This window comes from Capricornis sumatraensis, chromosome 1 (genome assembly GCF_032405125.1).
Source record: "Capricornis sumatraensis isolate serow.1 chromosome 1, serow.2, whole genome shotgun sequence".
Taxonomy (NCBI): Eukaryota; Metazoa; Chordata; class Mammalia; order Artiodactyla; family Bovidae; genus Capricornis; species Capricornis sumatraensis.
Window position 1 is genome coordinate 225,329,665 of NC_091069.1, and position 60,948 is coordinate 225,390,612.

General features: G+C 38.0%; 1 protein-coding gene across 1 annotated transcript; it reads right to left on the minus strand.

Annotated features, from left to right (window-relative positions):
- Positions 1–27,325: 27,325 nt before the first annotated feature.
- On the minus strand, positions 27,326–59,299 carry CPA3 (carboxypeptidase A3). Its single transcript, XM_068976426.1, has 11 exons — positions 59,232–59,299; positions 59,059–59,134; positions 55,889–56,013; positions 47,506–47,608; positions 47,295–47,396; positions 45,819–45,920; positions 43,787–43,897; positions 42,590–42,680; positions 41,040–41,242; positions 39,296–39,380; positions 27,326–27,513 (listed from the first exon to the last, which is right to left on the minus strand). Exons 1-11 carry the CDS (start codon positions 59,297–59,299, stop codon positions 27,326–27,328), a joined length of 1,254 nt encoding a protein of 417 aa, XP_068832527.1.
- Between the last annotated feature and the right edge of the window lie 1,649 nt (positions 59,300–60,948).

Sequence of the window (60,948 nt, forward strand, 5' to 3'; positions counted from 1 at the left end):
GTTTAAAAGCTTTTAAATCAATTTCAGATATTTTAAAATTCTCATTATGATCTCTTTATAACCTTGAGTTATTGATCAGGGTGTAAAATAAAGTTTCAAATAAGTGGGGATCAAAAATTTGTATTATTAATGTCTAACCTAGTTGCCTACTTATCTTTATAAAATCATTGAGGCTTTCTTTATTGACTGTGCCAAAGCCTTTGACTGTGTGGATCACAATAAACTGTGGAAAATTCTGAAAGACATGGGAATACCAGACCACCTGACCTGACTCTTGAGAAACCTCTATGCAGGTCAGGAAGCAACAGTTAGAACTGGACATGGAACAACAGACTGGTTCCAAATAGGAAAAGGAATACGTCAAGGCTGTATATTGTCACCCTGCTTATTTAACTTATACGCAGAGTGCATCATGAGAAACGCTGGGCTGGAGGAAACACAAGCTGGAATCAAGATTTCTGGGAAAAATATCAATAACCTCAGATATGCAGATGACACCACCCTTATGGCAGAAAGTGAAGAAGAACTAAAGAGCCTCTTGATGAAAGTGGAGAGGAGAGTGAAAAAGTTGGCTTAAAGCTCAACATTCAAAAAACTAAGATCATGGCATCTAGTCTCATCACTTCATGGGAAATAGATGGGGGAAATAGTGGAAACAGTGGCTGAGTTTATTTTTCTGGGCTCCAAAATCACTGCAGATTGTGATTGCAGCCATGAAATTAAAAGATGCTTACTCCTTGGAAAGAAAGTTATGACCAACCTAGACAGCATATGAAAAAGCAGAGACATTACTTTGCCAACAAAGGTCCATCTAGTCAAGGCTATGGTTTTTCCAGTGGTCATGTATGGATGTGAGAGTTGGACTATGAAGAAAACTGAGTACAGAAGAATTGATGCTTTTGAATTGTGGTGTTGGAGAAGACCCTTGAGAGTCCCTTGAACTGCAAGGAGATCCAACCAGTCCATCCTAAAGGAGATCAGTCCTGGGTGTTCATTAGAGGGACTGATGTTGCAGCTGAAACTCCAATACTTTGGCCACCTGATGCGAAGAGCTGACTCATTTGAAAAGACTCTGATGCTGGGAAAGATTGAGGGCAGGAGGAGAAGGGGACGACAGAGGATGAGATGGCTGGATGGTATCACCGACTCAATGGACATGGGTTTGGGTGAAGTCCGGGAGTTGGTGATGGACAGGGAGGCCTGGTGCATTGCGGTTCATGGGGTCACAAAGAGTCGGATACAACTGAGCGACTGAACTGAACTGAATTCATGATAAATTTTATTAATAGTCATATGTGCTTGAAAACAACGTTTTGATTCTATTTGGTGGATGCAGAATTCACTGTATGTTCATTAAGATTTTTAGTTCTGTCCTTCAGATTTTGTATATCCTTGCTCACTTTTTTTTTGTCTATTTGACTTCTCAAAAGTTGAGAGAAGTATGATGAAATCTTTTACTATGATGGTAGATTTATTACTCTGTCCCTGCAGTTCCAATAAAATTAGCTTTATATGCTTTAAGGCAATTTTGTTAGTAACTATGTATTTAGAATTACTTCATCTTTTTGGAGAATTGAATTAAGTAGTGAATTGAATTATCTGTCCCTAGTAATACATGTTACTTTATTTATTTTATGTTATTAATATAGTTTCAGCAACTTTCTTTAGATGTATTTGCTTCATATTTCATTTTCTCTCCTTTTACTTTTACCCTTCATGTTTTCCTATGGTTTAGGTATATCTTTTATAAATAACCTATTTTAAATTTTATAAAATCCAACTTGTGACTTTTATCTATTAACGTTTTAGTTGGTATTTATTTATGCTAATTACCAATATACTTGGACCAATTTTAAATATCTCGGCTTATTATTTCTGTTTTCTCTTTCATTTTTATTTCTTTTCACCCATTTCATTTCCCTCCCACCTTTAAATTGATAGCTATATCTACTCAAAATGCTGATCTAGGAATTGTTTGTTACTGATCCAGCAAGGTAAGGACCTCATATCTGAATGTAAATTAAAGCACTGTTCCTTTCATTGAGAAAGTATGTGAAAATCATGTCAGCTGAACAGAGCAGTGTGGTTGATGACGTGGTTCATGTACACTCTGATACAAAATCTTTCTCTTGTTGCTGCTGCTAAGTCGCTCAGTCCTGTCCGACTCTGTGCGACCCCATGGACTGCAGCCTACCAGGCTCCTCCGTCCATGGGATTTTCCATGCAAGAGTACTGGAGTAGGTTGCCATTGCCTTCTCCGTTTCTCTTGTTAAGTGCTAAACAGTTCACAGACAAGCTTGGTGGACTACATTTTGAGGAAGACCATTTAGTGTGTATTCACATCCTTTGTGAGATCCCAACCTTCAATATCCTGATTGTATCTAAGCTTTTAAATATGGGTGGTTATGAATATATTTCTTTTTTACTTTGAAAATAAAATTCTTTCTTGCCCTCTCTTTAAAATAGCAACCAGTTTAGTTCAGTTCAGTTGCTCAGTCGTGTCCGGCTCTTTGTGACCCATGAATTACTGCAGCTCGCTAGGCCTCCCTGTCCATCACCATCTCCCGGAGTTCACTCAAACTCATGTCCATCGAGTCGGTGATGCCATCCAGCCATCTCATCCTCTGTTGTCCCCTTCTCCTCCTGCCCCCAATCCCTCCCAGCATCAGAGTCTTTTCCAATGAGTCAACTCTTCACATGAGGTTAGGCCAAAGTACTGGAGTTTCAGCTTTAGCATCATTCCTTCCAAAGAACACCCAGGACTGATCTCCTTCAGGATGGACTGGTTGGATCTCCTTGCAGTCCAAGGGACTCTCAAGAGTTTTCTCCAACGCCACAGTTCAAAAGCATCAATTCTTTGGCGCTCATCTTTCTTCACAGTCCTACTCTCACATCCATACATGACTACTGGAAAAACCATAACGTTGACTAGACGGACCTTTGTTGACAAAGTTATGTCTCTGCTTTTGACTATGCGGTCTAGGTTGGTCATAGCTTTTCTTCCTAGAAGTAAGCGTCTATTAATTTCATGGCTGCAGTCACCATCTGCAGTGATTTTGGAGCCCCCCAAAATAAAGTCTGACACTGTTTCCACTCTTTCCCCATCTATTTCCCATGAAGTGATGGGACCAGATGCCATGATCTTAGTTTTCTGAATGTTGAGCTTTAAGCCAACTTTAAGGTAATAGAGATATTGGGTCTCTTTTATTCATACATCACAGCATCTCTTGTATTTGTTTGCTCTCTTTTTTAAGAGAACAAACATAGCATGTTTATCAAGCCTTTACATTGGACTGATATTGGGCTGGATACAAAATTCAAATTTCTAAGTTATTTTCCTTCAATATTTTTGGATATTTTACTCCTATAGTCTTCTTGCAGTCAGTGTTGCTTTTCTTGAAGAATACCTGCTGGCTCAGATGGTAAAGAATCTGCCTGCAGTGTAGGAGACCTGGGTCGGTCCCTGGGTCGGGAAGATCCCTTGGAGAAAGAAATGGCAACCCACTCCAGTATTCTTGCCTGTAGACTCCCCATGGATAGAGGAGCTTGGCAGATTACAGTCCATGGGGTCACAAAGAGTTGGACACAGATGGAGCGACTAACACACACTTTTTGTTGTTGTTGTTGTTCGCTTTTAGAATTTTCTCTTTCTTATTCTTAAATTTTAGTATAATGTGTAAAATTTTCTTTATCCTGTTTGGCACTCTGTAGGTGTTTTCAGTCTTAGTCTGGTTATCTTTTAAAAAATCTGGGAGATTTATCTACATTATTTCTTCAAATATTTACCCCTCTTTAAAAATTTTCTTTTCTTTCTGTGATTTATATTATTTGGATTTTAGCACTTCTATGTCTACTCTTTATACCTATTGACTTCTTTTTATTTCTAATTTCTCTGCATTTTCTTTCTTTTCTCAGCATAGTCCTTTTAAAAATGTACCTTATCTTTCTGTTCTTTGTTTCTACAGTAATCTTATCTTTAAAGTATTTGCTTATTTTTATAATGTATTTTTCTTTTACCATATTGATACATTCTTCTCTTTTAAAAATGTATTTCATTAATGTGATTTAAAATTATTGTTTAAATTCTTTTGCTTCTGATGGAATCTAGAATACAGATAACTGTACTCCTTAAATATCTTATCTTCTTGGTTACTGGGCTTGTACTTCCTGGAGGTATTTTTCACTTTATCAAGCCATTAATGTATGGGAAGGCCAGACCCCTGTCTCTATCACTACAACCAGCTCAGGGTGTTAAAATATATACATGAGTCCTAGTGTGGAGAGGTCCAGGCAGTGAAAAACTGAGTCAGTCCGAGCTCCAGGCAGTGAAAAACTGAGTCAGTCTCTCCTCATTCTAAAAAAAGAAAACAAATGGGACCTAATTAAGATTAAAAGCTTCTGCACAACAAAGGAAAATATAAGCAAGGTGAAAAGACAGCCTTCTGAGTGGGAGAAAATAATAGCAAATGAAGCGACTGACAAACAACTAATCTCAAAAATATACAAGCAACTTATGCAGCTCAATTCCAGAAAAATAAACGACCCAATCAAAAAAATGGGCCAAAGAACTAGATAGACATTTCTCCAAAGAAGACATATGGATGGCTAACAAACACATGAAAAGATGCTCAACATCACTCATTATTAGAGAAATGCAAATCAAAACCACGATGAGGTACCACTTCACACCAGTCAGAATGTCTGCGATCCAAAAATCTGCAAGCAATAAATGCTGGAGAGGGTGTGGAGAAAAGGGAACCCTCCTACACTGTTGGTGTGAATGCAAACTAGTACAGCCACTATGGAGAACAGTGTGGAGATTCCTTAAAAAACTGCAAATAGAATTGCCTTATGACCCAGCAATCCCACTGCTGGGCATACACAGTGAGGAAACCAGAATTGAAAGAGACACATGTACCCCAATGTTCATCGCAGCACTGTTTATAATAGCCAGGACATGGAAGCAACCTAGATGTCCATCAGCAGATGAATGGATAAGAAAGCTGAGGTACATATACACAATGGAGTATTACTCAGCCATTAAAAAGAATACATTTGAATCAGTTCTGATGAGATGGATGAAACTGGAGCTGATTATACGGAGTGAAGTAAGCCAGAAAGAAAAACACCAATGCAGTATACTAACACATATATATGGAATTTAGAAAGATGGCAATGATGACCCTGTATGTGAGACAGCAAAAAAGACGCAGATGTATATAGCAGACTTTTGGACTCAGAGGGAGAGGGAGAGGGTCGGATGATTTGGGAGAATGGCATTGAAACATGTATACTATCATGTAAGAATCGAATCTCCAGTCTATGTCCGATGCAGCATACAGCATGCTTGGGGCTGGTGCACGGGGATGACCCAGAGAGATGTTATGGGGAGGGAGGTGGGAGGGGGGTTCAGGATTGGGAACGCATGTACACCCATGGTGGATTCATGTCAATGTATGGCAAAACCAATACAGTATTGTAAAGTAAAACAAAGTAAAAATTTAAAAAAAAAATAAATAAAAAAAGAAAGCAGGGTTTTGCTCTTTGCCTCTCAGTTTTAGGTGAGGATCTTTCTTAAATGTAACAACTTCCAAAAGTCATTACCTTATTCTTTTTTCTTTTTCTTTTTTACACCATGTCACAGTGGCTTTTGCCTTTGATTTTGCCTTGGTGGGGAGGAACGCTTGGACCAAGTCTGAGTTGCTGCAGAAGTAGGGTAGGCATTCCTTGTCCCAAGAGTACATTTTTCTACATTATACTGGGCTGCTCCTTGTGCTGGCTGAAGCCACTCCTTCTGTCTTGCAGTAATTCAGAACAGCCTTCTGTCTTTTATTTCAAGGATTTCTTATATCTTTTTTGGTGTCTTTGGTTGATCTTGGGTGTGAGATCCAATAACTGCCTGCTCATCTTCCTAGTAGGACCTGGAAATGAATCCACCGCCCTTTGCTTTTGTTTTTAGGGGCCAAGATTTTTTTTTCCCCCAGCACAAAGTAACATATTATTTTGTCTCATGATTTTATTTTTACAAAGTGTTTAGAATATAAATGTAGAATATCAAATGGTATGTCAGAGCTCTTTGTCTGTGTCCATCCCCCATCTTTAACCATATACAATAACATTTTTTTATCCTGCAAGCTTTTTTCACCTTATTATATTGAGTATACTTCTTTTGCTTTGTTCTTTTTATTTTAATGGTTCTAGTGTTGTTTCTTTGGAGAAGGCAATGGCACCCCACTCCAGTACTCTTGCCTGGAAAATCCTATGGACAGAGGAGCCTGGTAGGCTGCAGTCCATGGGGTCGCTAAGAATCGGATACGACTGAGCGACTTCACTTTCCCTTTTCACTTTCATGCATTGGAGAAGGAAATGGCAACCCACTCCAGTGTTCTTGCCTGGAGAATCCCAGGGACAGGGGAGCCTAGTGGGCTGCCATCTACGGGGTTGCACAGAATCAGACACGACTGAAGTGACTCAGCAGCAGCAGCGTTTATTCTTAATATGGTGCATAATATTCTAAAAATTCTATACTAAAATTTATTAAAGCTGTGTTATGATTAGATTATTTTTTGAGTGTAGGTTATTTTTACTTCTTACTACTAGAGATAAGTATAACATCTTTAAAAATATATCTTTTTCTTCTGATTTATTGGTTTAGATTAATTTTAAGAATGAGATTACAAGGTCCATGGATATAAAAGCTTTATGGCTCTTGATAAGTATTACCAAATTGCCCTTCAAAGAATGATGTTATTCTTTGAATGGTTTTCTATACACTTATTCTGATGTATACTTAATTGCATATGCACAGACTTGTTGTATATCACTTAAGACAAATCCTCTTCTGTCTTTTTTACACTAGTCTGATTACATTTTTAAGGATACATTAAATTAAAATGGTGATAGACCATCTTCTCTTTTTTTTAAAACCACTATTACTTCCAAATAGCCCTGTAAAATCCTCTTAATTCTAATTCTAATTTAAGTAATTAGGAATATAAATATAAATTAAGACAATGGGTGATGTTTACTCCCTCAGATTCTACCAATATAGAGAGCACGTATTACTGATATAGTTTGAAGTCTTAGATCTCCCAGAAATGTAGAAAGTATTTTTTGTAGTCAGTGTTACTTCCAGAAGTTGTTTGAAATTATGACTCTCCCCCTCTGTTTAGAACCATATAAGTCCTGGGGTTTTGTGTCATGTAAGAAAGGGTTGGGAATTGAAAAGAACAGCTGTTAGGCTTCTTTCCAGCTCTGAAGACTGGTACTCAAACTAGATTTAATTTGATCTAGAAAAATGCAAAAAGGTACCATTTTTACACGGTGAAGGCCTGCTACTCATGCCTGCTATTTTCTTTAAACAGAGACTCTGAATATCTTGCTTACATTTTAATTGTTCAGTATAATTTATAGGATTCCTGAAATAATTATGGTTAATATGTGGTAAGCACTATTTTAGATACTCTGTGTTAACCCCTGCATTACTTTTTGGTGCATAACAATGTCAAAGATTTGGGGATTTACAATAATAAACATTCCTTTTCTCCCTAGGTTTTCTGTTGCTTAGGTTGGCTCAAGTCTGTGGATTGGGGTCTCGTCTGCTTCACCAATACCAGTGGCTGTCTGGGGCATGCTATTCTCATTGCAGACCACAGAAATGTAAGTCAGCAGGCCACACCATGCAGACTTATTTAAAACTTCTGCTTGCATCACATTTGCTCACATTCTGTTGTCCTACAAATCACTTGGCCAAGCCCAGCTGTAGTGGGCTGGGATATATACTCTGCCTGCAGTGGGAGGCAGTGAAAAGTCACATGGCAAAGAGTGAGGATGTGTGACTTTATTAGGAAGTGAGTGAAGAATTGAGAGCAATAATCTTGTATATCATAAACCTCAAGGCAGCTGTGTAGATTGTCTATTGCTAACTCACCTTCATCCCTGGCCCTTATATTAAAGGTACTGATTGCACTGCATTTCAGGGGAGAAGCTTCGCATATTAATTGGCTTCGGCTGCCATAACAAAATACCATAGACTGGCCAGCTCAAACAACAGACATTTATTTCTCACAGTTCTGGTGGCTGAGAACCTGAGATCAGGGTGCCAGCATGGTTGGGTTCTGGTAAGAGCTCTCTGCTTGGCTTGCTGCCTTTTCACAGTGACCTTATGTGGTGGATAGAGAGAGGGAGCAAGCTCTCTGGTGTATTCTTATAGGAGCACCAATTCCATTATGGGGGGCCCACTCTAATGACCTTGTTTATTAAATCTAATTACTTCCTAAAGGGACTGTCTCTAAATATCATCACATTTGGGGGTTAGGCTGTCAACATGTGAACTGGGGGGGGACACATTTCAGACCATAATAGCCAAGAGCAATATTTTCTGAAACCCCTAGCCTGCTAGATCAGATTCTGTTAATGAGAAACACTTAACTGGGATATCCAGTGTTGAAAATTAGAAGACATTGTCTGTCAGCAGGTGGGCAGGTAAAGGGCAAAGAGCATGAATTTACTTTGAATTCTGACCACTTTTCCCAATCACTTGTTTTGGTGCTGGGGGCAGCTGAGATGGTCCATCAGCAGAGGTTTTTCCATGATGCTTAAGTCTTCTCACTTCTGAAAGCAGTGGTGGTTTACCTGATTTTGTAAGCACTTATTATATTTTACTGAAGTTAAGATGCCAACCATGGTGTCACTAAGAAAGAAAAAAGCTACCATTAAAAAGCTAAAATTTTTTAATTCTGAGGATTTTTATTCCACACTTTGGAAAAAAGACTTTTAGACTTATTTGGACAGCTCTCAAAAATATGTGTGCTAAAAAACACATATTGCAGTTGTCCATACATAAAGATGCAAATATGAGCACTGTCAATTTGCTGTTATTCCTGAAATAACCTCATATTCAGAATTTTGCTCTTGTGAATCATTTTTCTCCATTTAGAGGCCCCAGTGTCTGTGTTTTTCCACCCATCAGCATTGGTGACAGATCATTTCTTAAAAGAGTGCTCTGTCATTATCCCCTGTCCTTTTCCTTCTAACCTGCTAACAACTGCTCTGCCATTCTGGTTGGAGTTAATCTTGATTTTATGTCAACTCATATTCTATTATATCCTCAAAGAGTATTTGAATGGTCTGTGAGGATTTGCAGTGGTTCAGGTAGGCCACTGGGAATAACTGAGATTCTGTCCTTCTCAATGAGCTTATTCTCTACCCATCTTAATACACATTTCTGCAATGTCTCAAGAACTAACCTAACTGATGGGTTGGGTAGATTTTCTGGATAAATCTGTTCGGAGGACTTTGAGCTAGCTCAGTGGCAAACCGTTCATGTTTCTTGAGCACATACCATAACATTTTGGGGGAAGAGCTTATTTTTGTCATTATCATTTTGCAGTTTGCAATTAAATATGAAACGCATGGAATGTACAACAACAAGAGTAAACCTTAATGTAAATAAGGACTTTGAGTGGCAGAGATGTATCAGTGTTGGTTCACTGGTGGTCATAAATGTAACCCCCGTGCAGGGTGTTGATGAGGGAGGCTCTGCATGTGTGGGGGCAGGAGTTATATAGGAATGTTCTGTGTTTTCTGCCCAATTTTGGTGTGAATCTAAATTTTCTCTAAATAATAAAGTCTATTAAAAGTTAAGTATAACTGCAGCTTTGCATTCCCAGAACAAATACAGTTATTGGGAACTATACATAGCTTTATAGGTTTAGGTTCCTTTTTTTGTTTTAAACTTTTTATTTTGTTTTGGGGTACAGCTGATTAATAATGTTGTGATAGTTTCAGGTGAACAGCAAAGGAACTTAGCCATACATATACATGTATCCAATTCTCCCCCAACCTTATCGATAGGGAGTTTGGAATGGACATGTACACTGTTATATTTAAAATGAATAACCAACAAGGACCATCAGTGATAGTGTCATCACTGGAGTTTCTTTAGCATTTTCTGTTTGACTAATAAACAACTAGTTTTATTAATTTCCTTAACTGAATCACATGTTGCTAGAAATTAAGCACCTTCTGTTCCCAATCAGCAAAGTTTCTGACAAATTGATCCTTAGGGCCTTAAGGGTAATCCTGGGTGGTGCATGGATTATTTGCATAAGCCTTTCTTTCTTTCCTTCTGGATGATTTGGCCAGTTCTCCTGCCTTTATTTCCCTTTTAGTTTTGGTTCCCCTAAAAGCAGAGCCTGAGGCAAGGACATGGGTGCATAGAGAACATATTTAGAAAGTGGGCTCAGAAGGCAGGTGGTCTAGGGTCATTAATGTCACCCCTGGGGACATTTACTGTCCCTTGCACCCCAATTTCCAGGCTTTTCTGAGGGAGAAAAGCAGAAGCACCCTTATTGTTTTAAAGAAATGGAAAGAATGATGATGAAGACAGAGTGATAGCTGCTGGGGGGTGCTCTGCTGGTTTTGTTTTTTCCGTGATACTTGCTAGGCCAAAATGCATACAGTTGTGACTTAGCATAATCTTGTGACATGTATTCCCCCAGCTTTTGTTCACATTTCTGCTTCTTCATCACCTGCTTGGGATGGATATTGCCTGTTTCTCCTAAGTGTGTCTACTCTGCGTTCTCTAGTTCACTCCAGACCCCTATCGGCCCACCATCAATTAATAACTTGGCAATCTCACTGTAGAAGTCAGACCTTAGTGAGCCTGGTTGACATGCATTCGTTTAGCAGAGCCTCTTCACTCCTCATCACACTTCTGCACATCGGATTCTGAACTCTGATCTCTCCACATAGGCATTGCCATCCCTGGAGACCCTGCTGAAGCAGCCTGGTCTTTGTCAGCGTTGGTCTTCGCCTTTACTATGCCATAGATGTGTTAGGTCTCACAGGGAAGAAAAAAGAAATTTGCAATAGCAGCTGATTGCCGGGAGTATAGCTGTATGCTCAGGAGTAACCCTGCACAAGGGGTAGGTTACCAGAGTCAAACTCTGGGAGCAGTTGCGAAGGAGGATGCTTGTATAGACCGGAATCTTTAGGAAAATTTCCATAAGGGGCCCAGGTCTGAGCAGTGGTTTTGAATTGGGGGAGTCTAGGACACATTCTTTTGGAACCGGGGCCTTCCAAGCAAATGCCGTTTTACAGTTCGATCTTATTCCCTTCTGGTCACCACATTGTCTGATAAGTTAGTTGAAGTCTATAGACCTTACGAGCAGGCAACTTGGTTGTGGGATTGAGGTTTGAATGTAGGTCTGAATGTATGTTTGCAAGGAGGTTGATGACTGACCTATTTAGCAGTGTCCTTGGAGAGGCTTGGTGGCTTACTTGTGTATGGAAAGTCTGAATAAGAGTCATAGATTCAGTGGGACCCATCTGAGCGAGAACCTGGCAACCTGCTCTTTGAGATAGCCAGATTCCTGGGGAAGTTGCTGTCCCTGGCCCAGTGGGTGACACTGACCAGCTCCTGGGTGGACCTGTACCTTCTGGAGCCATACGACCCTCTTCTTCATCTCCAGGAAAGAACTGTAACCATTTGCTTTTCCATGGCTATCATGGGATGAAGCCGAGGGTCTAAGGTGGCTGGAAGGAGCATTAAACCTTCCCTTTGTCTGCTCATTCCTTGTGAGCCTGTGGTGTCTGTAAACTCTCACTTGTTAGGAAATAGTTCACTTGCAAGCTCCAAAGGCCCTGAATGATGTACCACAAGAACGTAGGGTCACTTTTGGAAGGCATTATGTTTGAGGCTCAGACTTGGGTTCAAATCTTAATGCTGCCCGTCCAGTGAAAACCATGAACCATGGGTAATTCTCTTAGATTCTCTGAGTCTTGATTTCCTCTTTATAGAGTGGTTAATTATACCTGTCTCATAACACTGTTGGTAGATTAAATCAAATGATATAAAGTGTCTGGTATGGAGCTCCAGAAATGTAAATTCCTTTCTTATACAGACTAATATGTGATACCTGAAGCTAAAGCCTTAAAAGTCCAGTTTAAAATTAATGAAAAACTAAGATATTGAATGAATTATTTTGAAAACAAGCACTGTGAGAAAAATTTTTATATTTAAGCCAAGGAATTTTGAAGGTGGAATTATAGCCTTATTTCCTAAATGCAGTTATTTTCAGTGACTATTTTATTCATTTTTATGTGGAAGAAATGTGTCATACAAAAGAGATGGCCTTGGTATAAAGGCATCTGATGAAGTGCAGCTAATTAAACACATAATTTGGTACAGACTGTGTACCCAACATATTCTGGCACATAAAATATTTACTCTGATAGACTGAAGCTGTTGCTCTGAACTGGGTCTGAGTTGTTATTGAGACTGAATGTTTTTAATCTAGCAAATGATAATGACTTCATCACTTCTGACTTTGTGTGTCTGGTTTCAGCCTGGAATGAGATTTTATTGCTGTGCTTTCAGCTTTCTGTAAGAGTGCTTGATAGACTATCTCTGCTGAGTTCCTGTTTTTGAAAAGAACATTAAATACTGGTTAATTTATATTTATATTCAAAAGTCTAAATCTGTGCTAAACATAAGCTAGACTCCTAATTATGAATTTTCTCTCTATTTTCAGTTTTATGTGAAAGCCAAGAACTTGCACAGCACAAAGAGTAGATCAGCTCAAAGTTCCTTTGCAAAGTGCTTTGATATTTTGGTCTTTGCTCTCTTCAATTCCTGATGCACTTATACCAGAAGAAAGGTCTAGTTTTGGTCCTATTCTAAACAGATGTGTCTTTTTGGGGAAATCTCCCTAAACCCATGCTTTAACAAAGCACTATTTGGCTTTATTTCAGTTTCAAGAGTGCCTAGTGTATTTGTTTACTTCCGGAGATGCAAGTTCTACTTTAGTTTCCTTTGCTAAGTCTCTGTGTGGCTTTTAGAGATTCTAGACTTCAGATTTGTGACCTCACAAATTAGGGGCATGGAATGAGGAAATTTGCTCATGTTATCTAAAGCTCAGGATTTAAGCTGTAAACATCTCAGGCATTAGTGTTTCAGTACAGATTGTGGATCAGTTAGTCCAGGGTGGGTGTGGTGCTGAGAGTCTGCATTTTTAACAAGCTCCTAGGTGATGCTAAGGCTACTGGTCTGAGGACTACACTGAGTAGGAAGTGTTCAGCCTGCACATTTTAAAATTTGTCTGCTAGAATTTGAATGCCGGTTGTTCCATTTTTTTGTTCTGTGACTTTGAGTAGGGCATTCAGCTGCTCTGTCTCTCGATTTTGGCGTCTGTCAAAATGGGAGTAATTAAAATGGTATTTAGCTCTAAGGGTTCACTTAAAGAACAACGGTTACAGTTCATGTAAAGGAGTTAACACCTAATAGCAAAATGATAACTACTGATAAATATCGATAGAAATTTTATCTGGTGAAATGTTTCTCAAGAATTGGAGGGGCAGAGGAAGGCATCCTAATATTTATTTACTTTTGCCTGAGGAGTGTTTCAGTGGCCAACTGTTGCAGTTTTCCCAGAACAGTCTTGGTTTTAGCACTGTAAGGCTCATATCCCAGGAAACGTCTTTCTTTTACGCAAATAAGAGCAATTGCAAATAAGAGCAATTGATCACCCATGGCTCAGATGGTAAAGAATCTGCCTGTAGTATGGGAGACCTGGGTTTGATCCCTGGGTTGGGAAGATCCCCTGGAGAAGAGAATGGCTACCCACCCTAGTATTATTGCCTGGAGAATTCCATGGACAGAGGAGTCTGGCAGGCTATAGTCCATGGTGCCACAAAGAGTTGGACATGACTGAGCAACTAACACTTTCACATGCTTTATATACTTATTTGAAATCTTCACAGTAACTTCATAACAGGTGAAACCTCTCTTCAGACCTGCCATTGAGTCCGTCTTCAGAGTCCTTCTATGTTCCATTACATCTCTTGTATGTGCAAATGTTCCTGTATTATTAGTCTTTCAAAATGTATGTAAGAAGCCTATTTGGTTTAGAATAAGATAAAGGAATAAAAGATCTTTAACTTCTGTGAGGTTATTTTAATAAAAAAACCCAGAAAGTAGTAAATAAGAATACACTAGACATACCAGAATCATGAGGCTACCCTGCTCCCCAGTCTGAGGAAAGGTGACTCATCTCAGAGCCTTGCTTTTTGTAGACCAAATGAAATGGACAGTTAGGTTAAGATGAAACTTAGAGGCAGAATATTTAAATAGTCCTGGGAGAGGGTAGATGTTTGAGGAAGTAGCTAGGGAAAATCTGATTTTATTCCTTTTTTTCTTCCTGACCCTTTTTTCCTAGTCTTCTGTAAAAATGACCAGACATGTGTTCCTTATCTTTCTTCGTTTCTCTGTCTTTGTAAAAGATTACTTGGAGCAGATTCAATTGAGCTTTGTCCAGTGGCAACATCAAGAGATGCCCGGGCGTTAAGAAAGTCCTCAGATTATCCCATCGTCCTGTCTGAGCTTTTTCTGTGACAGCAAAGAACCATGTCAGCTGGAGTCCTCCCCTCAGTCTTCCCTGAGACAAATGCTGTTAACTCCGAAAAGACTTCTGCAGATACTGAGCATAGAGTTTGCTCAGTTTTACTGTTAAGAAAGCTACTGCCATTGCTGAAGGAATTTTTAACTCCAAACCAAACCAGTTTTCCTCGGTTGGATGTAGCCACAGTGAACCTGGGCCTTGGCAGAAGTCTTATTTTTATGTTCTAAAAATGGATTTGGCCACGACTTTAACATAAAAGCTTTTAAACATTTAAAAATTGAATACATTAATAAATAAAAATAGGTGATATAAATAATAAAAATAAATTGATGCCAGTTATCTTAAAATCTGTAGAATCAATGAAATTTCAAAGGAAGGACTTTTTACTATATGTATCGATTTATGTATATTTTCAACTGTTTTAGTGTGTAATGGATTTGAAACATGTAAATCTTTGTTCAAACACTTATTTACAAACATTTTTTGGAAAGATAGAAAGTGAAATGAAAATATTTCCCCCATTTCAACTATTTGATTTGTCTACAATTTTAACTGGAGATAAGATGTGTGAGTAAATTACTTTTGGTAAATAAACTGCGCATGTCAGTAAAGATCACTATAATTATTGAGAAAAACAGTCATTGAAAGATGAGTTATTTTTATTGTAGAACATTTATAATTACCCTATATCAGTGTTTTTCAAAGTGTGATTCCTGGGCCAGCAGCATCAGCATTATCTAGAAATTTGTTAGAAGTGAGAATTATTGTGTTCCACTCAGATCTAGTTTCAGAAACTGTGGAGGAGGGGCCCAGCAGTCTGTCCTTTAAACTTCTTAGGTGGTTTCAGTACAGGTTCAAGTCTAAACCATTTAAAAGAGTGTCTGATGGGTCATTAAGATGATTCACCTTTGGCAAGGTTCAAGAATTAGAACCTAAACTGATGACTCACAAATTAGACAACCTCTTTCTCTCTCTGCCTTCTAGGAGCATGATAACCATGGGACAGTGCGATCTAAGAAAAAGAATTTGAATTTTAAGTATGAGGGTCTAGTTTTAAGTGACAACTTTTTGTATGCAAGTCACTTAAATACTTTGAGCCATGGTTTCTAATTTCTAATACATAAAATGGGATAATCCTAGCTTCTTCCCAACTCAGTCTCATAGAGGAGTTGTGATCAAATGCAGACATGCAAGTGAGGGCAATTTTAAAATTATCCAATGCTATGCAAATGTTACTTCTCATATGATCATTACTGCCAGTATGATTACAATACCCCAGATTTTTCCTTCTCACCTTCCCCCTCTTTGCCCCATTAAATTTGATTGCTCTTGAAATTTGTTTTGCAAAGCAGAGATTAAAAAAAAAGAAATGGGAGACTTTTCACATTAGAAAAGAAACCAGCGTACTTGCAGTTTCTTTTATATATGAAATGATACATATGGATTTTTTTCTTTGTTTCATGAACAGTCTTTTAAGCCTTTAATCCACAAGGTAAAATGAATCAGTAACACCCTTCAGTAATACCATGGCAATAATAATGCATTTGGAACATTAAGTGTCAAATTTCCCTCACATATTTCAAAAATTGTTTTACATTTTTCTGGTTTAACCTCTCTTGACACCAGTGAACTTAAGGCTTGTAATTGAAGGATAAGTGAGCAAAAAAGCAGTTCAAGTGATAATATATCCATTTCAATTCCTATTTTCTGGACGGAGACCTTTTATGCTAAGTTCATGTGAGAGTACATTTTTATGACAAAATTATAACCCTCAAATAGATGTTACTCAGGCAGGGTGATATCTGTGCTGGTATAATGGATTTTGTGACAATGAAATGCAAGAAAGTCTCCCAAAAGCTTTGCCTAAGGAATTTCTGTCAGTAGCCTATATGCTGCCGAAATTTTCAAGATGCTATTATGACTCATTTTTACTCATTATAGAAAAGTGACTTGGTATTTTAATCATGAGATACAATTGTGTTGAAAAAAAGGAGAAAGAAGCATAAAGGATAGTTTGAAAAATTGCCATGTATTCATTAGCTGTACTATTTGGTAAATTTTGTTGCTTTTGAAATGGTTTTACATAATAAAACCTTCTGATTTAGAAGGTCGAATGTATTTGTTTCTCCTAATTTGAGTTTCACTAATAATTTTCCATTTGTCACTAGTGGAATGAAAAGAAGGCATCCTTTGCAACAAGAGGTAATCTGAATTTAAATTATCTAAGTTCTTTCTTCCTGGAGTGGTAGAATACTGCTTCTTCTCTCTTTTCAGTGTTTTTTTTTTTTTTTTTTTCCTTTAGGGAAAGTATGTAAAGTTGTCTCATAATATTGTAACATGTGCAATTAAAAATGTCACAGCATCTATAAGGACCAAATACTTTTTCTTTTTCTCCCTCTGGTTTTACTGAGATATAATTGACCTAACACTGTGTTAGTTTAAGACGTGCAGCCTCTTGATTTGATATATGCATATATTGTGAAATGATTACCCCAATAGGTTAGTTAACACCTTTATCACTCACATAATTGCTCTTTTTGTGATGAGAATGTTTAAGATGTACTCTCTTAGCTTTGAAGTATAGGATATAATTTCATTAACTGTTGTCACCATACTATATGTTAGATTTCTGGAAATTATTCATGTTATAGCTGAAAGCTTGTACTCTTTGACCAGTATTTCCCCATTCCCCAACCTCCCATGGCTAGCAACCATTTATTATTCTACTCTGTTTCTATGAGTTTTGCTTTTTATATTTCACATATAAGTGATATATATTATTTGCCCTTCTCTATCTGACTTATTTCACTTACCATAATGCTTTCAAGACCATACATGTTGTTATGAATGGCAGAATTTTCTCCTTTCTTATGGCTGAATAATACTATTCTTTATCCATTCATCTATAGCTCAACTCTTAGGTTGTTTCAGTTTCTTGGCTATTGTGAATAATGCTGCTATGAACATGGGGGGTGCAAATATCTCTTTGAGATCCTGATTTCTTTTTCTTTGTGTCATGGTCTGGGTGCAGGTTGGAAAAGAGTTTCCAGACATGAGACAGAATGAGAGGGAAATAAAGTTTATTAGAGTGGGAGATGCTGTTAAAGTAGCGAGCCAACTCAAGGGAGAACTGATGTTGAGAAGGGGTCCACTTTTATACCCAGGGTACAAGGCGTGGGATAAGGGTCTTTTAGGTCATTTGCTGATTGGATGATGCACCTATACTGGGTGGGGATAAGAGTAAGGCAAATACCTTCTCTCTATGGGATAAGAGGGGAGACAGGTTATATTGCTCAGTTCAGTTCAGTTCACTCAGTCGTGTCCAACTCTTCGTGACCCCATGAATTGCAGCATGCCAGGCTTCCATGTCAGTCACCAACTCTTGGAGCTTGCTTAAACTCATGTCCATCGAGTCAGTGATGCCATCCAACCATCTCATTCTCTGTCGTCCCCTTCTCCTGCCTTCAATCTTTCCCAGTATCAGGGTCTTTTCCAATGAGTCAGTTCTTTGCATCAGGTAGCCAAAGTATTGGAGTTTCAGCTTTAGCATCGGTCCTTCCAATGAATATTCAAGACTGATTTCCTTTAGGATAGACTGGTTAGATCTCCTTGCAGTCCAAGGGACTCTCAGGAGTCTTCTCCAACACCACAGTTCAAAAGCATCAATTCTTCTGCATTCAGCTTTCTTTATAGTCCAACTCTCACATCCATACATGACTACTGGAAAAACCATAGCTTTGACTAGACAGACCTTTGTTGGCAAAATAATGTCTCTTCTTTTCAATATGCTGTCTAGTTTGGTCATAGCTTTCCTTCCAAGGAGCAAGAATATTTTAGTTTCATGGCTGCAGTCACCATCTGCAGAGATTTTGGAGCCCCCTCAAATTAAAGTCTGTCATTGTTTCCATTGTTTCCCCATCTATTTGCCATGAAGTGATGGGACCAGATGTCATAATCTTAATTTTCTGAATGTTGAGTTTTAAGTCAACTTTTTCACTCTCCTCTTTCACTTTCATCAAGAGGCTCTTTAGTTCTTCTTCGCTTTCTGCCCTAAGGGTGGTGTCATCTGTGTATCTGTTATTGATATTTCTCCAGGAGGATCTGAAATCCATTAATAGTTACAACATGAGGGAGGGAAGGATGATAAGCGTCTTTTTCTGTTCCTGCATTCCAAGACTCTCCTTGGTTTTATCTGCTCTTGGTCCTTGGGTCACCACATTTTGGATATGTACAGAGAAGGGGAATCGTATGGTTGTTCTCTTTTTAATATTTTGAGGAACCTCCATGTGCTTTCCATAGTTGCTGCACCAATTTACATTTCTACAGTAGTGTCCAAGAGTTCCCTTTTATTTGCATCCTTGCCAACACTTTGTTTTCTCTTGTCTTTTTTATATTGGCCATCCTAACAGGTGTGAAGTGATATCTCACTGTGATTTTGATTTGCGTTTCCCTCATGGTTAGTGTTTAGTTCAGTTCAGTTCAGTTCAGTTCAGTCGCTCAGTTGTGCCCGACTCTTTGCGACCCCATGAATCACAGCATGCCAGGCCTCCCTGTCAATCACCAACTCCTGGCGTTCACCCAAACCCACGTCCATCGAGTCGATGATGCCATCCAGCCATCTCATCCTCTGTCATCCCCTTCTCCTCCTGCCCCCAATCTTTCCCAGCATCAGAGTCTTTTCTAATGAGTCAACTCTTCGCATGAGGTGGCCAAAGTACTGGATTGCTAAACACTAATGGAAATGTTGTTTTCTTCGGAAAGGTCTTTTCAAATCCTCTGCCCATTTTTTTATTCAATTCAGTTTTTTTTTTTTTTTTGGCTATTGAGTTGTATAATTCTTTGTATATTTTGGATATTAACTTATTATCAGATAGATGGTTTGCAAATATCTTCTCTATTTCCACAGGTTGCCTTTTCATTTTGTTGATTGTTTCTTTTGCTGCACAGAAGCCTTTTAGTTTGATGTAGCCCCACTTATTTATTTTTGCTTTTTTTGTTTATGTTTTAAATATCACATTCCAAAATCATCGCCAAGAGCAATCTCATGAAGCCTTTTACTTAAATTTTCTTCTAGTTTTATGGTTTTAGATCTTATGTTTCTGTCGTTAATCCATTTTGAGTAAAATGGTTTCCATCTGCAGAGAATATCTTTTTCTATTCCTTCACTTTGAACCTGTGGGCGAACTTAAAGCTGAAGTGAGTTTCTTGTAGGCATCATATAGGTGAAAGTGAAAGTGAAACTTTTAGTTGCTCAGTCGTGTCCAACTCTTTGCGACCCAATGAACCTTAGCCCACCAGGTTCCTCTGTCCATGGGATTCTCCAGGCAAGAATACTGGAGTGGGTAGCCATTCGCTTCTCCAAGGGATCTTCCCAATACAAGGATTGAACCCAGGTCTGCTGCATTGCAGGCAGATTCTTTGCTGTCTGAGCCGTTAAGGAAGCCCATCATATAGTTGGGTCTTGGCTTATTATTCATTCTATGTCTGTTGATTATATAATTTAATATAAAATTTAATTTATTCACATTCAGTTCAGTTCAAAGTAATTATTAATAGATAAGTAATTATGGTGCCAGATTAGTGCTTTCTGGCTCTGTTGTTCTTCCCTTGCTCTTTTTTTCTTCTCTTAATGTCTTCCTTTAGAATTGAGGACTTTCAATAGCGGTATGCTTTGAGTCCCATCTCTTTATCCTTTGTATATCTGCTATAGGTTTTTGCTTTGTGATTACCATGAGGCTTACATAAATTACCGTGCAGTCTGTTTTACACTGATGATGACAACTTAATTTCAATTGCATACAAAAACTCTACCCTTTAATTCCCCACATTTTGTTTTTGATGTCACAGTTGACATCTTTTATATTATGTATTTATTAACAATTTATTGAAGCTATTATTTTTAATACTTTTGTCTGTTAATCTTTATTACTAGGGTTAAATAGGTTAATATGCCACCATATTAAAGATAGTATTGTGAATTTGAGTGTATACTTGTCTTTGCCAGTGTATTATATATTTTCATATGTTTTCATGTTACTAATAGTGCCCTTTTATTTCAACTTGAAGGATTTCTTTCACCATTTCTTGTAAGTCAAGTCTAGTGGTGATGGACTCTCAATTTTTGTTTGTCTCAGGAAGTCTTTATTTCTCCTTCATTTCTGAAGGAAAACTTTTTTGGATAAAGTATTTGTGGTTGGCAGTATTTTTCTTTCAGCACATTGAATATATCATTCCAACTGATCCTGAACTGTAAGTTTTCTTTGAAGAAATTCACTAATAGACTTATGGGGATTCCCTTGTAAATAACAAGCTTTCCTCCTCTTGCTCCTTTTAAGCATCTGTGTTTGTCTTTAATATTTGACAGTTCTACTATAATGTGTCTTGGAGAAGGTTTTTTTCATTGAATTTGTTTGGGGACTTATGAGCTTCATGAACTAGAATGGGCAAATCTCTCCTCAGATTTTGAAGTTTCCAACCATTATTTCTTTAAAGAAGCTTTCTTTCTCTTTCTCCTTTTCTTTTCCTACTGTGACTCTCTAATCTGCAGATTTCCTTTCTTAATGGTATTTCATAATTCACATAAACATTCACTTTTCTTCTTAATTCTTCTCTGGTTGGATAATCTCAAAGTTCTTTTCTTCTGTTCACAGATTCCTCTGCTTGATCTATTCTGATGTTGACGCTATCTATTGTATTTTTTCATTTTATTCATTAAATTCTTCAACTCCAGAATTTCTGCTAGACTCTTTTTTTGTGTGTGTGTGATTTCTATCTCTGTTAAATGTCTCATTTTGTTTGTGTATTGTTTTCTCAGTTTCACTGGATTATTTTGTATGTATTTTCTTATAGCTCATTGAGCTTCCTTTAAACAGATATTTTGAATTCTTTCTCAGGTAAATGGTAGATCTCCATGTTTTTGGGGTGAGTTAACAGACTGGGTCCAAATCGGAAAAGGAGTACGTCAAGGCTGTATATTGTCACTCTGCTTATTTAACTTATATGCAGAGTACATCATAAGAAATGCTGGGCTGGAAGAAGCACAAGCTGGAATCAAGACTACCGGGAGAAATATCAATAACCTCAGATATACAGATGACACCACCCTTATGGCGGAAAGTGAAGAGGAACTAAAAAGCCTCTTGATGAAAGTGAAAGAGGAGAGTGAAAAAGTTGGCTTAAAGCTCAACATTCAGAAAACGAAGATCATGGCATCTGGTCCCATCACTTCATGGCAAATAGATGGGGAAACAGTGAAAACAGTGTCAGACTTTATTTTTGGGGCTCCAAAATCACTGCAGATGGAGATTGCAGCCATGAAATTAAAAGTAACTTACTCCTTAGAAGGAAAGTTATGACCAACCTAAGTGAAGTCGCTCAGTCGTGTCTGACTACTTGTGACCTGGTGGACTGTAACCTATCAGGCTCCTCCGTCCATGGGATTCTCCATGCAAGAATACTGGAGTAGGTTGCCATTTCCTTCTCCAGGGAATCTTCCCAACCCAGGGATTGAACACAGGTCTCCTGCCTTGCAGGCAGATGCTTTAACCTCTGAGCCACCAGGGAAGCCCTGAACAACCTAGGTAGCATATTAAAAAGCAGAGACATTACTTTGCCAACAAAGGTCTGTCTAGTTAAGGCTTTGGTTTTTCCAGTGGTCATGTATGGATGTGAGAATTGGACTGTGAAGAAAGCTGAGCACCGAAGAATTGATACGTTTGAACTGTGGTGTTGGATAAGACTCTTGAGAGTCCCTTGGACTGCAAGGAGATCCAACCAGTCCATCCTAAAGGAGATCAGTCCTGGGTGTTCATTGGAAGGAATGATGCTGAAGCTGAAACTCCAGTACTTTGGCCACCTCATGAGAAGAATTGACTCATTGGAAAAGACCCTGATGCTGGGAGGGATTGGGGGCAGGAGGAGAAGGGGATGACAGAGGATGAGATGGCTGGATGGCATCACCGACTGGAAGGACATGAGTTTGGGTGAACTCTGGGAGTTGGTGATGGGCAGGAAGGTCTGGTGTGTTGCGATTCATGGGGTCGCAAAGAGTTGGACATGACTAAGCGACTGAACTGAACTGAACTGGAATATTATTGTTTTCCTTTGGTGGTATCCTGTTTCCTTGACTTTCAATGTTCCTTGAAGTTTTATATTGCTGGCTTCTCATTTGAAGTAGCAGTCACTTCCTCCAGTCTTTACTGACTGATTTCAGGAGAGAAATAACTCTCCTTCAGTCCTGTTAAGGATTCTGAGACTTTCTTAGACTTTCTATAGCCTGCTCCATACTGTTTACTACCTCTTATGGCAGAATTTTTAAGCTTGTATACCTTCTCTTGATCCTGCAGTATACCAGGCTGGGTGCTGACAGCCTCCCTTTTAGTTTCGCAAGAGAGGTGCTCAAGTTTAAGCTTGTGGTTTCTTTTTGGCCCACAGATTCAGACCTGCTTTGTTTTGAGTATGTGCTCATTATCTGCTAAAGTGTGTTTTCGCTACTATTGGAAGCATACACAGGGAGCTGGCCATGAGGTGTGTATATTTGTGTTTCTGTGTGTGTGTTTGTGAAGTGCTTGGAGTAGCTGTGCTGGTTCGGGAAATCTGTGGGCAAGATATCCCAGTGACTCATAGGTAAGCCTCCAGAATGGAATCTGTGATGTGGCTGGAATCATTCATGTCTCTTGGATGCTTTCTACTCCCAGCTGCTGATCTCCTAGCTGCTCACTGCTCCCAGCCATGCAGCTCATGACTCAGTATGCTGGATGAGACCAGAGAGAAATGGGCCTCCAGGATAGTGTCCCACATAGCTGAGGGAGCCAGGTGCTCACTCACATACCCTCCTTTTCCTCTGTGGGATAAATCACAGGCCAAGAAGAGTTCTCTTAGACTGAGTTGTGGCACCTTTGGGAAAATTTGATGAGGGTAAAGTCAAACTATTCCTCTTCTCCTCTCCAATGTGTCTAATCTTGGATTTTTTTTTTTCCTCTGGTGGTATACTGGAGCTTCTCCGCTGAACTCCTGGGCTTCCATAAAGTAAGTAGCTCATTGTTCAAGTCAGTATTCTATAGGGACTCCTGGTTTGTGGCCAAGAGGAGCTAGAGCCAGTTCATGGGCCATTCAGAGTCGACAACTGGTACTGGGGTCTGTATGTCTACTCACCTTGGGATAAGGAGCTGGATTCTGCATCTTTGTCCCTTGGATGGATGCTAAATTATTGTTGTTGAGGGGGATGTATTAGTGAGTATTTGGCCATCTTGGTAATGTCACTCTCCAAATATTACATTTGAACAAGCACCAGCTTAGGGTCAGAACAACTAGGGAAGCTGTAGGTGGCACTTCAGAGCAGGGAGACATTCAGGCCACCTATTATAACAAATGCATTGGCATGCTATAATTATTTTGTAAAATTTCAGGACATCTAATTTAATTGTTTTTGATAATTGGAAATGTTTTATATTTTCAAGCTATCTAATATACATTTATGTGTTTTTTCTGAATATTGTTTAAAAAAACGAAGGAGAAAATCAATGGTAACAAATAACTACAAAAGAGATGCAAGTTGGTATACAAACTCTGAGATCCCAGGGTTGGAGTTAAGTTTTACTTTTATGTGTGCATGTATTTTTCAAATTGTTGGATTTTGTTTTCAGTTATGCTGATAAACTTTTGAGGATCAATAACCCTTAAATTGGGCTTCCTTGGTAGCACAGCGGTAAAGAATCCTCCTGCAATGCAGGAAACACGAGTTCTATCCCTGGGTTCAGAAGACCCCCTGGAGGAGGAAATGGCAACCTGCTCTAGTATTGTTGTTTGGGAAATCCCATGGACAGAGGGGCCTGGCATGCTACAGTTCATGGAGTTGAAAAGAGTTGGACATGACTGAGCAACTGAGCACACAAACTCACATGTAGCAATTTATAAACTTGGGCACAGTTTCTAGATGTTATTACTTATAGACATTTGTATAAATGAGTATTCAACTGAGATTGTTTACTGCTACTGCTTTTTATTATTTGTGTCCTGGGAAATTAGCATCAATTTAATACTACCATATTTCACTGTAGGTTTTTGGGATGTTCTCTTTTAGAAAAACTTTCATTTTTATTTTCTATGTTAAAGGCAAAAGGTTAGTTTATAGTACTGAGAACCACATGGTGAAATCAACAAATTCTCTGTCTTTGATCTTTTCCTATGTCTGCAGAAACCCAACATTCATCCATTTGAATGACCAGAATAATTTAAACACTTAGCAAGAACAAGTCAGCAGAACCTGAGAATAAAGAGAACTTGTACGTTTTCAGTGATCTCCTGCAAGTTTCTTTGGGAATTTCATCTAAAGAAAATCAAGCATAAATGTTTGTTTTAAGTGAGAAACAAACTCTTGTCAGTAAGTCTCATATTTATTTAGCCAGTGAGTACTTATGTAGCTATAGAATGTATCCAGTGTGTTGGGGGTGGGAAGATACTTCTGTTATGGCTCTTTTTTAAAAAAAAGTTTATTTATTTATTTATGATTACACACAGGCTTTCTCTAGTTGCAGTGAGTCGGGGCTACTCTCTTGGTGCATGGGCTTCTCATTGCAGAGGCTTCTCTTGTTGCAGAGCATGGGCTCTGGGGCACACGGGCTCAGTAGTTGCAGTTCTTGGGCTTAGTTGCCCAGAAGCTTGTGGGATCTTCCTGGACCAGGGATTGAACTTGAGTCCCCTCCATAGGCAGGTGGATTCTTAACCACTGAACTACCAGGGAAGTCCCTGATGTGGCATTTTAAAATCAGTTTGAAGTCATAATGCCCATTGGAAACTAAAATTTATTTGCACTACTGAAAATAATCAGTAAGATATTTCATTTTCTCTTGCAATGAAGACATATGTCTCAGCTACTAGATCATTGCCATAAAAATGTTCAAAATATAAAACAATGTTTCTTGAGTGAATTTGGTGGTATGAACGCTAGAATAGGAATGATACTTTAGAAGATTTTTTGTGAGACATTGTCCAGAATACTTTAAGAGACAGCTTTACTTGTAACTTGGATACACAGTCATTTTACTGATGAATGAGAAATGACAAGGGAAGAATCAACTACTGACTAAAACTTTTTCATAAATACAGTGAAATTTTAGTTTTTAAATTTTATTGTAGGTATTTTCTTCACATATTTATTTTCACAATTCACGTGAAGTCAGGCAAATATCTAAGATATCATCCAAAAGGTATTTAATTAAGATATGAACGATCTTGTAAGGATTTTTTAGTTTTTGTCACTCAAATGCTTTCTGATTGAGAAAAGAAATATTAAGCTATATAAAGGCTCAAATAAATTGGTGAGTCAAACTTTTGTGCCTTTTATAAACTGGGTGAACACTGGATGATATTCAACAATTGGGATTATCTCTCTTATCTCTACTACCTAAAGGCCTAATGGAATTAGAAATATTTTATGTACATTTTAAGATTATGATTTCTTTCAATCCTTTATCAGCTGAGTAAGTGTGAATGAGTGTATAGTTCTCATATGGCAAATTTAATGGAACACATTTACATTCCTGTGTTCTGAGCCAGTTTTGAATGCTAAATATTTAGGTATAGATATTATATTTTTTATAAAGGACAATTTAGTCTTATAATCAGGGCTTTATGTTTTATCTTTTTTTGTCTCTGTCGCATTTTCCTCCTCTATCTGTAGAGCAATTGTATTAGTTTTATATAGGTTTCCCTATATAGGTTTTAGACAGTTTTGCATGGGAAACTTTTACCTACCTTCTAACTATCAGATATACCATCACCTTATAGATTTAATGACACTCTTTCTTTTGTGGGGCCTTAAAGGAGCCATAAGGAATGTCCCAGATTATTTGTTAACATGGTTTCTCAGAATCTTTTAAGATCCTCTAAATTTTTATACAGATTGTTTTGAGAATTTTTTAGAAAGTCAAGGAACTCTCTACTTAAATCTCCCTTAAATTCTCGTCAATCATCTCTTTCTGAATTTTCAGAATGTGGATACCAGTGTTATCATATGATGAGATATGGAAGAATAAAGTTAGGGAAAAGGTATTCTGTAGCACTATCTTAAGCAGTACGGTTATAGACGTATAAAGGTAATAAGTTACTCCGATTGACCTTAGTCGACATGACTTTCTCTTTCCAATCTGTACTATATTTCCAGGCTTCTTTTCTATCCATTGTTAAACAGGGATTGCAGCTGATCAGATGTTCTGGCTGTGTCTGTAACTGCCAAGAGGTGTTTTGGCAGGTAATTCCTCTGATTATGACACTTTAAACTGTTTTGAATTTAATGTACATTATGTTCATAAGAACTGGATTGGTTGTTTAAGGCACTGAGATTCATTTCTAAATAAACTACTTTATTTCCTTCTAGAACATCCTTTTGCTATTGTGAAGGTATAAACATGGTCTGCTTGTATTAAATATATGCAGGCAAAATGTTTTTAAAAATTGAAGATATTCTTCTGTGTAAACAGAATGCATATAAAGAATTAATGCATGATTATTAATACTAATAGAGGAAAATAGAGAACATAATTTATAAAAAACAGAAGGTAAGTTTTAGAATATGATTTATTTTTATTATACTGGAACATGAAATGAAGCCACATGGTGACAGTGGTTCTGAAGAAAGTGAAGGTTCTCATTTTCGTCTCATGACCCAGAGTCTACTACCTTTCAAAATACTCAAAATAATACTTTATGCTGTATTACAACTTAACTTGGTTAAACTTTCACCTAAAGCTATTAGTTAGGATGTTATGGAGAGTAAATAAAAGCAAAAAGAAATAACATAGGACTTAAGTGAGCAAGAAAGGACCTGTTCAGGTGATGTGGAAACCAATCTAGGTAAAAGACTTGGCTTTCTAGTGAAAGGCATGGGAAGAATTAACTGGCTTATTCCAAACAGAGGCAATTCTTTATGAAGTATGCTTGAGGATATACTTGACAATAAATTTGACAGCAGGCATGGTCTCTTTACATGTTGACTTTATCTGAGATTCTGGAAGGAGAAAACCAAATCTTTCTTTATCTCGGAGCTCAAAGGCAAATGTGTGTTTGATGCCCAGGTTGTAAGCCCAGTCTAAAGAAGAACCTGATGTTGGGTCTGTAAAACATAAGCAGTAAATATATAATTAGAAACAAATGTTAACATGTTTTTGAAAAAGAAATTCACTGGTGTAAAATTAGCAATGAAAAATATGTATAATTAATTGCAGTAATGAATGAGAGTAGTGGTCTGCATAGTATAGTGCGTGGCTGTGTGTTCAGTCGTGTCCAACTCTTTGCGACCCTGTGGACTATAGCCCGCCAGCCTGCTCTGTGCAGGAGGTTGCAGTGCTGAGCAAAAAATTATCATGGCTTTAGAATCCACCACATGCTTTAAATATGTGCTGTATATTCAGAATTACATTTTGCTTGGATCATTTTGAGTCTAAATTGAGTTTGTCTTCTAGGTGCATGTTGTAGGTGCATGTTATAGATGGAGGTGGTCTGAGCAAATGCAAGCAGTTGAGGAGACTAACTCCGGAGTGGGTGGGTCACTGAAAACCCACTAGGGAAGACAATGCATACAAGATTTGAGAAATTAGATTCCTTCTAATAGTTCAGGTCTGTTTCATTCATGTTGCTAGGATAAAATATTTCATAGTTAGGAGAAAGTTTAAATCAGTTATTTTAATGATGTGTTTAATCCCCCTAATCCAACATTTCTATGTCAGTTTTTGTGAAATTTTACTAAGAATATTATTTGTTAAAAAGACCAGAAATATAAATATCTAGAGGTTATATACAAGCTTTCTATAAGTGTATATAAATATTATAAATACATTTTTGTACATTTTGACTTACATAATAGAAAAATATATATTTTTTGTATATAAAAAGATATATATACTATATATATATATTTTTCTGTAACAATCTTCCCTGGTGGCTCAGAGGTTAAAGTGTCTGCCTGGAATGAGGGAGACCCGGGTTCAACCCCTGGGTTGGGAAGATCCCCTGGAGAAGAAAATGGCAACCCACTCCAGTACTCTTGCCTGGAGAATGCTATGGAGGGAGGAGCCTGGTAGGCTACAGTCCATGGGGTCGCAAAGAGTTGGACATGACTGAGCGACTTCACTTTCACTTTCTTTGTATATAAAATTACTTAACTGATACTAACGTTTTAGATTTGAAAGATAAGAATTCAAAGTTGTGATGAAGAATTAGAGAAAGAATATTTTGCTAGAGAGATAGGGTTGGCTTTAAAGTTATTCAATATGTATTTACCAAACCTTTAATATGTGCAATGCACTTTACTGGGAACTGTAGAGGGTGGGTAGTACAGGGTATGGAGATGAAGAAGATACTATTGGTGTGTCTGGAACTTAGAGTTGGTGGGGAAAGAAGTCAAACATGCAAATCAGTAGGAAAACTCCATAGACGGAGGACCCTGGTGGGCTGCAGTCCATGGGGTTGCTAAGAGTCGGACACGACTGAGTGACTTGACTTTCACTTTTCCCTTTCATGCATTGGAGAAGGAAATGGCAACCCACTTTAGTGTTCTTGCCTGGAGAATCCCAGGGACGGCGTAGCCTGGTGGGCTGCGTCTATAGGGTTGAACAGAGTCAGATACGACTGAAGCAACTTAGCAGCAGCAGCGGCAGCAGCAGAGATGTGGCAGACTATTAAAGAATCATAGGAAAGGTACAGTATCTTGTAAAGATTCAGAGGAGGAAAAAGATTAGGCCTGGTGAAGGGGATGACATTTCATGCTCAATACCTGCTGAAATACCACTTTCATGATGGAGATTGTATTTGGAGAGAGCCTTGAAGAAAGTCTAGTATTTTTCCAGATGGGGATTGAAGAAAGGCATTCTAGCCAGTGAACCACAAGGATGGAAAGCATGGAAGGGTTTAGGGACCAGTGAGTTCCAGCTGGACTAGAAAATGGAACAGCAAGAATTTGTGGGCAAAGTTCAGAAAGCCTGGTAAGTCAGGAAAAATGTTTTGTTTGGAAACCAGTTATAGCCATTTCAGTGCTGTACTTTCAACGGCACTGGAAAGAGACCAGTTAGGAGGTATTGTGGAGTGAAACCTGAACTAGCATTGAGTCATCACACAGGGAACAGAATTGGTGGGGCTTGTTGTAAGAAAAGCCGGAATGGGAGAGTCACAGAATTTGAAGAAAATGATAGATATTTCAATCTGGGTAGCTTGAAAAAAACCCACATGCTATTAACAGGAACAGAAATTCAGAGAGAGCAGTGATGGGGAAAAGAAAGGGTAAAGCAAGGAAGACAAAAGGATGTGTTTAGCATCAGTCAGGGGATAGTTTCCTCCTACTAGGATCTGGGAACTGGTGGCAGAACACTGGGAGCTGTGTGGCCTGAAATAGCTGGAGAAATACTATCGGATGTCCAGCCTTGACAAAATGCAAGAACCTTGTGTAGCCCTGGGGTAGAAGGTAGGGGGAACTCCTGGGCGGGGCTTATGCAGGATCTCTGAGGCAATAGTTGGCTTTGCGTGCTTTTCCCCTCAGTTCTGTGCACAGCACCTGCCAAATACACAGTGTTTGACGCGGAAGGATATGTGAAGCCTTGCTTCTGCATTGACATGTGAGTTAGAAAGTTTGGGAAGTTGATGAAAGCCAGGAGTTACTGCCACCTTTCTCTGATTTACTGTGCCTTAAAGGAAGGTGTCTGGGAAAATGGATTTGGAAATTAACTAGCAGAAGCATCCTAGGTGAAATTGGCTTACACACACTTGTTCAGGGTCATTATGTCTTCTTGGTGGATTGATCCTTTTATCATTAATGTTCTTTGTTTCTATCAAATTTCTTTGTTCTGAAATTTATTTTATTTGATGTATAGTATAGCACTCCTTCTTTGGGTAATGTTTGCATGATATATCATTTTTCAGCCTTTTGGTTTCAACCTATGTTATATATGATGTAGGTTTCTTGTAGCCAATGTATTGTTGTGTTTTTCTGAACCCACTCTGCCAATTTCAGCCTTTTAATTCATATATATAGGTAAATTATTGATATAATTTAAATCTACCATCTTACTATTTAATTTTTGTTTGATTCCTCCATTTTTTATTCCTCTATTTCTTTTATTTCCTTATTCTTGGTTACATGAATATTTTTAAGATTCCATTTTGATGTATTTATAATATTGTTTTTGAGTGTATCAGTTTGTATACTTTTCTCAGTGGTTGTTCTATATATTACAATATATACACATAATTTATCACAATCTACTGGTATCAGTGTTTTAGCATGTCAGGTGATATATAGAAACCCTATTTGGGTTTAGATTCTTTCCCCCTTCCCACTTTTAAAATACAATTGTCTCAATTACTTCTCTACATATATTAAACTTCACATCAGATGGAGTTATATCGATTCAACTATCATAAGGGGAAAGATAGTCTATTTATCCTTCATTCATTCCCTACTCTGTTGTTTTTCTTTCCTGTCCACAGTTTCAGGCCTTTTGTTATTATTTATTTCTTATTTGGAGAGCTTTCCCTAGCTGTCTTTAAAGTGTAGGTCTGCAGGTAACACATTCTCTTAGTTTTCCTTTGAGAATGTCTTTATTTCCTCTTTATTTCTGAAGGATGTCTTTGCTGAATATAGAATTTATGATCGATAGTTCTTTTAGTACTTGAAAAATGTTTTCCATTCCTTTTGACCTTCTAGGTTTCAAATGAGAAATCTGCTGTCATTTGAATTGTTTCTCCCCCTTAGATTATTTCTGTCTCACTGCTTTCAAGAGCTTTTATTTTGTCTTTAGTTTTCAGTCTTTCCTTATGGTGTGGCTTGATGTGAGTTTCTTTGAACTTATTCTGTTTGTGATTCAGTCATTTCTTAAGTATGTTGGTATATGTGTTTACGAAATTTAGGAAATTTCAGTCTTTAATTACCTCAAATAATTTTTCCAACCTTTTCTTTCTCCTCTCCTTCTGATAACTGATGGCATGAATGCTTGATCATTTGTTATTATGCCACAGGTCCCTTAGGCTTTGTTTATTTTTTTTACAACTTGTTTTCTCTCTTCAGATTTGTTACGTTCTACTGTTCTGTCTTCAAGTTAACTGATTCTTCTCTCCATCATATTCATTCTGCTATTGATCCTCTCCAGTGAGTTGTTAAAATTTAAGTTATTGTGTTTTTCAGTTCTGTAATTTCTATTTGCTTCTTTGCATTTCTTTGATGAGATTTTCTATGTTATCATTTGTTTCATGGCTATCTGTAACTGCTCATTGAAGCATTTTTCTGATAATGATTTTGAAATTCTTGTCAGATAATTCTAACACTGAAATCATCTCAGTGTTGGCATCTGTTGATTGTCTTTTTTCATTCGAGCTGTGATTTTTTTTCATTTTTGTCAGGATAAGTGATTTTTGACTGTATCTTAGACACTTTGGCTACTATGTCAAATCTTAATGGAAATCTATTTTAGCAGGCAGTCACCCTGTTTCGGTTGAGCATACAGGCTCTATTCTTCTTTAGTGACTTCTGGTTCCAGTGTTAATATAGTTTTCAGAGCCTTTGACTTGCTGTTTTCATCTTGTTGGTTCCTCTGATGCTGCTGAGCTCTCACTGATCCCTATAGGTAACTGCTGCATGAGTGAAAGGTGATCTCCTGGCTGGGCATCTGAAGCCTCTAGGTGGCAAATGCAGGCTCCAGCCTGTGAGGGTAGAGAGCACTTCCCTCTCCAGGAAAGAAGAAGGAAGAGGGAAACCTGAAGAGAGAACCTGGTGAAATACCTGAGTGATATCTATTTTGGGGAAAATAGCTGCTTTGGAAGCAGTCAGCAGAGACAGAGTAGAAAAGAAGAAGGAAGAGGCAAACCAGGTGAGTTTTGTGTCAAGGAAGCCAAGGGAGTGGCAAGAATGGTATATCAAGGTCCAGTGTTGCAGGGAGGTTTTGGAGCATGTTAGCTAAGATAAATACACTAACTTTAGTGATCAAGAAGGCTGCCATTTTCAGCTAGGGTTGAGTTTAAGTTCATTAGAAAAAAAGAACATAAAGGTAAGAGGTCTATAGCAATGGAGGTAGGGAAGATAGGGGTTGTATCTTGCATGATGATTTAGAGTGTGTTACCACTGCTACTGCTAAGTCACTTCAGTCGTGTCCGACTCTGTGTGACCCTACAGATGGCAGCCCACCAGGCTCCCCCGTCCCTGGGATTCTCCAGGCAAGAACACTGGAGTGGGTTGCCATTTCCTTCTCCAATGCATGCTAGACATTTCAATAAACGTGGCCAATTTCTAGCTGTACCAGCCTCCCATTCGCAGTTAAGTAAACTGCTGTGATTTCAGAGTTAAAGAATATGGATATTTCATTTTTACAAATTTACTTTAATGGTGGTGATTGAGAGTTTATGTAATTTGTGACTTCATAATTGTGTGATGTTATTGAGTGTAATACATTTTCTTTTATGATACTACTTTTTGTATCTTTGAAACCTTAAATTTGCAAATTAAAACTATATTAAGACATAATATAAATACAACATTGAAAGCTTTTTACTTGCTAAGAATATATTATTATACAACTTAGTTGAACATGTTGCTTAGCCTTTTATCTTCATCTGTACCCACTAAAATATGTGGATATATTTATAAAATATAATAACAAACACTTGCTAAATACCAGGCACCCTTCTAAGTGCTTTATGTATGGTAACTCATTTCATTAACTCCTATCAAAACCTTATGATTTGGCACCAATTGCTGTTTTACAGAAGAGGAAGCTTTGGCACAAGAGAAATTAAGCAGTTTACTCAAAGGCAACATAGTTAGATGTAGAAAATAGATAGGTGATGAGGATATACTGTGTAACAGGGAATTATAGCTATTATCTTATAATAACCTATAATAAACTATAATCTGCAAAAATACTGAATTAATGTACTGTAAGCCTGATGCTTATATAATAGTGTAAGTAAAAAAAATGCTTCAATTACAAAAAGGATCCATAGCTAGTAAGTGGTCGAATGAGGAACCAAACCCAAGCTGCACATCTTCAGAGTTTGTATGACTAACGATTGTACTGTCCTACCCACCAAATGTTAATCTGTAGTCCTCTTAATAAAAAGTCTTAATCAAGTTCTGCAGGATAATCTTTTGCTCTGCTCACAAATTTTCTTAAATATTTACAATAAGAAGAAAATTTCCTACTCTTTTCAAGGCATGTTAAGCACAAGGAACTCACTGTAATACACTCAAAACAAGTCAAAATAAAATTGAACTGAACCAACAATCTGGTTTCATCCCAAAGAAATCCACATAAAGTGACACTGGTGGCTTAACTTGTATGTTTTAAAAAACATATCAATATGCTTTAAACTAATAACATGCACTTTTATGTCAACAAGAGTAAAAATTCTTGTTTCAGCAAGAGCTGGAGCTCTAGATGAGTGCACATGGACTGAATTTTTTTTTTCCCCACATCTATTGCCCCTTGTATAATTTCAGTTCAGATGTCTTAGTGGATAGATATTGGATGTTAAGCTACAAATTCGGGAGTCTTTATTTTCATCTTTTCAAAATGTAGAGTGGTAAAGACATCCTGGAATGTGAAGTCAAGTGGACTTTAGGAAGCATCACTAAGAACAAAGCTAGTGGAGGTGATGGAATTCTAGTTGAGCTATTTCAAATCCTGGAAGATGATGCTGTGAAAGTGCTGCACTCAATATGCCAGCAAAGTTGGAAAACTCAGCAGTGGCCACAGGACTGGAAAAGGTCAGTTTTCATTCCAATCCCAAAGAAAGGCAATGCCAAAGAATGCTCAAGCTACCGCATAGTTACACTCATCTCACACACTAGTAAAGTAATGCTCAAAATTCTCCAAGCCAGGCTTCAGCAATATGTGAACTGTGAACTTCCAGATGTTCAAGCTGGTTTTAGAAAAGACAGAGAAACCAGAGATCAAATTGCCAACATTCACTGGATCATGGAAAAAGCAAGAGAGTTCCAGAAAAACATCTATTTCTGCTTTATTGACTATGCCAAAGCCTTTGGCTGTGTGTCTCACAATAAACTGGAAAATTCTGAAAGAGATGAGAATACCAGACCACCTGACCTGCCTCTTGAGAAACCTGTATGCAGGTCAGGAAGCAACATTTAGAACTGGACATGGAACAACAGACTGGTTCCAAATTGGAAAAGGAGTATGTCGAGGCTGTATATTGTCACCCTGCTTATTTAACTTATATGCAGAGTGCATCATGAGAAACACTGGGCTGGAAGAAGCACAAGCTGGAATCAAGATTGCCGGGAGAAATATCAATAACCTCAGATATGCAGATGACACCACCCTTATGGCAGAAAGTGAAGAAGAACTAAAGAGCCTCTTGATGAAAGTAAAAGAGGAGAGTGAAAAAGTTGGCTTAAAGCTCAACATTCAGAAAACGAAGATCATGGCATCCAGTCCCATCACTTCATGGGAAGTAGATGGGGAAACAGTGGAAACAGTGGCTGAGTTTATTTTTCTGGACTCTAAAATCACAGATGGAGATTGCAGCCATGAAATTAAAAGATTCTTACTCCTTGGAAGGAAAGTTATGACCAACCTAGGCAGCATATTAAAAAGCAGAGACATTACTTTGTCAGCGAAGGTCCGTCTAGTCAAGGCTATGGTTTTTCCAGTGGTCATGTATGGATGTGAGAGTTGGACTGTGAAGAAAGCTGAGTACAGAAGAATTGATGCTTTTGAACTGTGGTGTTGGAGAAGACTCTTGAGAGTCCCTTGGACTGCAAGGAGATCCAACCAGTCCATCCTAAAGGAGATCAGTCTTGGGTATTCATTGGAAGGACTGATGTTTAAGTTGAAACTCCAATACTTTGGCCACCCGATGCAAAGAGCTGATTCATTTGAAAAGACCCTGATGCTGGGAAAGGTTGAGGGCAGGAGGAGAAGGGGATGACAGAGGATGAGATTGTTGGATGACATCACCTACTCAATGGACATGGGTTTGGGTGAACTCTAGGAGTTGGTGATGGACAGGGAGGCCTGGTGTGCTGCCATTCATGGGGTCGCAAAGAGTCGCACACGACTGAACTGAACTGAAAGAGTATAGAGAATGATACTCTAGAGTTGAGAAACAAGAGCAGAGCTAGTGATTTTGATGTGTGGGAAGGCAACAAGAACGGCACTTTGAAATTAACTTTTTAATTCATGATGTGACCCATAGACAGATGATATTATTGATGCAAACTTCTTGGTTTCCATCAATTCAGTGAAGTATTCTTGCTAACCAGGCACTATCTTCAGTTACGTCTAAGATGGTAAAGGATTGGCTATGCTGTCAGTATGCAAATATCAGCATTTCATGATCTTTTAATATCAACTTTTGTGTCATCTGAATAGTGCTGCTTCTTGGTGTACAGTTTGTGATCTGGAATGCTTATTTTTGATCCTATTTTGCCGCTAAAGGATCAAATCTTTCTATATCTCAATTTCATAGTTTATGAATGAGGGGTTTAGCTTATATCAGTGGTTTTCCACCCTAATTTCATCTTAGAAACTACTTGCTTCAACCACTTTAAGAAAATTCAGATTCCTGGACTTCATCATGGACTAATGAAATCTGAATCTCTGGGGACAGGACCTGATCATCTCCATGTTGTAAAAGCTCCTCAGATAATGCTGATTAGAAGTCAGGCTTGAGATCCATAAATTAGATCATCTAGGTTTCCTCCTGGTTTTAGATTTTACAGTTTGAACTTATTTGCTTATTAGGTTAAAATTGCAGATATATTTATGTTCTTCTGGAGGCCAGGGATCTTTCCACAGTTTGGGTTTTAAAAATGCTCTCTCAGTCTTCTTTTTCTGTCTCAATCAAATGAAAGAGAAAAATGCTGGTAAATGCTAGTTGCTTCCCCTAAATCCTGGAACATGTTAAATGACAATTAGAATACTGGAATGACTAAACTTTAATCGTGGGGTGCATCTCTTCTCTATTCTTACCAAGTCAACTACTTGGCTACCCCTGCTTCTCATGAATATTTGATTAACATTTAATCAAATGCTTTATTAAAGCAGTGACTCCTTAGAGTTTTATACCTCTATCAAGTTGCTGCAGCCCATATATGGAAGAGGTAATTCTTTTTAAATCTGAATTGCTTAAAAAATCTTTATAATGTATAATAAAAAAGTTTAAAATACAACACAGTTGTATAGAATAATACTTCCTCTTTATCCTACTATTTTTAAAGTGACATATGATAGCATGGAGCTGTGTTATCTTTAGGCATCTCCTCCTCCCAGTTAGAAGATAACTCTTTGAAAGCAGTTGTGTCTTTCAACTATGTCTCAAAGGTTCAAGTGCCTGGCTATTAGGCAGGCACTCCATAAATTCTTGCTTATTAAATGATTGTGATGCAAAGCAAATGCATAACTCTAGTATGCTCATAATTTTCATAGATGCAAATACATATCACATACACATACATGTATGTTTGCATATACATATATGTATATACATGTATGTATGTATGTATGTGTATATATGTATGTATATTGAAAGTGTGAGAGTAATAATCCTTTGATGCCCTAGCTGCCATTTGCAAAGTTTGTTCCTGCTCGCAACCCTTTGTTCTTTGCTGCCAAGAATATTTGTGTGTTTTCCTTCAGTATGATGTAGAAATTACTCTTACATCATACCTGGCTAGTTTATCTGGCCCTGCTATTTCCCAGTATCCACTAAGTAGGCTGACATTCTGTCCTTCAGTTCTTTGCTTACTTTTGTCCACTCATATAGCTGAGTATATCACCTGTTTTGAAATCTTGTTATCCACTTGCATGTGTAATGAATCCCTGGCCTGGTTATGTTGCAGCAAGATCTATTTGGATGCTGGTGATTGGCTGTGTCACTGTATTTTCTCTTCAGCCCTTTTAAGCTCACAGCTGGTTGATATGTGATTGCTGATGAATGTTCTCTAAGAATGGAACTTGTCTGGCTTTTTAAGTCATTTTTCCAATTCCACCAAGGGAACATTCAGTAAATGGGCTCTAGAAATGCTGCAATGACTGCAACATTTTCAAATTCCACAGCAACTGTTGAGGATATAGACTTTTAGTTACAGTTTATTCTTTCAGCTTGGGCTAGGGAAGTGGTTTATAATGTATGCCCAAGTAGAGTTATTACATGGAACCCACAGAATGCACATGTTTATTTTTTCAATCCATACATTCCAAAAGTATAATGGAAATAATCATTTGTATTTAGTGCTGGTGAGTTGATCCGTGAAGTGTTTAAAAGTTAAGCAATAGTCTTTGTGCTAAAAATGTTGGCTAGCATGGCTCTACTGCTGCTGCTAAGACGCTTCAGTCGTGTCCGACTCTGCGACCCCATAGATGGCAGCCCACCAGGCTCCCCCATCCCTGGGATTCTCCAGGCAAGGACACTAGAGTGGGTTGCCATTTCCTTCTCCAATGCATGAAAGTGAAAAGGGAAAGTGAAGTCGCTCTGTCGTGTCTGACTCTTAGCGACCTCATGGACTGCAGCCCACCAGGCTCCTCCGTCCATGGGATTTTCCAGGCAAGAGTACTTGAGTGGGGTGCCATTGCCTTCTCGAATCATGGCTCTAGAGAGTAATATAGGTTACTCTATATCAAGTCTAGTTTTGTTGTGGTTTAAATCTATGTTCACTTCTTTTGGACAAGTTATGACACCATTTCATTGAGTAAGTTTATGAGAATCAATTCTGCTTTTGTTCCATGCCCTGTACTAGATATTATATGATCTGAAAGGACCTCTGAAGTATAATCCTTGTTTTTGAGAAATTAAATTTTGTAAGAAGTTAAGACTGTATAGCAGTTTCATTGAAATTTCTTTTAAAGTTTGGGCATAAGGACTTAAGCTTGGGAATAGTTTGGAGAAGAGGTGGTTTTTACTAAAGAATTTCCAAACTGAGGTCGGTGGAATCGGAGAAGAAATGGTCTCACTTCCCAGGGTCTGAATTAAGGGTCTTTGGTGAAAACCAAGTGAATTTCTTTTTATTGCTTGGAAATGGAAACGCCTAATTATTTTAGCTGTAAAACCAAATGGGAAATGAGTATATGCACAGTGGTTAAGATCATGGACTTTTTTTTTTTTTTTAAACCTGGGCTTGTATCCCCATTAAGCTGGCTACAAGTACTGCATACCTCATAGAATGTTGTGAGGAGTAACTGGGAAAGAGAGGAGATTGTGAGGAGATTGTGAAAATCAAGGGCTAAGCACAGTGCCTGACTTGTGAGAAATTTAAATCAATAATTAACAAAATGGAAAGACAATGAAAGTTTAAAAAGTGAAGAATAAGAAGTGGTTTTGAGATATTAAAAAAAAAAAGCTGCAGAACTAGGACCTTGGGACCTCCTTTCTTAATTCACCATGTAGATTTCAGTTGAACACAGTAGGAAATGGCTGATGAGAGCCACCGGAGACTGTTTTTACGTGATCAAAGTGGCCGAAAGTGTTGGCCTACCTAGTCACTCAGGAGCTAGGGGAAAGACTGTGCTTGCATAGGGACAAGGCCAGGGAAGAAAGAGTTCAGTCAAAGCTAAACGATTAAAAAAAAAAAAGGTGGACTCTGCCACAGCTGTGGTAGTGGTGGTAGAGAATAGGAAGGTGGAAGAATTAAACTGTAAATTTGTCTTGATGTTATTATTCCTATTGGCCTTGTCACCTTGTAAAGTTTCAGTATAATGTGCTTCTAGAAAAATCTTATCCTATCAAAAGGTAGAATCTCTCTTCTGAGTTCACATGTAATTCAGAATATCCTGTTAAAACTGAAGTTTAAATTAGCAATTCCATATGTTCTAATTCTATGTCATGAATTCTTTAGCTTTCCTTAATGTCTGTAAAAGAGAATTAGGGGAAACGACACAGTAATAGGAAAAACTTACAAATTGTTGATGCTATTGGGCCATAGGTGTAGTGGGTTTCATATGGAGTTGACAGAACATTCGTGGTGATCTTTGCAGCTTTGGCCTGGAGAGAGAGGGAAGTTAAGAGTAGAGTAACTGGATACTATGTAAATGCAGTTAATTTACTGGGAATTAAAAAAGGTCAGTTTTGCTGGTTATTTGCCATTTGAAGTTCAAAATAAAACAAATGACTGAGAAATTTGTTTAAAGTAAGATACAAATATTGTTAATGTGAGTGAGTTAAAGTTGCTCAGTTGTGTCCAACTGTTTGTGACCCCATGAACTGTAGCCCACCAGGCTCCTCTGTCCATGGAGTTCTTCAGGCAAGAATATGGGAGAGAAGCCTCTCCCATTTGCCATTTCCTTCTCCAGTTGTTAATGTGAGGCCTTCTAAATGTGAAATTAGTTATATACGATAAAGTCATATCTCATTTTGTGTTTCTGTCACTCACTTCTCTTTCCTCTCTCCCTTCCTTTTTCCTTCTGGCCTTCCTTCTAAAGAAACATATTCTTTCTTTTTCCTCTGAGGTTTCTTTGGTGTCAGATATTTGTCTTTCCCAAAGTCAGATCACATATGGACCGCATATTACCTGTATATTTATTGTATATACACAGAAGGTTTTAATTACTCAAAAGGAAATGTTGAGAACAGTTGACTGAAGTCAGAAGGACAATTGTAACCTCTAAAAAAATAAAAAAAAATTTTTTTGAGGCCGGATAGAATTACAGCTTTTACTGGATATTATATTTGCTAGCCCCATGGGATCTGGGACATTGACTGTTTTCTGCTTTATTTCTTCTGTAGCAGTTAAAAGTATTTAATATCACTCAATGCAGTTTTTTTTTTTTTTAATCTAACATGGTCAAACTAGTTCTCATAGAAAGGAAAAGAATGCTTCAGTTCAGTTCAGTTCAGTTCAGTCGCTCAGTTGTGTCTGACTCTTTGCGCCTCCATGGACTTCAGCATGCCAGGCCTCCCTGTCCATCACCAACTCTCGGAGTCCACCCAAACTCACGTCCATTGAGTCGGTGATGCCATCCAACCATCTCATCCTCGGTCATCCCCGTCTCCTCCTGCCTTTAATCTTTTCCATCATCAGGGTCTTTCCAAATTAGTCACCTCTTCATATCAGGTGGCCAAAGTATTGGAATTTCAACTTCAACATCAGTCCTTCCAATGAACACCCAGGACTGGTCTCCTTTAGGATGGACTGTTTGGATTTACTTGCAGTCCAAGTGGATCAAAATTTTGGAGAGAGTATATTTTTTGGTGCAGAAGCTTAAAATTAATATAATTTCCAAGTTGATCAAGAAGATAAAAATACAATGGCTCTCCTTAAATCTGATGTCTCAGGATAGGAATAGCAAGATGTATTTGCTGTTGCCTTAGGCTCTTGCTCTTTATGTTTTATGTTATGACTCATGGTAAACATTTAACTGCACAGTCATCTGGATAGTAATGGAATTCTACTTTGGTAGGCTAGACCTTTCTTCACAGTGGCTTAACTTAAAATCGGATCAAAAGGTTTTATTATCTATATATGTTTATCACATGAAAAACTAACTTAAGACTGTGATTTTAACTCTAAGGTAGACTTCATTAGTTTTCTTCTTTGGTATTAAAATGTGATTTTTTTTCAAAATAACCCAAGTTGTTAATGATGAACAGACTGGAAGGCAGTGGTGGTACCAATGCATAAACCGCAGGCTTTTTCCTACATACCAGGTTCTTGTGGTTCGGTGGCGGTTCTGATGTATACCCGTAGGGAAACAACAACATCTGGGAGTAGGAATGGAAGGTAATGTAGGCCTTGATTGATTTTAGGTGGCTTCGAATGAAGTCACTGACAGCTTTGGTCTCTTTCTCGGACTCTGGTGCAGGACCCCGATAGATCTCCTGACATGGATCATTGGTGTTAGGGAAAGCTGCCGAGGACATGGAGGATTGAGATCAAAATTTGTCTCCCTCTCCCCCTGCCCCCCAGTACAGCCTCTACCTATTTTGATATAGATTCACGTTTTTTTTTTTCTTTCTAACATTTTAGTTTTCCAGGTTTATAGGGCTTTCCCAGTGTCCCTGGTGCTACCGATACTATACAGTACTTTGCACACATGACACAGAGTATGACAGACTTAGCCCACTTGAATATTCTTATTCTTAGCCTTGTTTATTTTCCTTCTATTTCTAAGGGTCATGGGAATAATGCATCAGAAGCAGCTAGGGGCCTGGAGTCAGTTCCAATTCAGCCTCAGATTTGGCTTGTTGGAGGCTGGTGTACCTTTCCTTCTTTGAGCCTGAGTTTCTTTAATCTGTTTCATCAGGCAGCTTTCACTTAGGGATATATGCTTTTATCATATTCATTATGGTAGAATATAATTACATGCTGAGGTGGTATTTTCAACAATATTAGATAAAGAAGAAATTTATGAATTGGGGTATTGGTAGTTTCTCCTTGAATGAATGTAATGATAAAATCATATTTGTGTAGCAGCTGTATATCATCTGGTGTAGCAGGCCTCTGCTTTTCTATGAAACCTTTCTGCTTTCTTTGCCCCAGATGTTTCTTTTCACTAAACATTTGAGGAACTGCCTATTTGTTGGTTCTGACCACTGGTATTTCTCAAATTTTATCAGACCAGGGCAGGAAGGGAGTTGAGACCTCTGTTCAGATGATCTGAATTTCTGGGTTGCACCTGATTTTTAGAAAACTAGATATATTAAATAAGAGATGGTTTTATAAACAGTCCTACCCCCTACTTCCTCCCATTCAACAAAACATTCATAATACTTCTAAAGTAGTGGTGATTATCTTTCATTTATTTTTAGTTATAGCTTTCTTTTACACTTATTATTATTTTTAAACTTTTTACTTTGTATTGGGATAGTGATTAACAATGTTGTGATAATTTCAGGTGGACAGCAAAGGTACTCAACCATACATATATATATATACATATATTCATTCTCTTCCAAACTCCCCTCCCATCCAGGCTGGCACATAACATTGAACAGAGTTCCCTGTGTTGTACAGTAGGTCCTTGTTGGTTATTCATTTTGAATATAGCAGTGTGAACTTATGGTTGCTGGGGGGAAATTTGGGGAGATGGGATAGTTATGAAGTTTGGGATGGACATGTATCTTTCATTTTTTAGGTTAGAAAATTAATGCTTAGTTAATACCTATCTTTCCTAAAATAAGTAGATAGTTTAACTAAATTCAGTGTCTACACACTCTTTATAGCTATTTCCCTTGAGATCTTGTCTGCTACTTACAGTTCCATGAGACATTAAAGTTCCTGTTGAGGTCAGTTCCAATGCATTTGGAATTTTCATTCCTGGAACGATTTTTTCTCCACATGCGGTTCTACAGGATTGAATGATGGGCGTGTTTACACAAGTTTACATTTTTCAGTTTGATCATTTCAGATTCTCTCTGCAGGTGTCTATAGCTTTATTTGAAATTTATCTAGTTAACCTGAGACTCATTAAAGAAAATATACATTTTTCTTATAACTTGTAATATTTTCAGAAACATTGTTTTTATGTTACTATTCTAAGGCCTTGATAAAAAATACAGTTTAAAAACTGTTGTTTAGTTCTGAGTATTAAAAAGTAATCCCTGATGTTCTGAAATTATCTGTAGTTTGAATTTTAACTTCATTACACCTTTTACCATTTAAAGATTCAGATATAATTCAGGTCAAATTGTCATTGTTGCAGCATAATTTTCAGAAAAGAATTTTTTGTGATAGTATCAGTCTGAAATCTCAAAATTAATCTTAGCAACAGCAGGGCATAAAGAATTCTCATAAAAGACAGATACCTGTGTCACTTTTTTATTGATTTTTTTTTGATATAATTATTTCACCTCAGATTCTGTCCCAAATTGATTGAATACAGTGGTTTTGGTTTTGAAGTCAGTATGTTCATAATGTCTCTAAGTGACTTTTATTCTTAGCTATAAATACTTTCACCATATTGTGTAACATACATTTCCTTTATAATTACTGCTTTATTTCATTTTTCTTCATTATTAGCTTCAGGAGCCGAAATTTCATATTATTTCAAGGACTCTTGTGTAACCAGGAAATCATGCTGTCCTTAGTCTAAACTGAGTTTTTGAATTGGAATTAATTGGTTAGCTAAACGTTAAACTTAATGCCTAACAATCAACATGCATGCGTACTAAGTCACTTCAGCCGTGTCCCTCTCTTTGCAACCCTATGAACTGTAGCCTGCCTCTGTAGGCTTCTCTGTCCATGGGATTCTCCAGGCAAGAATATTGGAGTGGGTTGCCGTGCCCTTCTCTAGGGAATCTTCTCAACCCAAGGATCAAACCTGCATCGGCTCTGTCTTCTGCATTAACAGATGTATTCTTTAAGACTAGCGCTATCTAGGAAGCCCCAGTGTGCATGAAAGTCAGTACATAATATATTATCTAAATTCAAACAGGAGATTACAGATCAGTACCTGTGTCCATGACCAAATATATCCATCAACATTGAATACAGGAAGAACATAAAAATTCATCTGGTTCAGGAGTTTGGTCATAATCTTGTTTTTACCATAAGTTTTGGTTGCCTGTAGGAGTAGGAAAAAATTAAGCTATTGGTATAAAGTTTAGTTACCATATGGAGAGCTGTGGTTATAATTGTAATGACGACAACTCCTTAAGTCATTTGCCCAAGGTCAGATTATTTCAAACATATTTCACCTAAACTGCATAAAGATAAATGACCCATATAGATGACAGAAAAAATTACACTTATTCAGGCTAGTGAAATGAATTTGAATATTTTTTAAAGTGAAAGTCATTCAGTTGTGTCCTACTCTTTGCGACCCATTGGAATTCTCCAGGCCAGAATACTATAAGTGGGTAGCCTTTCCCTTCTCCAGGGGATCTTCCCAACCCAAGGATAGAACCCAGGTCTCCCACTTTGCAGGTGGATTCTTTACCAGCTGAGCCACAAGGGAAGACTGGATATTCTTTAAAGGATCATTTAATTACCAAGACTATTAGCATTCCAAATGTAGAATGCAAATGCAAGATACATTTCATAGAAAGAATGGAGGCCAATTGAAAAATTAGCAGTACAATTTAAGTAGATTCTTGCCCTCACATCTTTAGGTAAATAGAGGTTGAGTGTGTAAGCATAGGAACATGTAAATATTGGAGAGGATTCATGAATTAATTACAAGTAGGATTAAAGAGAAAAACACTCTATTAATAGAAAAATTAGAATATTTAGATTGATCAATCAACTTTTCTCACATCAGATGGAAATTTCTCTGATTATCTGGCCTTTTTATGGCTAACTAAAATCTCTCATTATTCTTGGACAATCTCTTCCACTTTTATCTGCACTAGAGCCAAGATGTTTCTTTTCATTAAAAAATAAGTTTACTTATTTGTGTCAGGTTTTAATTGCAGCAAGTGGGATCTTTAGTTGTGATATGTGGGATCTAGTTGCCTGAGCAGGGTTTGCACCTGGGCCCCCTGCGTTGGGCGCTGAGACTCTTAGCCACTAGACAGCAGGGAAGTCCCAAGAAAAGATATTTCTTATAGGCCTATCTTGTGTGCTCCTTATGGCTTAAGTAAGCAGAGCTCTCAGCCCTCAGCTGAAGAACTAAAACAACTGCAGGGATAAATCAGTTAGATTGGCAGATTCATTCCTAGTGGAAATAAACTTGCCCTGAAAGTGGTTGTGATGTTGTATTCCAGCAGCATGTTATATGCAAGAGTTGGCAGAAAAGAGAAAGTTAAAAGATCATGGGAATTAGAATACAATAGAAATAGAGTGAGAGGAACAACAAACTTATAAACAGGATTTGTTGTTGTTTAGTCACTAGATTGTATCTGACTCTTTTGCTATCTCATGGACTGTAACCTGCCAGGCTCCTCTTGTCCATGGAATTCTTCAGGCAAGAATGCTGGAATGGGTTGCTATTTCCTTCTTCAGGGGATCTTCCCAAGCCAGGGATCGAACCTGCATCTCCTGCTTGGCAGGTGGATTCTTAATCGCTATGCCACCTGGGAAGCCCTTAAACTGGATTTACTTCTTTAAAAAGTGAGTTATTTTTCACTTGGAAAGGATATTTAAGTATGAAACTTCCAAAAGTGTGTGTACCAATTAAATATCTAAGTGGGAACTAGTGTTCTGTGCTTTGAATTCACCGAAGTAAGGCCAATTTTGTAGATTTTAAGTATAAAGATAGTTTCAGATTTTCCATACTTAACTATAGGATAAACCATATTGTAGCCATTTAAAAAAATTTTATAAGCCATCATCTGGATTTCAAGAATTTTGAAGGAAGGTGTCAATTATATAAAAAACCTCAACGATGAGTAAAATCTAGAGTGTTTTATTCCCTGACAGCACCAAATGTGGGCTCTTCTAGTTAAGTGGAACTGCATTCATTTGTAAAGGGGTGTTGCCACCCAGTGAAGTGCTGGAGGCTTGACAGTCAAAGGAGAATTGTGTGAATGTTCCAATTGACTTACCTGATAGACAAACCACTGGCAGAAGGCTGGGGAGATCCATTCTCGTGCATGAATGCCACAGTCCATAAAAATAGCCCTTCTTCTTTTATTCTTTCCCCCAATCTTTTAAAAAATAAATCTGAGATGTTATTTTACATGAAGTCACACACTGATCTCTTGTTGTCCAAGAGCTCATTCATTGTCTCAGAGCAATTATTTCACCTGTCTTCTGTTGCATGAGTCATTGTGTGTGCACTTATTTTTCTCAGGGAGGACCATGGTACGTATCTTTTCATCATCTATTTCACAGTTTATTTTTCAAAAATTTTTCTTCATGTCAGAGTGGCTTTTAGAGTTTTAAAAAATCATGTCGATGGATGGCAAAAACCACCACAATATTGTAAAGTAGCCTCCAATTAAATAAATTAGTTTAAAAATCACAATCTATTGTTTTTCTTGTTTTATTGCTAACATCCTTTGGTCTGAGATGTAGATTATAAAGTTGCTTCTGTTTCTGCCACTCTCTTTTGTTTTTCTTACTTCAGAAACAAGAAGTGGGAAAGACTCTGTAGTTGTGTTGCAGTGGGGAGGAGGAACAGGGCTGGATATTTGAAGGGCTGTCATTTGGAGAATTTATATTTGTTTTGAGTGGTTGGAGAGCATGAATGGATGGGAATTCAGAGTAGGGAAGGGCTTCTCAGTTATTGAGAGGATGCTTTAGGGAGCAATGTCTTCGGATGTACAGAAATCCAGCAGCAGCTGAATGGCAGTTGTCAACTCAGTCATAGACAGAAATCCCTATCAACACAGTTAAAATGCCTCACTTACTGTACTGGACTCCTACAATTATATGATTCTTACATTTCTTTTCTGCTTGACATTTGGTTGTCCATTTCCCTGAATTTTAATGGATGAAAAACTGTTTTATGCACCAGGGACATCATATGCTCTTGTAATAAAGATATAGGATAAGAAACTTGTCTGGTTCTGTCCACTGTGTCTGTCAAGTGGTTTATTCACAGACTTTCTTGGTCCCACCTAAAACCATCTGTCACTTCTATTCTTGAATGGTTGTCTAAAGCTTACATGTTCTTCAAAGAAATAAGACTTTTTATTGTCTAAAAATTAGCTAGGGCCTTTCCTGGAGGTATAGTGGATAAGAATCTGCCAGCCAGTGCAGGAGACATGGGTTTGATCCCTGGTCTAGGAAGATCCCATGTGTCTCAACTATTGAGCCTGTGCTCTAGAGCCTGGGAACCCCAGCAACTGAAGCCTGTGTGTCCTGGAGCCTGTGCTCTGCAACAAGGGAAGCCACTGCAATGAAAAGGGGCCCCTGCTCACCCCAACTGGAGAAAACGCCGGAGCAGCAGTGAAGACCCAGCACAGCCAAAAATAAACACCCAATAAATAAAAACTAGCTAGTTGTGTCACAAAGTAACTCTTAGATTCATGTTTTTGGACAATAGTAAGAATCAGTAGTTCTTGAATTACTTTTACCTTGAGAATGTACAGTGGATTATCTTCAACAGTAGTTCCAATTTTGATACGAGAGACCATTTGAGGATGCTTATGCACCATTTTTTCAGTCCAAGCAACAATCTTAGGAACAAAACCAATTTTGAGAGATTAGAATAAAAGATAACCAAGTGACAACAAATGTTGAGGGTGACATTTTTCTCTTTGGAAGTACAGGCATTTTATACAATACCTTGCTCCAGTTATTATATTTTGCATAGCTGTGCCTGCCTGGGTTATCTTCTTTAACATCAAACTGTTTTTCAACCTCTTCTTGTACATCGTGAATCAAGATTCTGTTTGACAGGGGGAAATGATAAAATACACACTTACAGGGGAAAGAAAAACAGTTATCTTTCACTTGCAGAAAATTTCTCTTCCTTCATCTCCGTCTTTGATCAAGTTTACACTGTTTCTTCATGATTCTCTAACCGTGTCTTTTAGATATGTCATGTGTCTGGATTCCTATCTTCCCATTTATCTAGAGCAGTGCTGTTCTTGCTGATTGACTGATCTGAATTTAGAGGAAGAACAGAAGTGAGGTATACTCTTAATTAGAGTTTATTTAGGACACGAGACCATGTACTGCTCATAAATATTGATTCTCATTAACATCACTGACAAGCACTTTATTATGCATATTATAGTTATCTCACTGTATGCTTGGCTTTTGACTTAGGATGAATCTGGGATTTTTGAGAAAGAAAAATTTGACAACACATTTGGAATCAAGGGGCGCCTGTTGTGCGCTAAAACTCACGTGAAGTCTGAAAAGTTTGGAGATTATATTTTGGGTTGTCCCTGCAGCCATATTTAATTGTCTTAAACTCTAAAGAGGGCTTGTGGCTTTTGCTCCACCTGCATTAAAAGCAGAGGAATCGGGCAAAAGAGAGATTTTTATGGTCTCAGAGGTTGATTGGTAACATATGGCAGTATTAATTAGTCACAGGAAGCTCGTATCTAAGAATATTTTTAGACTTACACATATCAATTTAGCTCTTGTGATAACAGTGGCAAAAGAGAATCGTGTGAGCTGAAATACGACCTTCCCACATATGCAGCTGCATGAGGACATCAGAATGGTGCCAGATTGCTGCTGATGGGAACTAGAAATTAAGCCTAAGGCTGGAAATTAAGATCCATGTCCAGATGTTATTTTCCTGAGGCATTCCACTAACCAGCAGCCAGATTTAAGTAGATGAAACCAAAATACTTTCTCTTAAATATTATTTTAGCACTCCAAGATTTGCTTAATTTAAAAAAAATATTCCTAAATATAGGTGAAAGGATAATTAATCACCCCTGAGGATTTAGTGATGTAAATGGCCAGTGTTTATTGAGTCTTTCTTATGCGCCATTCTGTTCAGCATGATATTTACATTTTATCACTTAATCTTTACCTCAACACTATTAATCTGGTACCATTCTAACTCCCATTTTCATAGATTTTAGGTAGATTTCCAACATTGATATAACTAAAATGCAGAAGTTGAAATTTGAGCCTAGAAATGTCTCACTTCAGTACTCCAGCTGTGAACCATTATACAACAGTTATCCATCATAAGGAGGGAAAGCCCTGGGTATTACTGTCAGATCTAAACTCTCCTTAGTCTACTGAGGCTTCTACAAAGTTTGATCAGTTGACTGCTGCTAAGTCGCTTCAGTCGTGTCCAACTCTGTGCGAACCCACAGACGGCAGCCCACCAGGCTGCCACCATCCCTGGGATTCTCCAGGCAAGAACACTGGAGTGGGTTGCCATTTCCTTCTCCAATGCATAAAAGTGAAAAGTGAAAGTGAAGTTGTTCAGTTGTGTCCGACTGTTAGCGACCCTATGGACTGCAGCCCACCAGGCTCCTCTGTCCATGGGACTTTCCAAGCAAGAGTACTGGAGTGGGGTGCCACTGCCTTCTCCAGATCAGTTGACTAGCTCTCCAGAAAGCCCAAGTCTCAAGATCGGGGAGGAGGTTAGTTCAGAGAAGAGACAAAACGAATCTTATTTTAACAATTTCATGGCGCCTTCCATATGCTGCTTTCAGTAGGAATGGAGATTGCTTTGGCAATTTGTGTGTGTGTGTGTATGTTTTTTTTTTTTTCCTGTGGGTGCATGAAAATTTTAGGATTATTTTGTTCTAGTTCTGTGAAAAACATCCTGCGTATTTTGATAGGGATTGCATTAAATCTGTAGATTGCTCTGAGTAGTATAGGCATCTTAATAATATGAGTTCTTCCAATCCAAGGGCATGGGATCTGTAGTTTCCTTCAACAGTATTTTATAGTTTCCAGAGTATAGGTCTTTCACCACCTTGGTTAAGTTTATTCTCAGGTATTTTATTCTTTTTGATACAATTTTAAGCAGAATTTTTTTTTTTACTCTCTTTCTGATAGTTCATGTTAGTGTATAGAAAAGCAACAGATAATGCTTATTAATCTTATATCCTGCAACTGCTGAATTCATTCATTCTAATAGTTTTTGGATAGAGACTAGGATTTTCTATGTAAAGTATCTTATCTTCTGCAAATAGTGATAATTTTACCTGTCTCCTTCCAATTAAGAAAAAAATTTATTGGAGTATAGTTGATTTGCAATATTGTGTTAATTTCAGGAATACAGCAGAGTGAATCAGTTATACATATATTAATATATATGCCCACTCTTTTTTAAAGATTCTTTTCCCAATTAGGCCATTACGAGTCCTTAGTAGAGTTCCCTGCACTATGCAGCAGGTTCTTATTAGTTACCTACTTTATATACAGTAGTGTGTATATGGCAATCCCAGTTTCCCAGTTTATCCCTCCTGCCCCTTATCCCCTGGTAACCATAGGTTTGTTGTGTATATCTGTGACTCATGTTTTGTAGATATGTTCATTTGTACCCTTTCTCTTAGATTCTGCATTCATGTGATATCATATGATATTCGTCTTTCTGTGTCTGTCTGAGTTCACTCAGTATAATGATCTGTAGATCCATGTTGCTACAAATGGCATTATTTTGTTCTTTTTTATGGTTGAATAGTATTTCATTGTATAGATGTATCACTTCTTCTTAATCTTTCCTCTGTTGATGGGCATTTAGGTTACTTCCAAGTCCTCATTTTTGTAAACAGTGCTGCAATGAGTGTTGAGGTGCATATATTTTTTAAAATTATGGTTTTCTCTGGGTATATGCCCATGAGTGGGATTACTGGGTCATATGGTAGCTCTATTTTTAGTATTTTAGGGAACCTCCATGAATATTCTCCATAGTGTCTGTACCAGTTTACGTTCCCACCAATAGTGTCGGAGGGTACCTTTTCTCCACACCCTCTCCAGCATTTATTGTTTATAGATTTTTTGATGCTGGCCATTCTGTCCGACCAGCGTGAGGTGATACCTCATTGTAGTTTTAACTGCATTTCTCTAATAATTAGTGATGTTGAGCATCTTTTCATGGGTGTTTTGGCCATTTGTATGTCTTCTTTGGGGAAATGTTTGTTTAGATCTTCTGCCCATTTTTTGGACTGGGTTATTTGTTTTTTTTTGATATTGAGCTGCATGAGCTATGTGTATATTTTGAAGATTAATTCCTTGATGGTTGCTTTGTTCGCAAATATTTTCTCCCATTCTGAGGGTTGTCTTTTTGTTTTGTTTATGGTTTCCTTTGCTGTGCAAAAGCTTTTAAGTTGTATTAGATCTCATTTATTTACTTTTGTTTTTATTTTTATTACTTTAGGAAGTGAGTCAAAAAAGATTTTGCTGCAATTTATGTCAAAGAATGTTCTCTGTATGTTTTCCTCTAAAACTTTTAGAGTGACTGGCCTTACATTTAGGTCTTTAATCCATTTTGAGTTACTTTTTGTGTATGGTACTAGGGAATGTTTTAATTTCATTCTTTCACATGTAGCAGTTCAGTTTTTGTAGTACCGCTTACTGAGGAAACTATCTTTTCTCCACTGTATATTCTTGTCTCCTTTGTCACAGATTAGCTGAGTGCAGGTACCTAGTCATCTTTATTGAGATGATCAAGTGACTTTTTTAAATCTTTCCTTTTGTCAATGTGGTATATCACATTGAGTAATTTGCAAATGTTGAACCATCTTTGCAACCCTGAATAAATCCCATTTAATCATGATGTATGACCCTTTTAATGTATTGTTGGATTTGGTTAGCTGGAGATATCACTCTTTCTGACTGACTTCAGACTATACTACAAAGCTAGGTCATCAAAACAGTAGAGTACTGGTACAAAAAAAGACACATAGATCAAAGGAACATAGTAGAGAGTCCAGAGTCCATTGCCACTGTTGGTAGCAATGTAAATTGGTACAGACACTGTGGAAAACAGTATGGAGCTTCCCCAAAAAACTGAAAAAAGAACTACTATGTGATTCAGCAATTCCATTCCTGGGTGTATATCCAGAAAAAAAAAAAAACAAACGCTAATTTGAAAAGATACACCCAGGATATGGAAGCAAACCAAGTGTTCATCAATAGACAAATGAATAAAGAAGATGTGGTATACATATACACTGGAGCATTACTCAGCCATAAAAAGAATGAGATTATCCTTTTGCAGCAAAGTGGATGGACCTAGATAATAATATGCTGCGTGAAATAAGTCAAACAGAAAAAGACAAATACTGTATGATATCACTTATTTATGGAATCTAAAAAAATAAATGAATGTGTACATCATAAAATAGAAAGAGATTCACAGATTTAGAAAGCAAAGCAGTGGGGAGAGGGAAAAGATAGGGGTATGGGATTAAGAGATACAAACTACTTTTATAAGAATAGGTAAGAATATACTGTATAAAACAGGGAATTATAACCAACCATTATTTTGTAATAAGTTTTAAAAAATCTATTTTTTTAATTGAAAGATAATTGCTTTACAGAATTTTGTTTTCTGTGAAACCACAACATGAACCAGCCATTGGTATAAATTTTAAAGAAGTATAATCTATGAAAATACAGAAACACTGTGCTATACACCTGAAACTAATATTGTACTCAAATGTACTTCAATTTTAAAAAAAGAAGGAATGGAGAACTGTGGGCCAGTGTATGTGTTACCATGAGTTTTGGAGTGTGCGTATGTGTGTGTGTGTGTGCGTGTGTGTGTGTGTGTGTGTGTGTGTGTAAGTGCAGTGGGAAAGGATGTTTTAGGGAGGCAGAGTCATGTTATAAATTGGTTTGGACTACCTTTCCCTGATACCCACATTCCTGCAGGGTGCTGCTGCTGCTGCTAAGTCACTTCAGTCGAGTCCGACACTGTGCGACCCCATAGACGGCAGGTCTACTCAAAAAGCATGATTCCAGGTTTCTGCACGATCTCAGTTCTCTCCAGGGACTCCCTAATTGAATTACCTTGTATCCTACTCGGCACTTATGAACATGGATTTCCCCCAACATTGGAGGCATATTTCTATGTTAGATAATAAACTTCAAGGCACTAATTTTTATTCAGTAGGAGGGATAGGGTGCCACTGCTGATGTGTGTGCCACTGCTGACAGTCTCTAGTTATCCTGTTGCTCTTTTTCTGTGGGAAAGGGAGCAAACGTGCTACTTTAAGGTAAAATCTGTCTTGGTAATTTAATTTTCTGGAAATTAAAAAAAATATCACACAGATGCTTTAAACTAAATAGTAGTTTATATGCACTGTCTAATGAAGGGTATCTAAGTAAATCATTGTGTCAAACCAGCCTCTTAATGTGGTTTTATTCAAACTGGTGTCTGGCCCAACCAGATGTTTCTGTGCTTAGAACCCACTTCTGTTACTGACTGACACCAAGTAACACATGTAATTAATATGCAAATAAAATTATCTATATAATTAGTACTTGGAGACAAGATTTTAAATAGTTCTTGTCTGCACAGATCACTTTACATATTTATATTTCCAAGGAAGGTAACTATCTGATTATGTGGCTTTCCCACAACTGTGTCTAATTTGGACCAATTTCTAGAAATCATATCCTAATTAGATAAAACTAATTTTTATAGGTAGTTTAACACTTTGCTTCTTGATGTAAATAGAAAGAAAGTACTTGGCATATGACAAAACAAAAAGCACACTGTTTATGAGGATCTGGATTCAGACCTCTGTTTGAGTCAGACTTGTTCCAAGCTTGGAGAAGGCCAAAGAGGAATAAGGGCTGATAGAGTGGATGGCTGGCAGCCTCCTGCCTTGGAGTCTCCTGTTACAGTGATCTATTCCACTAACTACACTCACTGTCAAGCAGTCAGCTTCTTGTCTACAGTATCAGGATATTGAGGAAAATGTACTACTTTATTTTTAACCTGCTGTTCAAATCAACTTCTACAAAGTTAGCTAAAATTTATTTTAGCTTGGGCTAGATCCAGTACTCTTGACTGGAAAATCCCATGGACAGAGGAGAGGCTGTGGTCCATGGGGTCGCTAAGAGTTGGACACGACTGAGCAACTTCACTTTCCCTTTTCACTTTCATGCATTGGAGAAGGAAATGGCAACCCACTCCAGTGTTCTTGCCTGGAGCATCCCAGGGACGGGGGGAGCCTGGTGGGCTGCCGTCTATGGGGTCGCACAGAGTCGGCCACGACTGAAGCGACTTAGCAGCAGCAGCAGCAGATACTTTGTAAGAATTAGTTGATCATAAGGAATCCGGGTCAGGTTTGTATTAATGGAGTAAAGTGAAGATTGTATAAATCGAGGCACGTGTTTTAGAAATCTGGCTGTCAAGTGATTCAAGAGATGGTCACCAGGAAGTATATAGTATAGAGGGGTGATTTCTTTTAGAAATATTCAAGATAGCATATCAACCTCAACATAAGCCCAGAGTCCATAATGTCCTACTAATTTCTGTGATCTTACGTTTATAGAGTTTCTGCTTATAATTTTAATGGTACAATTTATAAAATTATAGAAAAACTTATCAATGTATTAATTAAAAATGTTTAGATTAATAATTTTGAATATGTTCTCCTCATATATTAACTTCTCTGGTGGTTCAGTGGGAGAGAATCTGCCTGCCAATGAAGGAGACGTGGGTTCAATCCCTGGGTCCGAAAGATCCCCTGAAAAAGGAAATGGCAACCCACTCCAGTATTCTCGCCTGAAAAATCCCATGGACAGTGGAGCCTGGCAAGCTATAGTCCATGGAGTTGCAAGAGAGTCAAATATGACAGTGATTAAACACCAAGGAGTAACTTACTTTTGAATATATTCTCACCATACATGAACTTACACGTTTGTTTCACAGCCTTCTTGAAACAATGGCAAAAACCAAGATAGTGACTAACAATAATCACACATAATAACCTGTGACTCTAAGCCATAGGCAAGAATGTTTTTTGTTTACTTGTCTATGTGTGTATTTCTTTTAATAGTATTTAAATTTGTTAGGGATATTGTAGCAATTTAATAAATACAATCAAGTCATGATGAGCAGCAATAAATCCCGCTCTCTAATATGACACTGTAGGATCTTTGAACCAGAAGTAGAAGGTTTTTTGAGTTAACAGCACTAAGTTAGGTAGCAGAAGCATGAAATGTTAAATCAAAAAGAAAGAACTAATGTGTAGCAATTTTGAGTGATGGGGTCCCTGTAAAGGGTGCTGCTGGAATGACAAGGGCTGGGGGAGTTCAAACAGGACCCCTCAGTACATCAAACTGCTAAATATTTTAAAGTATAAAAACACACTTTGTTTTCTCTAGTATATGTTGATTTGTGATACTCATCTCTGAGCTCCCTTCTTATTTGTTGCCCTAGGGCCCAGACTGTGTGTGCATGACCCGTGGCTAGTGTTCGATAATTTCTAATTTCCTCTTATTTCTCTATGGGACCACAGTGACTCATTTCTGCATCTTAGGCCATTTGAGAATTCTCTCCTCTTAGATTTAAGTCTTATTTTACTGTGTTGTTTTGCTTTCTCTGAGGAAGAATTTCTTTCATAAAGAATTATTTATTATAAATTTTATATTCCCACATCTCTGACTCAAAGATAAACATTGTACTTTGGGTCTCTTTTTATGTTTCAGGATAATTTGAATATAAGAATCTGGTGTGGGCACAAGGAACAACTCTGCTCAATGTCATGTGGCAGCCTGGATAGGAGGGGAGTTTGGGGGAGAATGGATACATATATGTCTATGGCTGGGTCCCTTTGCTGTGTACCTACCTGAAACTATCGCAACATTGTTACTTGGCTATACTCCAGTATAAAATAAAAAGTTTAAATAATGAAAAAAAAATGCAATGCTGGTAGTCATCAGTAGTGCTGAGTTCCGGGCTGATTACCTGTCAGGAGTAATGAGTGTGACCAGACCATCCATGTCTGCTCACGTGCTCTTTGTCCTCACCAGGGGTTGAGTTTTAGAGATGGCAGATACCATAACTGTCATTCTTGCAGATCATAATAAACATAAGATAGAATTTGAGTGCCAAGTTTGAGCTCATCGTTTTTATAAGCAGGCCTCCATACTCTGTTTGCAGGCAACAAGTGTTACTTCTTAGAGCGTTCATTTTGAGGGGCCCCAGTATAAAATTATACTCTCAATTTCAAGACTCCTCAGACTTTGAGTATCTAACACATTTGCATATTTTCATAGGACTTACTCATAGTGCATTTGATTTTGATCCAACGCAGACTGAACAAACTGGGATTCCTTTGCACTGATTTGGAAATCCACCGTCATGTTAGCAGCTACATGGTGGGTGGCGTCTGGGTACCAGAAGTCAAGCTGTGCAGATGAGTTCAGTGTTATTCACAGTTATTTATTTGTTCATGCAACACATATTTATTAATAAATGACCATGTGTGATACACAATGAAAGGAATTTGGGGTTCAACATGTCTGAAGTATGAGCTCTTCTCTTAATAAACCTATGAGATTTTTGCAAATGTATTTAAAAACTGTTGAATATTAGGCAGTGGGAAAAAAAAGCTACTATAATGATCATATTTTTTTGGACATAATATATTCAAATGCAAAAAGAATGATCAGCTTTTGGTTAATCTGTTTTCTTCTACCACCGGTTGGAGTTGTTTCACAACTGATTTAGCCACAGCATCTGCCTCTGGTTGGGAATATGGATTCATATGTGGCTTCTCCCTCCCCTGCCCCTGCTCTTGGGTCAGGCCTCCCTCAGAACCAGATGTCCCTGTAAACTCTGGAATTCCTGGAAAGATTGTGTCCAGTGAAGACATATTCTCTAGCCCTATCATTTTCCCAGCAGTATGTCCTTGGGAAGATTACTAAAACTCTTTGTGTTTCAATCCTCCTCCTAAAAAATGGAGCTAACAGCCTTCCATTGGGAGTGTTGTGGAGGTTATGAAACAGCTATGACATCTGGGCCACACAGTATTTAGCAACTGCTGGTTCCCTTCTCTTTATTTTCTGCTAGCTGAGAATTTCAGAAATTTGGTGAACAGCACTGTAAAGATAGAATTCAGATTAAAATAATTTGAGAAGTTCCCAGTTCTTATTCTTGAAAATCATACTCAATCGTGAAACCAAGTGATGTATCATTTCCCAACCTCGGAAATGTGGAGAAAATGCTAACTTTCCACCCATCGTGCCAAGCTTGTGGGCATAGCTGAGTCTGCCCAGCTGTTCTGTAGATGAATCCCACTCTACTTCTAGGTCAGTCCTGCTCCAGTATTAGGCTGCTGTGAACCAACCAATATTTGTTGGTTTGTTTTGATCAAAAGGCTACAGTATAAATTAGACATCTGTGAGGTATAAGAATGATTAAAGGTGAGTTAGGCCATCACAATAGCAATTTCTCTATCCTAACAGGGTTATGTGTGCATGAATTTGTTGTCGTTTAGTTGCCAAGTCACGTCCTTGACTCTTTTGCAATCCCATGGACTCTAGCCTGCCAGGCGCCTCTGTCCAAGGGATTCTCCAGGCAAGAATACTGAAGTGGGTTGCCATGCCCTTCTCCAGGGAATATTCCTGACCCAGGAATCAAAAATGAGTCTCCTGCATTGGCAGGTGGATTCTTTACAACTGAGCCACCAGGGAAGCACAGTGCAAGAGTTTAGGGCTCACTGGACTTTCATGAACTAAATAAGCATCGGGTGCAGAGCTGGATGCCAGGGTTGTGGTGGTTAATAAAAGAGAAGCAAGAAGCTTAATGTGGAAGACAGGCCATCTATGCATTTCCAACATGCTTATCCATGCCAAGGGCAAGCACAAGGTTGCTTCTAGGAGCACAAGAAGCAACCCATCTGGGTCATGAGAGCTGATGAACAGAGAGGGACTTTCTCCAGGAGATACTGCCTGAGCTGGATCTTGAAGAATAAGTAGCATTTAGCCAAGTAAAGAGGAAAATGCATCTCTCCCAAGAAAAGGTGTATAGGGCCAATGTGGGTGAGTGTTTGGTATTAATAGTGCTTAAAGGGTAAGAAAGACGGTGGAGTAAAGAGGTTGGAGATTATGAAGTTCTTGGAATACCACATCGATATCAATAGAAGATGCTTTCTACAGTACTTATTATGACCAGGCCAGCTGAGCATTACCCAAATATTAGCTCATTTAGTCTTTATAGCAACTTTAGGAAGTAGGTATGATTATTATGTCCCTACTTCATAGAGGAGGAAATTGAAGCCCAGAGAGGTTAAGTAACTTGCCTAAGGACACAGAGCTAGTGTAAAACTAGGATTTGAACCTCTGAAGACCATGCTCTTTTCGTACTAGGCCACCTCTCACTGAAAACCTTCAAACAGAGGAATGTAAGTGTCCAATTTTAGAGCAATCAGGTTGCAGCTTGACTTCATGGGAGGCAAGACTAGAACCCTGATCATAGGAGAAATTGTAATTGTCTATTGAAGTTGTCCCTGAAAAAGATAGAGCTGACATGAATTTGACAGTGACAGGGGAATGAAGAGGAAAGTATGGATTTGAGAAACATCTGGGAATTAGTATAGGCTGATTGATTTGATGTGGAAATAAGGGAGTATCTGACTAGATCTCGGATTCCATTCTGGGTTTAAATTTGACATGTCATCTTGGTCATTTAATTTACTGTCTTTGAACTTCAATTCTTCTGTTTTAAACACATTAAATTGGGACACAGACATTGAAAATCTAATGAATTTGAAATGATGTATTTGAGCAAACTCTGGGAGACAGTGAAGGACAGGAAAACCTAGTGTGCTGCAGTCCATGGAGTTGCAAAGAGTTGGACATGACTTAGTGACTGAATAACAACAAGGTGGCTGGAACAGTGTGTCTTGTACAGAGGAGCAGTTGAACAAATGATAAAATGATTACTTTAGCCCATTGGATTTTAAAAGACAAAGCTAACTTTAAAAGTTTTCTTTCAAAATGGACCTGCTCTTAGAAAGGGACACTTCTTGGTATTATCAGACAGTGCATTGATGTTATCAGTTAAGCCAGTACCTTGATGTAATCATAATTATGATTATGCCACAGAAATTAGACCACTGGTATAGATCTGGATGGTAGTAAGGAGAATGGAGTAGGCAGGCACTGTCAAGGTTGAAGAAGAGGCCATGATAAGGTCAGGAATGTCTCCCTATTTCACAATTCCACCTAGAAAATGCTGTTGTTTGCAGATTTTTGGCTGGGAAAAAGAAGTGGTAATTTGGAGAAAAATAAACAGAAACAATGAAAGGATTAGCAGTGAGTTGAGTTATCCAATTATCACCATTTCCCCCAATCTTTGTCTTTGGTAGCTCTGTGGCTGTTAAAAATAAAAGGCAAAAGAAGCAGCTTTTAGGAAATAGAAAAGATAAGATAGCCCTTTACATGCTTTACCTGGCTGGTTTTGGCTAAGTCCTTGATGATGTTTGCTTGTTTTTCATCCTGGAGCTTCACACGGAGTACCTTGTCCCTGTAAGAACACAAAAGGTGAAACTTGTGAACTGGAAAGGAGCATTTCCTCATTGTCTTCCCAAACACAGTCTGGAACACAGGGCTGTGAGATTTACCCGTCAAAGCGGACAGGAGCAATTGCAAGGGTGGTGGCAATCAAACCCACAGGCAGGAGGAACCTCATGGTTCTTCTTTGCCTGTCCAAAGACACTCTGCTGGTTTTATGTCTCAATTCTTATCTGGAGGAACAGCTAGTTTCCTCTTTGGGTTCTGGTGGATAGAATGTGCCCCCCACCCCTTCGCCCCACCATTTTCTAGTTGGGGAGGGGAGTAGGGTGGCAATGTTAACACTCATTGCCCTCTTTGTGACAGGTGAATTCCATGCTACTCACAGACCTTTTACAATTAAGAATTCCCATTGTACAGATGGAATGGGAGGCAAATTTCCTTGTTTAGCAAATAACTTGTCTGGTGTCTCAGATGGTAAAGAGCCCGCATACAGTGCAGGAGATCTGGTGTTGATCCCTGGGTTGGAAAGATCCCCTGGAGAAGAGAATGGCTACCCACTCCAGTGTGATTGCCTAGAGAATTCCTTGGACAAAGGAGCCAGGCGGGCTATAGTCCATGGGATTTCACAGAGTCTGGCACAACTGAGCGACTAACACTTTCACTTTTGCCCAAGGGAGCAGAGTTAGTAAGTTCACCGAGTTGACCTTTGAATCCAATTCTTTGCTCTAAAATACTACTCTATTGTGTGCTTGATGTAAATGATGGAAGAAATCGGTTTAAATTTGCACTTGGAACCTTGGAGGAATTAGGGTATCTGGCCACAGAACCTTGATGGCAAAAACTATGCTTTTGAAGCCCCATTGTAAGTTGTTAAATTAAGAATGTTTATATTACAAATTATTTTGAATATACTAAAAATATTAGAAGTAATCTGGAAAACGTTGTTATTATGGTCACTGTCTAAATTTTATACTTTTACCATCATTATATAAATGATGATTATATAAATGATGGCAAAAGTATAATGAAGTGAACCTGACTGTAACTGCTAAATTACTCTTGGTAAAGAAGTAAACATTACAGAAATTGATGAATTACTTTCCTGCTCCTTTCTCCTTTTTTATCCCTTCATCCTCAGAGAGAACCCCTATTCATAAAGCAACCTGAAGACATGTAAAGGGCAAGATAACATGGTTGCTCAAATGTTTGTTCATTGGCTATTCTGGTTAGGGTCTAAATGCTATACATGCCCAATAAGTGCTTTTTGAAAGTTGAATTTATGAAAGTCATTTATAAGTCATTTTTATAGTGTCTGGCAGGGGATCTTTAATCTTGAACACAACTCAATTAATTATGGATTGGAGAAGGCAGCAGCTTTATCCAGAATTATAGGTAAGGTAATAAAGTGAATGAATTTGTCTGATCAGATAGCTCATTAGAATTTCCTTTTAAAACTCCCTCTTCACATTGACAGATGTATAGACAATCATAAATGAAACTTCTCAAGTTTTATATTTTTGTTATAAAAATAATTCTGTTGGGGAGGTGCTCCTGTTATATGTACAGCAGCGAGAGCTTCATTCCTCTCCATCTGAGAGATGTACAGTATGACTTGTCCCTCAGGAGGGTCCCCTTGCCATGACCCTGCAGGTAAAGAAGAAGAGGGGATTACAAATGCCTTCATGTTGTTGCTATTGGAGAAGTGTATCAGCACTAGAGAATTCCAGAGCAGATTCTTGCTCCATTGATTCTAAGGGTGTGTTTGGCAAGAGAACAGAGGAAAAGGAAGAACTTGACTTTGGAGTTAGACAAATGTAACCTCAG

What these genes read in the sequence shown, in the direction of transcription:
- CPA3 (XM_068976426.1), bottom strand. Translation starts at nt 59,299, where the DNA reads ATGAGGTTCCTCCTGCCTGTGGGTTTGATTGCCACCACCCTTGCAATT. An exon ending in ACTTAGCCAAAACCAGCCAG is followed by an intron (nt 56,014 to 59,058) that starts GTAAAGCATGTA and finishes TCATCTGCACAG; the next exon opens with CTTGACTTCTGGTACCCAGA. An exon ending in ATATTTGGTCATGGACACAG is followed by an intron (nt 42,681 to 43,786) that starts GTACTGATCTGT and finishes TCAATCCTGTAG; the next exon opens with AACCGCATGTGGAGAAAAAA.